The 65,257-nt window shown below is 35.0% G+C and overlaps 3 protein-coding genes across 3 annotated transcripts; 2 read left to right on the top strand and 1 right to left on the bottom strand.

Moving 5' to 3' along the window:
- Positions 1–10,761: 10,761 nt before the first annotated feature.
- On the bottom strand, positions 10,762–11,649 carry LOC128556618 (uncharacterized). The gene has a single exon (XM_053542170.1). The coding sequence runs from the start codon at positions 11,647–11,649 to the stop codon at positions 10,762–10,764; it is 888 nt and encodes a 295-aa protein (XP_053398145.1).
- Positions 11,650–16,341: 4,692 nt separating this feature from the next.
- Positions 16,342–32,818, top strand: LOC128556347 (uncharacterized). Its single transcript, XM_053541084.1, has 14 exons — positions 16,342–16,563; positions 17,776–17,861; positions 18,203–18,319; positions 18,684–18,926; positions 19,696–19,734; positions 26,178–26,255; positions 26,570–26,641; positions 27,016–27,075; positions 27,688–27,798; positions 28,342–28,401; positions 28,815–28,853; positions 29,160–29,222; positions 29,797–29,896; positions 30,279–32,818. Exons 3-14 carry the CDS (start codon positions 18,287–18,289, stop codon positions 30,413–30,415), a joined length of 1,035 nt encoding a protein of 344 aa, XP_053397059.1. The 5' UTR covers positions 16,342–16,563; positions 17,776–17,861; positions 18,203–18,286; the 3' UTR covers positions 30,416–32,818.
- Positions 20,116–25,541, top strand: LOC123549271 (uncharacterized protein KIAA1958-like). The gene is made up of 3 exons (XM_045337212.2): positions 20,116–21,104; positions 22,798–23,046; positions 25,032–25,541. Exons 1-3 carry the CDS (start codon positions 20,371–20,373, stop codon positions 25,489–25,491), a joined length of 1,443 nt encoding a protein of 480 aa, XP_045193147.1. The 5' UTR covers positions 20,116–20,370; the 3' UTR covers positions 25,492–25,541.
- Positions 32,819–65,257: the final 32,439 nt, after the last annotated feature.

Genomic DNA, 65,257 nt, shown 5'->3' with positions numbered 1-65,257 from the left:
AGTTAGTTTAACAGTGGTTAAAGTTCGAACAACTGCCCCTGTTTTCTCCACAAGTAAACTGCAAACTTCCCCACATGCATATCAGAGGCGGAGGCTAATGATGTCAGACACAGTGTCTTGTATCAATTGTACGGAGAGAACATATGCCCCGCCTTCCAGGATCAAACCAGTGACTTCCGTAGACCATCCGCTCTCCCTACTGAGCTAAGCAGGCGTCTGACACACGTTTTGGGCGAGACTTGTCACAGGTGAAAATGTGTATCGTTTTACGTTTCAGAAGCCATTACTCTGCGGAATTAAGGGGGGTGGCAGCAGTACAGTTGAGTGCAGTCATATCATGATAAATACTCCCTGCAGGTTTCATCCCAATGTATATGAAATATATGACAAGATCACAGCTATATGCCGTACCACTCTTGGTGGGCAAAGGGGGTTCAAAATGAGCAGTGGCTTAAACTGTTAACGTGGTAAAGAACTGGCAGGAGAAAATCTTTTATTGTTGGATTTTTAATTAACTAGATTAATGGAATTTTTGAAATACCACCTCTGAACCAATGATGTTATGTATATTGTTATAACACGTTTTCCTCGACTGAATGTACTGTAGTTGTATTTTGAAATAATATCTTTACAAGAAATATGTATAAGAATTTCAAACTCTTGTGGTCCATAATATTCTACAAGGTATTTAATACTTATCAACACCCGGACAATGAACTATTTATAAGAATGCCGAGCTGTCCTGCAAGACTGTCAACAATGTCCGTTTTACCAGTGTAATACATACATTTCTGATCTTCTTTTTGAGGCCGTTATCACCCGATTTCTGTTTCAGTTTCCTTTGATGCTCCCTCATGGCCGACAGTGGGTTTGGACCCTGTCATCTGTCTCCTGTACCGAACTGCATTTAGGTAGCACAGCCATACGAGGTCTGAGGGGGGCTTGTTCTGGCAGCTGTTTCAATTACCTTTCAGGTCGGTTTTCCACCATTTTTGTCGTCATCCTCCATTACGACTGCTTGCGAGTACTTTGGAAGCCTCTGCTTTCATGGCTTGAGATTCTTGACACTACCTTGTTCGTTAATTTCTGCATTTCCCAATTAGTCACAATCAGCTGGCACATTCTACGTCCTATCCAGTCACGAGAACTATCTGGATGGCCAGCCTTGTTTACAGCATCTTCACCCTTCCTTCCTTCATCTTGAAAGGTGAAATGGTGCACACCTTGGATTCCAGAGTAAGAGATGAACTACTCAGACATTTGGCCCTGAAATCCACACACTTGAAAGATGGTTAACACTCGGTGCAGGAGCCCTACATGGTCCTAACTGCATGATGCAGTTTCGGTAAAGTTGGGGCGTCTTTTAGTTTAATCTTTTTCCAAGCTTAACTAAACACAGCATCTCTTCTTCATGTTGTATGCCCCAACATTAGGAAATTCAGCTTGATCTGACAACAACAAAAAGGTTCTCTGTTACATCTTAATCTCCATTTGGTTTTGTAATGCATTTTTTTCTTGCAACAATTTATTTTTACCTTATATAGAATGCAATGACTTTTAAATGTTTTTGCCAATTCAGTGACCTGAGCCTACATTCCAATCTGCATTACAACAGTGGTAGATTCTTCTTCTTGCATACTGTATAAATTAAAATGATACAATAAACATGTAAACTTCCCTCACAACAACATTAAACCTAATGTTTTACAAGAGCTGGTCCGAGGCCAGAAACATTTGACCTTTCAACAGCCCCTGGTCAACGGGATATAAACATTAAACTAAGGGGCTTCAGTTTGTAACATTGCAACAGAAGGTTATGGAACCTGTTCCATTGCAAATCAGCTTGTAAAAAGGAATTTTGTGACAAGTTTCAATCAATTTCAGGCCTCAAACAAAAAAGTGCACTGAACATGAACTCATACACACCAATCCCCCTTGATGCATTTCAGTACTCGGCGTATCTGACCCTTTTGTGTCGATTCGCCGTAAAAACCCAACTCACTGATGCATATCAGTAAATGCACCAGGGTCCAAGAAATTATTGGTTACTGGGCAGTGGACATTATCCCATATTATTACCGTGAAATCATTTTATTTGTGGCATGAATTTCGTGATGGGTTTTGGTCAAAGTGCATTTTGCGGCGGTATGAATTCATGGATTACAAACTTTGAACATAGTGAATGGTAAATTTACTTGTTCGTTGGGATTAAATATCGTGGACTGACTCAACCCCAAAATCTACGAAACATTATTTCCCTGATATTAATGATTTCACAGTATATGATCTCCATCAATTAATACAGCATACAAGTAAACTGAATCACTAGGGTTCTCTGCTGTTCAATCTCAACATTCCCCTCTAATCTTTCTGATCAAGTGTTCTAAAGGTTTCTCATTGCAATAGTGTAATGTTCCAGGTCATGATTCTTTCTCTTTGACTAACTGACCTCCAACCTATTTAGTAGGTCATGGTGGTCCAGACTGACCACCTCTCAGCTTTCATTATCCTAGGGCCCAAGTGTTCTGCGTTTCCTCTTCTAAAATAAAGCATCTAATAACTGTTGCCTCTCAGTCGGCTCTGCCCGACCTGATAGGGTCCGGGGCATTTGCCCCCTCAGTCGTTTCCTGTTGAGTAACACACAATAATATTGTAAACATGTTTTACTAGTGATTTTATGGGGACAAATATTTCTGACCAAGTCTCTCCTGAGCACACACACCATACCAGTGTAAACTGTTTGACCTACGAATTTCATGGACAAAAAATATTCTGAGCAAAGTTCATTAATTAACAAATTGAGCACAAAATCTCTGTATAAAACCGTATTTTCTTTTGATTTGAACCTCGTGACCTAGTTTTGATCCAGATGACCATTTTCGAAACTCGGCCTTAGATTTCATCAAGACTTTCATTCTGACCAATTTCATGAGATCAATTTTTCAAAAATGACCGCCCCTATCGCATAATAGTGAAAATGTTGACAGACTCAGACAGACCCGAGGTATCGAGTGATCAGAAAAAACACACGGACATTGCTCAGGTGACCTAAAAATGTACCAAACAAAACAGGTGGCACTTGCGTGAACAACAAAGCTTCTTCTATGTTACCTAGTTTATGAACCTACATGCAAGATAAAAATTCCCTTACACAGTTTTTGTGCAAGTTTGGTTTAAAATCATAAATCACAACCCCACCTATCCGTTGCCAGAAAGAAATTGTTGACCTGACAGGACGCACGGACTGTGACAGGACGATGGGTGATCAAAAGCTCACCTTGTCACTATGTGACAGGTGAGTAAAAACGCTTAGACTTTTAAATATAAGGCTTATTCGTTACTTTCTTAAATATACCAAGGTACACAAGGTGGGCCGGAACAACCGCACCTAGTTTTCTTATTATCTTTCCCCCTATTGTCTAGCTTGTATATAGGTGTCTTGGCATAACGTCATGTTCTGTAATAAAAGTATATGCCTGACTTAGTTTCCACTATAAAATCTCGAAACAAGAGTGGCAGACGTCACAAATACTACGCCGTCATCGAATTTGGCCTATTCACGGGCCTTACTGAAGAGTTCCTGGATGTGAGTTGGCTGGTTCTCCAAACCTGGGATAAGCTATTTTGCCCACAAACATATCAGCAAGTTTGCGTGAAGATTGGATGAAAACTTTTCGACTTAGAGGAAGGTTAAAGGCTAAATTCCGCAAGATTTTTGTGTCATTCAAATGCCTCTTCCCAGAGTGCCTAAGGGATTCGCTGGTTATCCGACTGTGACCCCCAAGATATTATGTCCCAATGAACATTGTCATAAGTTTGGTTAAGATCCGGCTGCTACCTGTTTGACTTTAGGGCAGACCAAGGATAAATTTGCAGATAGATTTTTGGAGTCGTACACGGTTATAAGCGGCCCATCTTCTACGTTACTGGCGGGGGGAGATGATTTTGCTGATTATTAAACTCGGTGCTGGGTTTATGCCAAAAGCTCTGTCACAAGTTTGGGTGAAGATCCCGATGAAAAAGTTAATCCTTAGATGGCAGAACCGGCTTACATTGCAGGATTTTAGTAATTAAAGGGCAATAATTCAAGAATGCCTAGGCGGGATTTTGTGGTTATTCGACTGGCCAAGATATTATACCAATAAACATTGTCACAAGTTTGGTGGAAGATCAGATGCAAACTGTCTGACTTGAGGGCGCGGACATGTTTTGGACCGCCACTGCCGCCCTGGGTGTTGCATAATCGCCCCACCTCTTCTAGGGCCGGGACGTATAAAAGTAATACTTAATTCCTGGTGGCTGTCTTTTATTTTCAGAATATTATGGACTATGTAGTGGTCGCCATAATAGTGTCTTGGTAAATCACTTTGCAATCAGGCCATCAATTTCTGAGAAGGTTTTATGAGTTGCTATACAGATATAAAATATTAGTGGTGTATCAGATTTTCGCCATAACAGTCTGTACATACACAATTTGTGTAAGTATTCTGATTGAAATAGCCCCAAGTTAATTCTAGCGATTCTACATCAACCGACAATACTGATGGTTTCGAACATTTTCTACCCAGCGTCCGTATTATTCATTTAAGTGAACAAAATTCGTCAATAATTTTCTGCCTGATGATTTGTCATGTTCCTATTAAGGCCAAAATTTATTAATGCAAATATAAAAATTTTGTTTGTATACATAAGAATCTAAACCGATGTATTTCCTGAAAATAAAATGTTAGGTTGCGAGAAAGCAAAATGCCATGACACAAAATTGAATTTTAACAGACGAAGGTTGTAACCCTGTCCACTACAACGTCCCAGGCTATTTTCTTATTCGATTTTCCTCAACAGTTAAATTATAGGTTGGTTATTTTACCAGGTGTAAGATGTGCTTTAGGACAATTTGTCTTTAAAACTTGCAGATCGTAACCACAACAAATCAGAATTAAATTTTTCAGGACTTTTTTTTTAACTTATTCCCTGTCCCGTTTCCTGTCCCCCCCCCCCTTGACCATATAAGTTTTGAAAATCACGGCCCACACTGTATATAATGGACTCAACCTTTTTAATGTAATTGTAGTTACATGGCAGATAAATACCAAAAGTCATGCCGACTGAAACTTGATTGCTTGTTCCCGCATCGCAGTTTCGGCTGTGATCAGTGAATTGACAAGGCGGCATATAGACCGGCCCAAAATACACATTTAATGGTGCCAAATACGAGCAGGAGGCGCAAGAATAAAGGGTGGGGCACTCCGCCCTTTTACTCTCTTACAATGCAACACTAACAAAATTGACATGATCTTACTGCTCTCGGTCTACATAATGCCCTGGTCCCACATTGACTTGGGTTATGGTTACCCTTAGTATATATCACACCTAACATACTCTAATGGCTGTTGTGGTTCTAATAAGCATCATTCGTTCCGCAAGAGTATCTTACCTTGCTATATATCATGAAGAACATGCATTAGCAGTTGATGGTAATATTGCAGTCGCCTTTAAAGCGTCTTCTGTTCTGCGTCCAATAAGTTCTTCTTGTCCCATGGCACTTCTACTCCAGTAAGATGATATGTTGCATTGTACTTAAAGGGCATCTGCCTGCAGGACCAAAAATGTAAACCTTTTTACCCTTTTTAAATTTTTTCAATTACAAGAGGTCAAAATGGGCTAAGCTCTTCATCTTAAGGACTTTGGCCCTCTGACCAATGTGGATGAACATCCTTTTTAAAACTATTTAAAAAAAAAAATATTCATGAAAGTTGTTTTCCGCTTCTATATTTTGCGTGTCTATCCAACCAGCGCTGTACCCCCGGACGAAGTGTGGCTTGCCTATTTTCCGATGCTCGACCGTGCAACTACGGGCCCATCTGTGGCAAAACACTGGAGTTTCAGGTCGGTTTACTGCTCCCCCCCCCCCCTGGTGGCTGGATGAAGATCTTGCACCATAGCTTATTCTTTAGGGAGGGTTTTCCTGGTTTCCCCCACCAATACCCCAAGTACTAAGAAGAGGTAAATATCCAAGTGTATCAACACACACTCACATAACTATTACTACTCAAGACACACCCGGGGGTATTATTCCTAAAAATTGGTGTCCCAGAGTTATGCACATTGTGTCATGTGGATGTGGGTGATACTATTGAACAACTGATTTCAAGTATGAATCAAATCATTCAGTAATCCCAGAGAGCGAGTTAAAAATGACCCCATTTTCCGAAACTCGGCCTAGACTTCATCAAGGTAATATTCTGACCAAACTTCATGAAGATAACATGAACCATACAGCCTCCTATCGCAATACACAAGGTTTTTCTGGATTTGACCTAGTGACATAGTTTTGACCCCGGATGACCATTTTCAACGTCGGCCTAGATTTATCAAGGGTTAATCTTTTCTTGTTTTATGACAAAATTTCAAGAAGCTCAATGGAAAAATACAGCCTCTATCGCTACACAGGTTCTTCCTTGATTTGGACTAGTGACCTAGTTTTTGATCCGAGTGACCCACTTTTCGAAACTCGGCTGATTTCATCAAGGATACTCCTTCTGACCCCCAAAATCAAGACAGATCAGTGAAAAATAACAGCCCTCTATCGCAGGCACAAGCATCTAACATGTGAAGGCGGCACTGACCCCCGACCCCACCCGACGCCGGACATCGAGCGATCAGAAAAAAACTCACCTGAGCATTGCTCAGGTGAGCTAAAAACACCAACAAAGGTTGCCCGAAACAACTTTTACCTTAAAAATGATTATAACACCTTAGTGACTTGGACCTTGTGTATAATGTGCCAGCCCCTGCACATCCTTTGTGATGGGACCCCCCTGGGTTATGTTAACTGTTACAGTAAGATATTTACGCCATAATAATAAAAAGATATGACAGAAAAATCATCCACCCTTAACAATAAACCCAAGTAATACACCTTGTTGACCTGACTTTGGGTATATGGCCCCAGCCCCTGCCACGTCACTTTTTGTTTCCTGACCATTGTTGATGTGAAGTTCGTAAGATGTATGAATAGTAACACGGAAAAACATTAACCAAGAATGTTCACGCCGAGGCTCGTAGAAACACTGGGAGCCAAAAATTTTTATTTCCCTTAACATTCGAATGTGTATCTTGGCAATTTTGTCTTCCCAGAGTCCATATTGTCCCAATAATTAACCCTCAATCTTATGTACTTCTGGAATCAGATCTCGACTTCTTTATATATGTTTATAGTACTTCTGTCTTACCACTCGCTGAAAAAGAAAGGAAAAACAATAGCGTGACTGGTTCAGAAAGGTCAAAGTCCTCCGATTTTATCAAGAGGGGCATGTTTCGCCCAATATCACTCACATGTTATCAATGCACTTAAGGACAAGAAGGTCAAAATCTTTATCAAGATCAGTCAAAAGAATTAGAGCCATATAGTTGAAAATTTCTTAAAGGTAATTCAAATAAATTATTTTACAATCGGCCACGTAGTTCATAGAGAAAGAAGTTTTCTGTATAGCCATATGGAATATGAGCCCCCCCCCCCCACCCACCCCAAGGAATCAAACATTATTTGATGGCCAGTGAATTTGGTAGTTGTTCACCACAAGACACCATTTGTGTAAAATTATTTGGCAAACGGACCCGCAGTTTTGACAAAGAGTTTCAAGTTTTTATATAGTCATATACGGCAAATAAGCCAAGCCTTGGGGGTTATGTGTTTCGGCTGATCAACTTATGGACGGATATAGTCATGTAGAGGGTCACCTAAAGGAACACTCGTATTGTGTAAATTGTTTAGAAATTCATATTTTTCTCTAGCCCACTAAATCCAACAGGCAGAAACAACCAACGGGACAGAAAATTAACAAAGAAGAACAAAAAAAAACAAGAGCTGTCAATAATGGTGACAAATTGCCCTTTGCAGGCGCCTGTTGACCTTTGACTGGTGACCTTGACCTATGACTGGTGACCTAAAGTCCAGTAGGGGGTCGAGTCCTATCAACATTAAGTTGAAGGTCTTGGGTGCAGTGAATCGTAGAGTAAAGTGCCTTCTGCAAAAAGTTAACATTGTGGAAGAACGAACGAACTACAAACCCCGAACGGCACGGACATTTGAAATCTAATATGCCGCCCTTCGGGGGGCATAAAAACTCTTACAAGGTTCTGATATGTCAAAATACACATATAAAAAATGGAGGGACCATTCATGTTGTACCACAGAACAGTGGTCACCGGTGTTTCCCTATGGCCCGTTAATAAAAAGTTACTAAATAAGCTATTTATAGTAACATAAACGGGAAGTAATTAAAAAACATGGGGGCGGGGGTGGCATGAAGGCCCTGTATTGCTAACCTGACCTTCTGACCTAAAGCTCATCAAGATTAACATTCTGACAAGTTTCATTAAGATTATGGTCCATAAATGTGGTTCTAAAGTGTTACCTCGGTTTTTCCTGTGATTTGCCATGGTGACTACAATTTTGACCCCTTATGACCCCAGATTCAAACTTGACCATTAAAGATCTTCAAGCTTAACATTCTGCCTAAGTTCATGAAAGATACAGTCATAAATTGGCCTCTCGGCGTGTTACAAGCTTTCCCTTTGATCTGACTAGGGACTAGTTTTTGACCCACCAGACCCAGCTTTGATCTTGGCCTACAGTCATCCAGATAAACATTCTGTCCAAGATTCATTAAGAATGGTCATAATTTGGCACTACAGTGTTAACTAGCTTTTCTTTGATTTGAACCTGGTGAACCTAGTGTTTAAATCGTACATGCCCAGATTCAGAAACTGGACTTGCGATGAGATCATAAGATAAACGTTTGACCAAGATTCATGAAGAGACGTCCTAAATGTAGCTTCTACAGTGTTAACAAGCTTTCTTTTGATTTTTGACCTGGTGACCTCGAGGTTTTTTACCCTAAAATGATCCAAGATTTTATTTAGGGTAACATTTCTGACCATTTCTTAATTTTGGCTAAAGTGTGCGGACCTATTGAGTGTTAACAAGCTTTACCTTTGATTGACTGGAGACCTGGTTTTTTGGCCCCCAGGATGACCAATATCCGAACCGTCCAAGATTTTCTAGAGGGCACCATGACTGCCAAGTTTCATGAGATTGGGCCCAAAATTGTGACCTCTAGAGTGTTAACTGTTAAATTGTTGTCACATGGACGGACCAGACGACAAAGGAGACGGACACAGGGTGATCACCAAAAAGTTACCTTTTGCGCACTTCGTGTCAGGATGAGCTAAAAACAAATCATTGTCATCAAACCTCTCGCTAAGTTTACAGTCCAAGTGTTTATTGCAAGTCGGGGTCTTGTGGCAATAGAATTCAAAACTTTGGAAAAGCATGATATTGTCCAGATTGATGTTATATACAATTGCAAACCAAAATGAGATAAAAACTATTAATCTTACGTCTGTCGTTCAGGATGCTCTGTCTCATGTCTAACACACTCCTTCTGTTGTCTTTCGATGTCCAGCTTCACAAAGAGTTGTTGTCTAGTTGTTACAGGGTGTGCTCTGGAAGATGACTACCTTTTCTACAAATATGTGACAATATGCATCAATTTCACTTCACTAACCATTTTTAATGAAATTTTTTTTCAGGGTTGCCACTTCTTTTCACGTCCCCTGCATTTCCCTGCCTTTTCCCCGACTAAACCATCCTTTCATTGACCAAATACTGCCTATTTTTCGGCCTCCACCTCGCTTATGCCCATCCCAAACACCGTTGTACGGACTGCTCAGCCCTTTTCAAGTCTTCCAAAATTACAGAAACAAAATTATTCCAAACAAATTTCCATTACATTATCTTTATCCACAATTACCCAAAATGTGTTTGAATAATAGAAATACTGTTTTGAATCATGCCCCCATAGCACTGAACATTTTAACATTTTCCCAGAACTTTCCATTTTTCCCTAAATTTTCATTTTCGGTGACCCAATATAAGACTTCCCGAAATTCACTGACCTTGGATAAACTCTCATTTAATTGGCTCTTGTTTCCTAGTCTCGTGTTACCAGCTTTTCCCCTTTGATTCAACCTGGTGACCCCAGAAGAACCCCAATATCGAACCCCGTCCAAGATTTATTAAGGGTACACATTGCAAGTTGATTAAGATTAGGTCAAAAATTGTGACTCTAGAGTGTGATCAGTCAAATTTGTTGGACAATGGACGGACCAGACAACAGAAGACGGACCAGGCCGATCACAAGCCTCACCGTGAGCTTTTCGTGTTAGGTGTAAGCTAAAAAGCCAAGAGAATGCTAATCACAGAATTACTTTTTTGTTTTTGCCTAGATATTCAAATTTTTAATACTCAAAACCTTTGATATATTTACATCGGAAATTTGTTAGCCACATCTCTTTGAATGCAGCTGTCCAGTGGGATTCTTGCGCTTTTGTAGGTATTTTCGCGTACAGTTTATGATCCATTTTTCGTAAGGGCAACTTGGCATAATGGCGCTCCTCTTTATTAGGTGTTTATATGATAAATACCGACGTAATGCCCAAGCCATCAGAAGTAAATTGTCCAAATGTGAAGATGTGTACAGAAATACAACTGTATTGTGGGGATAGAGAGCAATAATTAGGTTGTGTTTATCTGTCTTTTATTTACACGCACGAAAACATGTACTAACCCGCAAAAAGCTGAGTCTGATCCAGTGCCGTGCACGATTGCATTCGATCCCCGCGTCATGACGTTTTGGTCTTCGCGCAGAATATTTGGGTATGTTTCTCGGACATCCTCCGGGCCCGAAATGATAAATTTTAGTCTATCTTTACTCCAAAGGGGTAGAGTTTCACAATGGGTCTGGATGTTATAAGTCCATTACTCAGGCGTAACGTCGCCGCACGTGTAAGACCGTCGTTTCCGGTGATGAGCTGCTCTATAGTTCCAAGTTTCCAATGAGTCCTTAGTGAGTCATCGTATATCTGCACCACATCGCCAACCTTTAATGTCTGTGTGTTGTTTCCTGTCGTCTGGTGGTATTGGCGTAATGACGTCAGGTATTCATGTCGCCATCCTTCACGGAAGTTGCCGATCAGTTGTTTCAGTATCCTTGCACGTTTGGATAGTTCCGTTTGTGTAGAGGGTTGGGGTGCAGGAACTTCTTCTAGATGCGGAAGGGATGTAATACGACGTCCGTAGAGCAGGTGCGCTGGTGTAAGTGGATCCGGATCTGCTGCATCAGTTGTGACGTAGGTAAGCGGTCGGTCATTCATGACTCCCTCTATCTCTGTAACGATCGTACGTAAGCTTTCGTAGCTGATAAATGCACGACCTAGTACCTTTTTAATGGTGGTTTTCATTAGTCCAATCATCTGTTCCCACCATCCACCGAACCATGGTGCTCGCTTAGGTATGAATCTCCACTCGGTGCCTTGGCTATGGAAAGTATCTTGGATAGTCGCTGATCTCAATAATAGCTGAATGCTGTTGGCTGCTGCGTTAAAGGTAGTTGCATTGTCAGATACCAGGATACGGGGTAGTGAATTTCGGCAGGTAAATCGTCTGAAAGCCTGGATGAAAGATTCTTCAGATAAATCTGGTACCACCTCGAGATGAACAGCTCGTCTGTTTCTGTTTCTAACATAAAGCGCCCCCGTGAAATCGACTCCAGTTACTGTAAAAGGGGATGCGTCTTGAACTCTCATCTTAGGTAGGGGCGCGGGGTCTGGGACTGCATACGGTCTTCCTGTAACCTTTCGACACTGGGTTCACTTTCGCAGAAGGCTCTGGACGTACTGTCTGAGAGCAGGTATCCAGTATCTTTGTCTTAAATGTGTGATCAATAGACGGGCTCCGATCACTGCCGCCATGAGTTCGTGTTTTGGTAGGGTCAACTGTTTCAGTGGCGCAACCCGCGATCTCGCCATAACAAATGTAGACTTCTTTCCTCGAGATATGTAGACCACTGATCCATATGCATGTAGACTGGCATCACAAAATACGTGAAGGGATACATCTTCTGCTATACCGGAAGTACTTGTGTCATCTGCTTCATTAAAGTAGTACCTCGGGAATCTTGTCACAATCGAATAGTTTAGGTCTTCTGCTAAATGATACCATTGAATTTGTATGTCTTCAGGGAGGGGAACATCCCAGTCATATTTCTGTTTCCATATATCTTGCAGAAGAATTTTGGCTACTACGCCTATCCGAATAGTATTTGATTGTAGCTGTCGACAGAACAAAGATTCCCCTAGTCTGAACGACTGTTTAGAATCTAATCCCCCAGAGCTCAACGACTTGACTGGTATCCTTATGAAATTTCGCCTACATAGATTTGCCGTATGCACCGATATTGAAAAGGCGTTCCTGCACGTGCAACTAGACGAGAAAGACCGTGACGTAACGAGATTCCTGTGGTTGAGCGACAGCAACAATCCATATAGCAGTTTGGTGACTTACAGGTTCAAATCCGTTCTATTTGGCGCTACTTGTTCACCATTTTGCACGCGACACTTATGAAACACCTCGATAAAAATGAACACGTCTGGGTGTGTGAAACCTTGAGGAAGGACTTGTATGTGGACAATGTTATTTCCAGTTTTCCAGATGAGGGTACCGTAGCAGACTACTTCCGTGATACACGTGATCTGATGTCGTCTGCTGGCTTTAATTTACGTTCCTGGAACTCCAACAGCAATTGTCTGCGAGGTCTTGCTGAAGCCGAAGATGTGCTTGACTCTGACAAGGTCACGAAGATTCTTGGCATGCGATGGGATCCTATTACAGACCAGCTATCCGTGGCACAAAAGAACATTCCTACGTTTGATTCCATGACAAAACGGTCCATACTTCAAGAAACAGCAAAGCTATATGACCCACTTGGTGTCTTCAGTCCATTAACAGTTAGAGCCAAAATTCGTTTGATTGTTAGACGGTATCGTAGGTAAATCCCCATCTATTTTGGTTCCTATTTTCAATCAATAATTTAATGCCGTAGTATAGTGAATAGGTCGATGTTTTTCTGACTTTCGTTGTTTTGTTTTTATTACTATCGGAATGTATCGTCTGTAAATGGGAGCATCAACTGACTGATGTTTACCTTCAAGGGGCCTCAGTTTCTGTGCATGCACACTGTAACTGGAAGTTCCCTGCAGTTGACAATCTCTTGTGTAAACATTACATCGAAGTAAGTTAAAACAACCAGGATATTCAAATAATAGTTAAGTTCGGTAATGGTAGGTTTTCGCTGCTATGTAAAGTCAACAAAGGTCTAGATGATATGATATAGTTACCCAGATGCTTTACGAAGGTGTAAAGTCTATACAGCACGAAATGTAAAAGGTCCGGAAAACTACTTGGGTTCGGAAACTACTGGGAAACCAGTACTGTAATTAAAAAAATAAGGTGGGAAAAGTTATCAGTATGTTCGTGTCACAATTTTCGGGGTAAATAATCAATGTCATCGTGCATAACTGCGAAAAACTATAACATACATTTGTGTATAATAAAGCTAAACTATCCGTGAAAATGAGCTGAGAGCTATTTTTCTATTTCCGTTTATTACTTTTCTAACAAACACATTACAATTTACCAGATGTTGGCAAAATTTTTGTGCACATGCCTTTACACATGAAAGAAGTCTGAACTTAGGTATGGTGTGCGAGAAGGGCCTGAGCGCTTACGTAGTGCTCATTTACAGGGAGTCTACTGCTCAGATAAATATATATTTATATAAATTTATCATAAGTCCGCAAAGTGCAACAAAAAAAATAGCAGTATTACTTTTGTAATATTATTTATTTACAAGGTATGTCTGACAAATGACATCGCGAATTCTAACGAATCTTTTAGAAAGCTGCATTTTCAAGTACCTGAAATTTTCCACTTAGGTAAAAAAGATTTTTTTACAATAGATAATGACTGACTACAGAAGGTAATAAAAAATACCTTGACCTAGAGAATGCTACAACCTACTAAACTTCAAAGTTTAAGTTTAAATTTATATTGAACACGTTTGCTTTAATTTAAGGTGAAAAATAAACTAGAACTCAATGATAAAAATCAAATAGATCATTTCGGACATGTTAGACAGTGAGAAAGCAAACATATCGTACGTATTATTTAGCATGGAAGATTTGCACTGTGAATATATACTTTTTATACTTAACATTTAATTCCACGAGTACACACGCATATACATATATATTTACCTTTACCTTTTATACATTAGGAATTTGTTTGTTTTACATGTATGATTAAAGCAATAAACGCTTGTGAAAATATAATGCATATGGCGTTCACAGTTGATCTATATTGTAATATTATATTTTGACGTTACACTGAAACAACAAACCCCTTTTTGCATGTTCATTTATATACAAATATAAACAAACAAAAACGGGAACAGTGTTTATTTTGTTTGATTGAGAGTAACACTGAAACGAAACAATGAACTTTTCCCAGGTTTTGTTAGTGGGAAAAAGGCTTCGAAGCTAGCGACCATGACCATCAAGTTTTTCTTTTGCAAGTATAAAACATAAATATTCAATTAAATTTTGTGAACATAACTGTACTCTCATTGACATTTACCACGTTGGAAGTTACAAGTGGTTTGCCGAATACACCATACTTTTAATTACAAAAGTTTACACGCCATGTGGGTCGGAAAGCACGAAATTTACTTTCCTGAACATATATGTGAATCGTCGTGTTTGAAATGTAAACAAAGGCATAAAAGTAACTATTTTCATGTTCGTGGTAAGGATCGACTTGTGATTGTCAATGTTCCCAATATGGAATATATACGAATATAAACAGTTATTAAACACAAGCCGTTTCATCTTACAGGACTTACAAGAACATAGTAAGCATTTTATAACCTGTATTAGTTAAAAAAAAAATATTAAATTCGGGTAAGTTATTCAAAAAAAGTCTTTTTGCTGTTCTCACAAAGTGACCTTTAATTTAAAAGTAAAATTAGTAGAAAACAGCAGTTAATCCAATTTTCTTTTAGTCTGATCATGACCTGATAAGCATAATAGGATGTTATGAGTTTTATAGCTTTAAAACCTCTGCTAAAGCCTTGCGTAATAATTTTTTACTGAATAGCTGGAGGATAAAAGTTCAAGGATTCAGGAAATAATTGCATCAGTCTCGGCTCATTTGCAGAAAAATCCTAAACAGCTATGAGACACTTTTCTTCCCACCATCAGTTGCGTCCGGTCATATGCTTTAAAAAACATACACGTTTTAGGTCAGTCATTTGAAGATAATACATACTGCAATAATGCATTTTGGCCATTTTGGCTGGAAATTTAGTGTCCTGTAACCAGCATTTTACTCGTTTATTTTATAATAGAAACAACAGAATTGGCAGGCTGGAAATGTCACATGGTGAAATGCTAAGTATATGCAATACATCTGCTCAAAACTTTCCTTGGATTTTTTATGATTTAATTTTTTCTCTGGTATCAGCGCAGATTCTAAGAATTTTCCAATTTACTGATCCGTGCCCCCATATGCGTACATTAAACAAATGCTTGTTTAACATGGGTCATCATGTTCGTTTTTATGCCCGTTTCTAACATTATTTCAGTTAAATTAAGTGGTCAGTTCACCTAACCATCACTCCTGGGAAAGACCAGTACTAGACTTAAGTTTGTAAGCAACTGCCTACTTTCTCACATAAAGAATCCTAGTCGGTAGCAGTGCTCGAACAGACAAACCGGTTTCCGTCCAGGACTGTATCACCTACACCGCAAACCCGGGCTTAATATGCACTGCCAGACAACATTCACCATAGTGTTCCTATCAACACAAATCGAAAAACATCAGCAAACATATTATATACGAACTTCCATGGTGCTTTCATTCCAGTTTAGTTTAATAAATAATTTGTTTTAGCTCAGTTGTCACGTAGTGACAATGTGACGTGACAATGTGAGCATTTGTGATGTTTTGTCTATCATCAGTTTTGTTTGGTGACCATGATTCAACAATTTCTTGTTATATATATTATGTAGTAACTTTGTTAGAAGATATTGAGTGCCAAATGCAACCTACAGTTCTAACAATTATTGTTATTATAAACTATTATCTACATAAGAGGCAATGTCTTTAAATGCGTTAAAAATGGATGTACATCACTGGATTGAATATAAAAAGGGCAATGTCAATAATAAAAATAAATAAAATTTAAAACAAAATCTGCACTGCCTCATTAAAGTTTGCAAAAAGTGGCCCGAGAAACTAAAAACCAGTTTTTCTTGCCTTAGGTGTCCAATACATTAACTACTTTCTAGTCACCTTTTTAATGGCCAATATCCTTATTTTTGCTTTCAACTTGTTCAGGGCAGAAGTACTCGTCATCTTATTACTAGTTGTGATTTAGTAATGATTATGAAAGGTTCCATGTAGCAACAGACTATGTATCAATGTTTGAAAGCCAACATTTCTTTTTCAGTCCGGGCAGAAGTACTCTTCAACCTTACTACTTGAGAAGTTTGTTATTGTTGATGAAAGATTCCGAGTAGAAACAGACTCTGTCACAACCTTTCTCAAGAAGCTTAAAGCTGTTGTGAATGGGCATGGCCTCCAGTACTTTACATCTGTCACAGGTAAAAATGAAAATTTTGTCAACCTGGCTGTATGAACCCTGTTTAAAAATCCACATATTTGTACCATTCCATGATTTTTAACTCACCTGAGCAGTGCTCAGGTGAGCTTTTGTGATTGCCATGTGTCCATTGTCAGTCATCTGTCGTCGTCAACATTTTGACTATTAACACTCTAGAGGTCACAGTTTTGGCCTAACCTTAATGAAACTTGGTCAGAATTTTACCCTAAATAAAATCTTGGACAAGTTTGAAATTAGGTCATCTGGGTTCAAAAACCAGGTCAAATCAAAGAAAAGGCTTGTTAACACTCTAGGGGTCACAAGTTTTGCCCAATATAATGAAACTTGGTCAGAATGTTACTCTCAATAAATTAGAGATTAGTTTGTTATTGAGTCATCCGGGGACAAAAACTAGGTCACCAGGTCTAGTCGTAGGAAAAGCTTGCTAACACTGAGAGGCCACATAAATGACTGTATCTTCATAATTTGCTTAGACTGTTAATCTTGATAATCTCAAAGTCCAGTTTGAATCTGGGTCATATAGGATCAAAAACTAGGTCACCAGATCAAAGGAAAAGCTAGTTTACACTGTAGAGGCCACATTTATGACCAAATCTTTTTGAAACTTGTTCAGAATGTTAATCTTGATGATCTATAGGTCAAGTTCGATTCTTGGTCAGGTAGGGTAAAAAACTAGGTCACTAGGTCAAATCAAAGGAAAAGCTTGTTAACACTCTAGAGGCCACATTTATGACTGTATTTTCATGAAACTTAGCCAGAATGGAAATCTTGATGATCTTCAGTTCAACTTCAAATCTGGGTCATGTGCGGTCAAAAATTAGGTCACCAGGTCAAATGAAACGAAAAGCGAGTTAACACTTAAGAGACCACATTTATGACCATATCTTAATGAAACTTGGTCAGAATGTTAATCTTGATGATCTTTAGGTCAATAGGTCAGGTGAGCAATACAGGGCCTTCACGGCCCTCTTGTTTTAAACTTCTTCCAGTTTAGTCCATGAACATATATTACCAACCAACATGTGAAGTTTTGTATCCATGTGAACACCCCCACTGCCCTGGTCCGCCACCTTGGTAAAAAACAACAACAAAAAATGCAAGTGAATTTTACAGTTAATATTATCATTATTAAATAGGTACAGTTAATCTGCATCATCCTGAAGCATGACTTTATCAAAATTTCTATTTGCAGAGAAAACTTGTGTACCACAGAGAGAAAGTACACCAAAGTCTGTGTGTGCCTACCAATGTCAGTTCACTTTCAAGGAACAGGTTGAGGTAATTAGCTTAATCGTTTATATAATTTGCATACCATTTCAGACCATTTCAAACCGCCCACATAATGTTGTGTTAAATAAAGTAAAGTGTATAGTATGTACATTGTTGCAAACTGCCAAAAAGATGGTCAGTTAGAAAAAGATAATAATCAGGTAACAAATTTGGAAATTAAATTGAATATTATATAAATAATGTGTAGGGAAAACTTTGATACACATCCATTTCACTATGACAAGAGTTTTGTAACAGAAATAATACAACAAATGAATATTGGTACATAATATTCCACACAACATGCTATTTTATTTTATAAGTAGAAGTATTGAATATATTTATTGCAGATATTCCGTCTGTTACATCCGTGTGCGGCTGATAACGAGACCGTCACATTGGACAAGGCAAATAGAACATTCCGTGTTCAGTGCATGAAGGCCATGGGTCTAGACCCAGAGAGTCGGGTAAGCATTAACATTAAATATGAGGACAGTCATTAAAAAACAATCATCATTTCAGATATAAAGTTGTGAAGATTACGTCCCTTTTAGCACAGGTACTATATGACTGAAAACTCCGCAAGTCATTAGCATCATGAAATGTTCTCGCATATCTTAGGTGACTTACATTGACAAGATTGAACCACAAAGATATGTCTTTTGGAGGTTAAAATAAGATATGTAATTATAACAAATATGTGCCCAGGTAAATCAGATCTCTTAAATTTCTTAAAGCACACTTTCATAGCAGTAGTAAATGCAATTCAGTGTAGATGTATAAAAACTAAGCACATTTTCATTTGTTCTTCATTTGATTTTAATATTACAGAAAGTTTTCTTTGGCGGCAAATTTAAAGTTGCCATTGAGGTCGCATGTATGTCGAAGAGGTGCTACGAATGTGTCACACAGGTCTTTGAGAGAATGGGCAACATTCCAGGGCTTATAAACACCTCCCTTTTTCGAGAAGTGTATGGGTTTAAAGATGAACCGAAATTGTTCTCCTTGTTGAAGGCACTGGCGGAAGGGAGCATTTCCAGAAAAGATTTTAACAAAGCTTTATCTGATGCAAAGGTAAGATTAGCATACTACCATTAAAAACAAAAACTAAGGTGTTGTAAAAAATACTCTACTAGTCTATGAAATAACTCTAGTAACATTGGTGGTAATTTCGTTCGCTGAATAAATGTTACTGAATCATAAAGTCTTAACAGAATAAGTTCCAACCATGTTGGCTCTCAGTATTTTGCAAGTAAAGAATAAGACAGACAGAAATTGAAACCTTTTTGTCATACAACTTGATACACATAGATGGCTCTAGTATATGCACATCAGTAATTTTGGTTCCAAGTCTGTAAGTTCTTAAGTTGAACCGCATGCTTAGCTCAGTAGGGAGAGCGTTGGTCTACGGATCGCAATATCGTGAGTTTGATCCCCGGGTGGGGCGTATGTTCTCCATTACGATTTGATAAAAGACATTGTGTCTGAAATCATTCGTCCTCCACCTGATTATTCATGCAGGGAAGTTGGCAGTTACTTGCGGAGAACAGGTTTGTACCGGGTAGATTCCGGGAACACTGGTTAGGTTAATTGCCTGCCGTTACATGACCGTAATATTGTTGAAAAACGGCGTAAAACCCAATACAAACAAACAAAAGTTCTTAAGTAAAGATTTTCTTCAGAACATTTTGTACTAGTATATCGATTGCCATTCTGTTTAACATTGCAACAAATTTTCTGTGACAAGTGCTCTAGGTTACATATATGGCACATTCTCAAAGGGTGTATTTATACATGCGTTAGGTTGTTATGCTCATCCAAACATTTTTTTTTCCATTTTCAGCCAAAGAATCAGGACAAGGCCAGAGACGAAATCGAAATGGTATGTATGAATGAGCATTTTTTTAGGTCTGAACAATTTAAAACTTGTGGAAAGATTCAACATCTGTGTAAAATGTTATAAAGTGTCTGATGACACTTAAGGGATTTGAGCTGTGAACATCTGTTTCAGCTGCAAACATGTGATCAGTATTGGAGAACAGTATTTTAAATTGTCCATTTGTATGAAACACTGAGAAAAATATTTCTGTAGCCTATGAAGACATGCATCAATTACTTCATGTTGACTATGTTTTGAAGCATGCCATATTATCCAAGTTACAATAAACTTCATTGTTAAATTTCTACATTTTTAGATTGCAAGTTTGTTGTCTAAATATTCTTTTTAATATTAGAGAAGTTCATAAATCTAAGTGAATATATTTACATTATTTCATGCTTTTCAGTGGTTTACTGAAATATAATGGTAGATTATATCCTGGTAAACCCACAGTGAAATTTATCAAAATATAATTTTCACTGTGCCGGACTACTTTCTTCCCCCAATTGGACACCTCTCTATGTACATGTATATACATGAGGTGACAGGTTGGTTGTAGTAGCTTCCCTTTGTTTACATGTTTGTAACAACAACAACAACACCTGTCAAATCTGACGTCTGCTTTAGTATACAATCAAGATGTCTGTAGAAGAACTGGATCCAGAGGTCTTGAATGACATTTTCACAAATTTCTTTGACCAGGAGGAATATGGAGACTTTCAGGTTGCAGACAGGAACTTTAGACAAGTAGATGCTGACCAGTTTCTTAAAGAAAATGAAAATAAAAATACCCAAAAGAAGACAGAGAGTGACATGAAGTTATTCTTCTCTTTTCTGATGTCAAAAAATGAAATGAGAAAACCAGAATACATTCCCCCATATCAGCTTAATTCATTACTGTGTGAATTTATCTTGGGTGTTACCAAGAAAGATGGCAGGGAATATGAGCCTACAACTTTGCGGGGCTTTATAAGCTCTGTTGACAGATATCTAAAAGCAAGTGACAGCAATGTTGCCATATTCAAGGACAGAGAATTTTCCAAAACACGAGCTGTCCTTTCAAGAAAACAGCAACAGCTGAAAGGCCAGGGACTTGGCAATAAGCCGAGAGCTGCAGAAACCATGACAGAGTCTATCATTGACCAGATGCATGAAGCCAGGACACTAGGTGACTACACTCCAAGGTCTTTGTTACACTCCATGTGGTTTGTATGCACAAACCATTTTGGAATGCGGACAGGCAAAGAATGCCGTGATCTCTGCTGGGGAGATATTCATCTTAGAATGGACGAAACTTCTGGTGAGGAGTATCTTATATATGACCAAGAGAGACAAACCAAAACCAGATCTGGTTCAAATCCTCGGGACATTAGGTACGTTTCAATTGCATTTTTATTTAATGGCTTTATTACACTCCCGCAACGTCGAACATGTGATAAATAGCGGATATTACATGAGTGTCTTTTCATATTGAATTTATTAAACTCGTTGAATAAAATGATAAAATGCGAGGCTCTGCCGAGCATTTTATCAATTTTATTCAACGAGTTTAATAAATTAAATGTCGAAAGACACAAATGTAATATTCTTTTCATCACATGTTAGCTATTCATGTCGAAACATCAAAAATTCAACTTTCTTTTACTATACAAATAAGTCAATTTGTCCAGCGTCTCCTATACTGTAAACGACGTCGACGTCAAAGCGTTATTACACTAGTGTATTATCATTTTTATTTAATGGCTTTATTACACTCCCGCAAAGTCGAACATGTGATAAAGTAATTTAATTCATATACAGTAGATCTACCATAATTTTTGTGTTGTTTTTTTTTCAGTGTCACTGAATGAGCACTAAAATTAGTAATTTCAAAATTTGTGTCACAAATTGAAATATCTCATTCTTCCACTGATATTTCTTTTCGGTTTATTTCATGCACAAAATGCTTTAAATATTTTGTATTTTTGATACCATCTTAAAATATCTTTAAAATTGCACAAGCTTTCCTTGTGAAAATGTGAAATCTGTGAAATAAAAAAAAAAATATATGTGAAATCTGATATTACAGGAGTGTCTTTTCATATTGAATTTATTAAACAAGTTGAATAAAATAATAAAATGCGAGGCTCTGCAGAGCATTTTATCAATTTTACTCATCGAGTTTAAAGGCACTGACCTCCAGATTTGGATAAATAATATTTTTTCTTTCAAATTGAACTTTGGTCATATTACGAACATTAGAATATGAGTTTTTGTTTCTAAAATAATTTAAAAATCCTATTCAAGAAAAAAAGATGACCGTCTCGGCAATCGAACCCCGGACAACCACGGCAATAAAGACATTTTCCCGTCTTCGTAACCAATAAAGCTATTGAGGAATTAGTGAGTTATGATTTCAAAATACAGATTTTTATAATTGAGACAGTTTACCTGGAGTAATGCGTTACAAACGCATTTCGATTTTCATCGTAAAAAGTAGAAAAAACAGCAAATTCTAATGTGTTTCCGTAACATGATATAGTTTGTCAGTAATTAAGTTTTAACCCTTCTTAAGAAATATAGCATTTATTTCCAGATATCTAAAAAATCTTTTAGTAGACTAGTAGAATGATCTGGAGGCCAGTCCCTTTAATAAACTCAATGTGGAAAGTCACAAATGTCATATTCTTTTTTCCCCACATGATAACCTTCCCTGGCGAAACATCAAAAATTCTACTTTCTTTTACTAGATTATATGAATAAGTCAATTTGACTAACGTCTCCTATACTATAAACAACGTCCACGCGTTTACTGAAATATAATGGTAGATTATTTGTAATGATAACGATAAACAACAAAACAGCTATCCAAACTGGGATTCGAACCCAGGCCTACTGCTACTTAGTAACAGCCGTCCTTCCGCTAGACTATTTGGATGCACAACTGTTGTATGTTGCTACAATCACCATTACGATTTAGAGTTTTAGACTTGCATTTTTTCTGTAAAATGTCTGTCAAAAGGTTAGAGACTGTAATAAAGATAAATGTTTTAATGATGTATAACAGTGTAAATTTCATTACTTCAGAGGTACAAAACCCAAAGCCTATGCCACTGCTGACGCCCAGAGAGATCCTGTACATCTGTACAAGCTGTACAGCCAGAAACGACCGGACGAAATGTGCAAACCTGACAGCCCATTCTTCCTTACACCAAATGATAAACCACAGAGATGCTGGTTCAAAAAAACCCCACTTGGAATAAATAAACTTTACAACATTATGAGAGACATGAAGGCTGAAGCAGGAATTGAAAATCCCAGAATAACGCCTTACAGGTGTGCATATTATACATCTATATTCTTATTTTATGCTTTTCCATGGTTTATCTAGATATAATAAATGAACAGCTGAAAATATCCTGATATAGCAACGTTTTATAAGCCTGATTTTATAGCCGATATTGTTCTAAGTTCCAAACTGAAAATATTTCCCCCCATTTTTCTGCAAAAATTTTCAATTCAGAGCTATAAAACGACAGTTTTACTGGAATGTCAAGTACGTAAATTATAAGCCGTCATATGGATACTAAAACTTTTTCCGACAATCAAAAAAATTCAAATCTGACATCTATTGATCTTTTCTTTCCTTTTCAAATTCATTTCTGAAAAAAGAAACACCCTAAAACTGTAAAATATCTACTTTTGAAATACCCTTACCAAAGTCATACCTGCATAAATTCAGTATATTTAAAGTAGTTTGATAACAAGAATCTTCAAGTAATTATCAGACTGTAAGCCCAGGCCTCCAGATAATTTTTCATGCAATTAGTGTTTCAATTCTTTGTTTTTTCACAACCAAATTCAATCAGTATTAGTTTTGCATCGCAAACATTTAATCTTTCTTAGTTAGTTTTTTTTTTTTTTTTTTGCTGGAGGGAGTGCATCTATCATTTTTTGTCCGTTTTCAATGACTTTAGTAATTTTTCTGTTACGTTTTAGTATTTCGCTATTCATCATGGCTATTTCCAACCAGAATCAATGACATTTGTTATGATGTCCGGTACAATTCCACCTGCGATTTCTTCATTAAGATTTTTTCCGTTCTTGTCATAAAATTAACCATAGAAGGACATGCACTGTCAGTTTGATGCTTTGCTCATCCTCGCTTTCTTACTGCCGACGTCATATTCGCAATTTCTTAGAAGGTGATATCATTCTAGCAAGCTAATAAATGGCACGATTAAGATTTTATCGCTGACTTGAATTAGCCGTGAAATTAAGAAAATTTTAGTAATAAGTTCCCAAACATGGTTTATCGTAGAATAACCCGTGTTTTCTGTGTTCTTATGCGTACATGTAGAATGTATCAAGAAGGCCGTATTATTTTAAATACTGTTTCGCATAAGAACGAAAAACTCGTGTTATTCTACGATAAATCACACTTGGGAACTTGTTATTTCGATTCTAACACTACATACTAGTATCAACAGTGTAAGAAAAAAACTACTTTTTACAACCGTGCTATGCACCTGGATCGGTAACGTCACTGCACGCGAGTGGTTTATTTAAGAAATAATATATCTCATCGGTGATTTGTCGCTGAATAAATCACTGTTTGGAGTTCAGATGCGAAGGAATTATATCACGAGGGCGGAGCCCGAGTTGTATAATACTACGCAGCTGAACAACAAACACTGATTTATTCAAGAGCAAATCACTAAATGAGATGTATTATTTTGATTCTAACACGTTACCAAGGACGGGACACCTGCACTTTACCAGTACGCACATTAAATAAACACTCCCCATTTATTCTTATGGGGGCTACTGCCCCCACACCCCGTTTTTCTGTTTTCTTTAATGAATAGATTATTGTTACAATTTATTTAAATGATTGTAACGAGCACATCCTACCTTTTACAATCCTAGCAAAAAGTGCGTACCAGTAAAGCGCATTCTAGCCCCAAGGACTTTAAAGTACATCTTTGCCGGCATTCATTAATTATTTGCCCGTTTTCAATCGGTTTCTTTCTAGCGCGCTGCTACGCCGTTTGACGCAATAATTGTGACGTCAGAACAGTGAATTGTTGTTTGATAATTCACTGATTCCAGCCTTCTTTGTTTAATAGTAAAATGAATCGGATCGTGTTAGAATGCAGAATGAGAATAACCCGAGAGCCCTCCCATGTCAGCCAACTTAGAAAAACGAACTTATGCCTGCATACTTATTCTAAAGAAAATGCACTTGTACAAAATAATTTATGCCTTCAAATAATTTCATAGGTCAATGATATGAAAATTCCATTCATTTTTTTTTTCAGCTCCAGAAAACATCTGGTTCAAACTCTAAACGATGCTGGGGTCCCTGCCAACCAAATCATGCAAATTTCTGGTCACAAGAATGTGAATTCTATAAACAACTACAGTAAAATCAACAACGACCAGTCGAGAAATATTTCTAAAATACTGTCGAATCAGAGAAATGAAACCAACCTTCAAACTCAAGGAAGTGGTGCTGCCAGTGCTCCGGAGCCATGGACTGGGCCTTTCGGATCCAATCGCTCTCGCAGTCTTTTTGCAAGCAGCACTTTCCACGGACCTGTGACTTTCAATTTCCACAGTACATCTGTATCGGAAACACTGTCACAAATGTCCACAGTTAACGTAGGCCGAAGTAATGCAACTGCTGAAGAGTCCGTTTCCAACATGCTCGATTCGCCAGTTGCCACTGCCAGACCATTCAAACGAATAAGAATGATTCCAGAAAGTGACAGTGACTAACTGTAACACTCACGACACGAGAGTTTACATATAAGTCCATTTAAAATCCCACTGTTTACACTGTTCGTATTGTTTCTCCAGTTATTTGTTCTAACTGTTTACCGATTGACTGAAGTAAAACAAAATGGCGGACTCGAATTTTGACAAGCGCAAGTGCGCGTATCTGCGCGTATGAATTTCACACATTGTTTGTTTAAATATATCTGAAGTTACATGAATAAAATTTTTGAAGTACCAAATATATTATTTATATCCCTTACAAATAAATTAATCTCCTTTCTTCTGTTAGACAAAACACAACCTGGACCAAATTTGTAGAACTATTTGGGACGCATAACACAGCGCTGACAGTCGTAAACAGTGGGGCTCCCTGCGGGGGAATTTTTAAAAAGTAAAACGATTTTATAAAAGAAACCACTGAATAAGCATGAAATAAACAGAAAATTTGTTTGTTTCGGTGAAAGATCGAAATTTATTTCATCTCGTGAACATCACATGTTAATATTTTCACTCGTGGCTTCGCCACTCGTGAAAATATTCATGTGATGTTCACTCGATGAAATAAATTTTCGATCTTACACCGAAACAAACAAATATCCTCTATATCATTGTAAAATGCCATCATTGGTATTGAGATCATAATTATAACAGTTGTAATAACTGAAATGTTTCTTGTTTCATTACAGCTAAAAAGTGAGAATGAGAGGCTGACAAAAAAATGTGAACGACTTGAAGATGAGAACAGGCAGTTAAAGTTGAAACTGGTAAATATTAAATATCTTTAATGTCTTTTTTTATTAGAAAGCACCCTGTGTCCAATATATTAAAGAATTGATCATAGTATTGTTCTTATGAGGTTTTCTTTGTAGTGCTTATAAATTCATAGTGGATGGAACAATAAAATAATATTTAGCCAATCGTTATTGAAGCCCTAAATGTTTGGCATTTGAATGACTAATATCAACTTCTTTCTATATTCAAGTCTGAATAATTTAGTGGGCTTTTTTGAATTACACATATAAGCTTGTTTAGTGGTTAGTCCATGTAAACAACTGGATATAATTACTTTATTACACAGCAGGCACAACAGCAGGATGAATACACATTCTCAGACGCGAGTCCTAAACCATGCAGTTCTGGAAGGATTGAGGTAATGTTCTGTGAAGCTTTATGTACATATTATTTCTATTATTAATTGATTTACACAAAGAGGAAATCCCAGAGGAAGTGGAAACTAGTTAAAATCTTCTTGTTGGATATTTGCTTTCTAGTTTACATACTTCGTAGTGGATTTCTTTTTCTTGAACAGAAGGCTGTATGCAAGAGGCACAGTTAGGTATTCTTACTAGTGTATACACCAGAGTGTGTACTGTATCTTACATAGGCCAAAAAGGCACTAAATTACATAAATTGTGATAGACATGATTTTTATTTGTATTTAATAACATAATTAAACTAATAAAGAAAAAAGTTACAATATTCATTTTCACATTTCCATGTCCTGTACTTTCTGTTACCTTTCAGAGAACGCCATTGTTTGCATATGGTAGAAGACCTAAAAGGCCAAGGTTTACTCTTCCTGAGGTAATTAATATTCTTTACATAAAATATGCTGTCTTTATTTAGTTTTTTTTTCTCAAACATATGTATCTTTGTATTGATTGGTAGTCAGTTGAGTATATTTTGATTAACTGACAGAACTTAAATCCAGAAACAGGAAAATAAATATTTCCAAATTCTGATACAACAGATCTTATTAGGAACTATTAACGGGACTGGCCTCCAGCTTGATTGACAACAACAAAAAATTTCCATTAGATATCTGGAAATAAATGCTGTATTTCTTTAGAAGGCTTTAAAAGGCAATTACTGACAAACTATATGTAACGGAATTACAAGAGAGACTTTCCTATGAATGCTTTACTCTGGATAAACTGTCTCAATTAATAAAGATCTATATTTTGAAGTCATAATTTACTAATTTGGCTATAATGCTACTGGTTAGGGCAATATGCAAATGTTACTGCTGTGGCAGTCCAGTGTCCAATTCTGAATGATCTCGTATTTGAGGAACAAAAACTGATGTTCATAATATGACCAAACTTCCATTTGAAAGAAAGATCATTTTGATGCTAAATCTGGTGGTCAGTGCCTTTAATATAAATATATTATCAATTATTTCTTATTGTACTTTAGTTTGACAACAACAGCAGCGAGGAGGAAGAAAGGTGTTCGTTTTCTCCAGCATATGAGTCATCCTTGAGAGATACAGAAGAGTCAGACACAGAGAAAGACTTTTTGAATGAGGTAAAGCAGTTGAATTTGTGAAAATAAAACTGAAAGTAAATATGATGTAATTTACTAAAAAACTTATTGAATGGACTACCAGTCAATAGCTGAAAAGATAGACCTTTGGGTCTTTGGCTGTTGATTTCACTAATCCAATGATTTAGACTAGAATTTAGTATTGAATTCATATATTCAGTGGAAAGACATGAAAACATCCGTCTGTGTATAACACATATTTAATTGAAAAGACTAATATTATCTGTTGGAATTTAACTTTTGGTACTTCTATAAATGTTGGTAAGTTATAGAAAGGGTCCTTTAACTGCTAATCAAAAACCTGATCAGTTGTTGAGTTTGTTAACTGAGTGTAATCTATATAAATATCTGTCTTACATGTGGCATAATGGATTTCTTCATTGAAGTTAAATCAAGTCATTAAAGAATATTATATACTGGTATAGTGGTATTTAGGTCTTTTTTCATTGGAAATATGGTGTTCGGATTGGGTCATTTTTAATAATAAATTGAGATATACTGACTACTTGTAAATATGTTTTACAGAATGTCATTCCTGGTACACCAACTGCAAAGACGAGTGGTATTGTTTCAACCATTATTAAGGTAATTAGATATTGCTATTCAATATTCAATAACGTCTTTAAAAAGTTAAAGGCACAAGTAAAGTTTCTTTTTAATGTTGGCAATTGACGAAAGTATTGTTTCGCATAAGAACGAAAAACTAGGTTTATCCTACGATAAATCACCCTTGGAACTTGTTATTTCGATTCTAACACTACATACTAGTATCAACAGTGTTAGAAAAAGTGGTAACTACTTTCTACAACCGTGCTACGCACCTGGATCGGATGACGTGATTGCATGCGAGTGGTTTATTGCAGAATAACCCAAGATAGATTTGCACTACATGTATGTAGGTTATTCGCTTGTCATGTTAGAATATATAATATGGTAATATTACCTGGACCTATTATTTAAAATAACTATGTAATTTTAATACATTCTTTCATTTACAGAAATGTGAAGGGCTTACAGGAAAGTTAAAGAAAAAAAAGGTACTTTTTTAAGTGTATTTATTTTTGTACACAGAAATTTACTTTTGCAATTAATCTGCTCTTAAGTGAGGGATATTCATATCAGTAATATTCTGTCAGAATAATTCAAGCACTTACATGATGGAAGAAATACAAAAGAAATGTAAATAAATTATATTTTGGTGTTTGTTGAACTGTCAACATTTACAAAAACATACAGATGCCTCATCTTTTTAACCTTTATTCATCAGTATTCACATGTTCATTAATGTTGTCTGTCATGTTTTTGCATTTTTTAGCTCAAAGCTTATTTCAATAAATTTTCAGGTCGAAACACAGTCAGCACCAGAACCAGCAGCAACAGTTCGCTCTAGCAGGAGGTTATCAGAGGTAAATACATTTTACTTGTAATTAAACTCTTCACTGTAAATAATAGATAAAATCAATGTGGATTTTTTTTATATCTGAAAATTTGTTTAGGTTAACATTTTATTTTATGGTCTCAGTTTTTTGTTTCTTTAGGATTAAACGCTGTTTTTGAACAGTATTTAAGTTATGTAATGGCTAACATTTAACCTAATCAGAGTTCCTGGATTCTGTACCAGTACAAACCTGTTCTCCGCGAGTAATTGCCAACTTTCCAGCATGAATCAAAGGTGGAGTACGAATGATGAAACAAAACGTCTTTTATCAAATAGTCCCTGAGAACATGTGGTCTCTACGAGGATAGAACTCATGACCTGGGATCCGCAGATCGGTACTCTCCCTATTGAGCTAAGCGGATGGGTTAATATTTTAGTGTAGGTGGCACTAAGAGTTTTGCTAGGAAGTTGTTAACACATGTTATTAAAAGTGATTTTAAGAAAAAAAAATGAATCCAAAATGTCTCTAAATAGCATTATATCAGCGCTTAATTATTTCAAAAGTAATTTATTGTAATAAATTTTTTCGTTCTTTATAACAGGTTTTCAACAAAGGAGACCATGTCGAGGCACTTTGGCAGGATAGAAACCCAGAGTTGAGAAAGTTCTACAAGGCCAGCATTGTTGCTGTTGTATCCTCTGGTAAGAAAAAAAAACCTATCTACTTTCTTAGTAAGCATTGGGGATGTAATTTGTTGACAGATAAATGTTAATCAAGAAATACTTTATAAAGGAGGTTATTTGGGGAAAAAAATGATGCTACATTGCTGAAAGACTTTCTACATTTAGTGTTGTTTTGACTAAAAAAGGAATTATTAGCGAGTTGAAATTTGAGGTCGTTTATGTAATTAAGGTGATAAAACAATTTACTTTGGTTGGACTTTGAACAAATTATCACATTCAGAAAAATCTTAAGGCTATACTATTAGTATATATACTGTTACACAGTAAATTTGATGCTTTTGTAAAATGTTAAGAAGAAAACATTTTTAAAAAGATGTGTAATATAGTGTTTTCTTTTCAGGCTTGTATAAAGTCAGGTTTTTAGACGATGGACAATATCGGTTTGTGAGCAAGAAGGACTTGAGAGGGCATAGAATGAGAGTAGAAATAATACTTAAACAGGCCATTTATGGAAAACAAGGGATATACAAATTTTAAGAGTTGTTTGCAAATTTGATAAGGTCAATGATATTAATAAAATGTTAACTGATTTTTAGTTTTGAATTATTTAATTATTATTTGATATTTGTAGAAGTAAATTAATCAGAAAAGTGCATTCCTTAAGATATCTTTGTTGAGACATGTTTTGATTATTTAAGAATACTTACAGAAAGTTGCAGTTTCTGTCCAGACTAAACTGGTATACACTGTATATTGTTACATAAATTTTTGTGACCTTGTATCAGTTTTTTTAGCCTTTTGTTGAATTGAACTTTACCATCTTATATAATAAAACAATAACTTCTGAACACTTTGTACTCAACTCACATTATTTCCATCATATAATTATAATGAAACGTTTTTGTATACTACATTAATATGAAATGGACCTTCATATATTTTTGGAATATTGATTAGTGTTACACTTCTTTTGAAGAAATAATTTTGGGCAAGCTTTTTTCTGCTTATTATTAAAAGGTACTCTAATTGGATTGTTGCCAAAATCTAGTCTTGATATTATTTATAAGTTTAATGAATTTGAAGTTTTAATTTTTAAAGGTCAGATTTTTATAAGATGATACATTTGTTTCAATCTGTAACATCTTAAATGTTGATTCTAAGTAACCTGCTACCAGTCAAGAGCAACATTTTCTGACAGTTTATATTTTCCGTGAAATTTATTCAACCCTTAGCCTGCTACATTTCTAAAAAAGACTGGTTTATCATTTAATTTGGGCAATACCATTTATCATTCGAAGGGGTTTTCTATGAAAATTTACTAACTGAATAGTGAACAGTGCAGACCATGATCAGCCTGCACAAATGTGCAGGCTGATCTTGGTCTGCACTGGTCGCAAAGGCAGAGTCACTTGCCGCCAGCATGCTAAAGGTTAAGGAACAAAAAGACCCATTACTTGGAGTTAGATCGCTACTGGATATGTGTGACTTGTAATCGTTTATGAAATTTAAATTTGTTATTATCTCCCTTTAATATCAAAGTGTTCAAAAAAAGTGGATAAATTCTGTATAATTTCTAGTTTCACATTTGCATTTGATATAAATTGGAATATTTCAACTGTCTGAAACAAGGCCAATTTTGCAACAACTTTTAGCTTTAGAAGTACTTTTTTTTTTAAATCTTAGTTGTGCACCCAAGCTCAACAAAGGGAGGTAATAACTATTTCATAAACTTGCATTTCTGTTGAATTTTGGTAAAATATGTTCTTGTGAATGCGAATCTTTGACAACTTAATTGCGGTAGTGCTTAATAATTAATACAAAATTATTAAATTTATACTTGTGCTAAAATTGCACTATTTTGGTGTGACAAGGAAAATTAAAGTTTAAAAATACACACAGTAAATTGAATGCTTAACCACCCTTAAACAAATTGTATCCAATTTTAGAGTTTTCGCTAATGTTTTGTGACTTTTCCTGGAAAGCTTTCCAAGATTGTAAAGATATAACTTTATTTAGATCTGATTTCCAAAACATAAACCATACTTGTTCATAAAAAGAGACAATATTTTAAGGTGCTTGATTGCTTTCATTTGTAATAAGACTGAAGTCTGTTATTGCAGATTTTAAGCTATGAATTTTTCCCTTCACTCCTTCAATGTGTGTATTTTTATTTATTTATATATGCTTTTCTCTACTAAAACACTCTTATGCTACAATGAAGTCATGTTAATACGTGGCGACGTCAATTTTTTGGTTGCGACTAAGAAAGAGCGTTACTATGTTTTATCTACTGTTTTAGATTAATGGCATAATAGAATCAAAATAATTTATAGCAAAACCGTATTTTAACACTTTATCCACTCGGGCGGTGATATGTAATACAAATAATTTTCGTTCGGGCTGCGTCCTCGTTAAATTATTACGACTGACATATAACTGCCCATCTTACATACATAGTGTTAAAACACTCTTTTGCTATAAATTATTTTTTTAATTAAATGGTGATATAAAGTTCAGGCTATATGTGTTTGAAACTTAGTATCTGGAAATACAAGATATCATGTGTTTTATAAAGAAATATTAAATATCCACTATACTTTGTTAATATTTTAATATTTTATTAAGAAGTTATTTATTTCATATTTTATTAACTTAGAAAATGAGGAACATTAGCTTGTAACTTCCCTTGAAAAGTTGTATAATAAAGCGCAAGGATAACCAAATATAACATTGGTCCCTTTCAGTTGGATTCCTCCGACTTTTTCGTTATAACCTTTGTCCAAAATGTTGCGGTTGGTAAAAATACATATGCTTTTAAAGTGTAAGTTTATAAATAAAAAAGATTAATCTAACATAAATTTAGCAGAGAGCCAATAAAAGACACCCTGTTCTTAATCATTTTCCAATCCAATGAAATTTAGTTTAGATATTGCTTTTGAAAATTACAAAGAAGTCAACATAAATCAGAGGAAGGACCAATCTACTTCTTGGACATAATCAAGGGAAGTAACTGATTAATGTTCCCCATTATTGGAACATATTATTTTGATTCAAACAACACACAATTATCATTTTACAGTATCACATTATCAGTGTAATATGTAATTTTTGTCATACACTTTACCCACTTAGTTAGAAAGTGTTGCATAGCCAATGTATATATACTTATATATTTTCATCGAAAGTTTTTATAAAGTAGTAATCTAACAGCTTGCAAACTATTTATACACAGAATCATGAAATTAGGTATGTTGATATTATTACGAGTTACAAGCTTCACTTTTGTATGAGGTCATACATTTATGATGTCACCGTTGAATCAGAAATGAGCTAATTTAATTAGCTCATAGATATTAAAATATGTTTTATGGTCATTCTCATAAGTCTGTATGAGTTTATCATAATTATGTTTTGAATTATTTTCAGCCACTTGGCCATGAAATAATGTATGTAATGTAATGGAAGTAGAATCTCTTAATGTTAAAATTAGAGGGGGCAAAATGTATCAGCTTAGCAAATTTTATTGAAAATTCATATATAGACTGTTTAGAATCTGCCATAAACAATTCCTTTAAATGATACTTTGTGCACATGTTTGAGTACAGGTCTTGAAGCTGTCTTTGAGACAGCCTGAAATTTTATGAGTTCGGGATATCAAGTTTCCACTGTATTTTTTATATTAAGATGCTATTGTTGTTTTATAAAATAATTTTGAGAATAAATTTTTAAATTTATTTGATTTTACTTTTATGCTTTTATTCTCAGTTGAGCAGAACGTTTTTTAGCTCACCTGTCACATAGTGACAAGGTGAGCTTTTATGATCACCCTTCGTCCGTCCGTGCGTCAACAATTTCTTGCCTGCACGATAGTGGTTTCATTTTTTATGATTTTATTTTAATCAAAAATGCATACAACTTGTATCACCATAAGATCTCGGTTCCTTTCTTGAACTGGCCAGATCCCACAATGGGTTCCAGAGTTATGGCCCCTGAAAGGGCCAGAATTAGCTATTTTGACCTTGTCTGCATAATAGCAGCTTCGTTTATGATATGAATTTAAACGGACTTGCACAAAACTTGTGTCATAGTAAGATCTTGGGTCCTTTCTTGAACCGGCCAGATCCCTTTATGGGTTCCAGAGTTATGGCCCCTGAAAGGCCAAAATTAGCTAGTTTAAGCTTGTCTGCACAACAGCAGCTTCATTTAATATGATATTATTTTAACCAAACTTGCACCCAACTTGTATCACCACAAGATCTTGGTTCCTTTTAGCTTGACTATTCGAAGAATAAGTAGAGCTTTTCCTACTCACTATGGCGTCGGTGTTGGCGTCACACCTTGGTTAAGTTTTTCGTACCAGTCCACATTTTTACAAAGTCTTTTGAGATAAAGCTAACTCCATCAAGGATTTTAGCTGAATTATGGCCCCTTTTGACTTAGAAATCATGGTTAAGTTTTTCGTACCAGTTCATATTTTGACAGTCTTTTGAGATAAAGCTTTGAAACTTTCAACACATGTTTACAATCACCATGTCCAGTTATAGGCAAGAGTACTAAACTCCATCAAGTATTTTGGCTGAATTATGGCCCCTTTTGACTTAAAAATCTCAGTTAAGTTTTTCATACCAGTTCATATTTTGACAGTCTTTTGAGATAAAACATTGAAACTTTGAACACCTGTTTACCATCACCATGTCCAGTTATAGGCAAGAGTACATAACTCCATCAAGGATTTTGGCTGAATTATGGCCCTTTGACTTAGAAATCTGGGTTTAGTTCTTCGTACCAGTTAATATTTTGTGTAAAGTGTTTGACATATGGCTTTGAAACTTTTATCACTTGTTCAGTATAATTGTCTCTATCTGTAGAAAAGAGTACATAACTCTGTCATCTATTCTGGCTGAATTATGGCCCTTTTTGGACTTGGAATTTTTTTCGGTTTTCATTTACAAGTCCATGTTTTGTCAAAACTATTTGACATATTGCTTTTAAACTTTGAACACTTGATTATCATCATGATTTCAATCTGTAGGCAAGAGTACATAACTCTGACAACTATTTTGGCTGAATTAAGGCCCTTTCTGGACTTTGAAATTGGTTCACACATTGCCATTTAGTGCAAGACTTATTGAAATCCACAAATACAGGAACATTGTTTGTCTAATCTTGTTTTTTCTTTTGTCTGAATATCTTTGGTAATATTTTGACCCCATTCTTCAATCAATTTTTCGAATAGTTGAGCGCTCTGTCATCCGACAGCTCTTGTTTGAACTGGCCAGAATTCGTAATGGGTTCCAGATTTATGGCCCCTTAAAGGTCCAGAATTTGCTGTTTCGGCTTTTGCAGCCAATATAGAGAATTAATTTATGGTTTGATTTTATACAAACATCCAAAATATCTTCAGCAACTTTGTAGTCCTGTTTGACGCCATATAACCTATACTGTGTTGGTGTGCCATAAAACCCAAATAAAATAAATAAAAAATAAACATTGTTTTAGCCTGTCTGTCTGTCCGTCCGTACGGCGCACTTAATTTCTGAGCAATAACTGGAGAAACGTTTGACCTAGAACCTTCAAACTTCATAGGGTGGCAGAGCTTATGGAGTAGACAGCGGCTATTGTTTTTGAGGTCACTCCATCAAAGGTCAAGGTCACAGGGGCCTGAACATGGAAAACCACTTCCGATCAATAAGTTGAGAACCATTTCCCAAAGAATGTTGAAACTTCATACTTAAGATGATTGGTCTTTCAGAGTAGATGGCCCCTATTGGTTTTGGGTCATTCTGTTAAAGGTCAAGGTCACAGAAGTCTGAACATGGAAATCCATTTCTGATCAATAACCTGAGAACTATTTGTTCCAGAATGTTGAAATTTCATAGGAGGATTGGTCTTGCAGAGTAGATGACCCCTGATGTTTTTGGGGTTACTCTGTTAAAGGTCAAGGTCACAGGGACATGAACATGGAAAACCCATTTCCGATCAATAACTTGAGAACTGCTTGACCCAGAATATTGAAACTTCATAGGTTGATTGGACATGCAGAGTAGATGACCCCTATCAATATTGTGGTAACTCTATTTAAGGTCAAGGTCACACAGTGGACAGAACATGGAATCTATTTCCGGTCAATAACTTAAGAACCATTTGACCTAGAACCTTCAAACTTCATAGGATGATAGGACTTACAAAGTACATGTCCCGTAATGGTTTTGGAGTTACTTTATCAAAGGTCAAGGTCACAGGGGGCTGAACATAGAAAACACTTTCCAATCAGTAACTTGAGAACCACTTGACCAAGAATGTTGAAACTTAATAGGATGAATGAACATGCAGAGTACATGATCCTTATCCACCGCCTCGGTAGCCCTATGGTTGAGCGTCCGCTTCGAGTGCGGGAGGTCGTGGGTTCGATCCCCGGCCGCGTCATACCAAAGACGTAAAAAATGGTACTAGTAGCTTCCTCGCTTGGCGCTCAGCATTAAGAGGATAGTGCTAGGACTGGTCAGCCCGGTGTCAGTATAATGTGACTGGGTGGGGTATCATGCCACGTGTCTACGGCGTGATATTCCAGTGAGGCAGCACTATAAAGTTGGGCATTGTGCTCACTGCTACAAGTAGACACCGTCGTTTATATGACTGAAAAATTGTTGAAAAAGACGTTAAACTCGAACACACACACACACACACACACACACACATGGTCCTTATTGTTTTTGTGGTCACTCTGTTAAAGGTCAAGGACACAGGGACCTGTACATGGAAAACTATTTCTAGTCAATACCTTGAAAACCACTTGACCCAGAATGTTGAAACTTCATAGGATGATTGGACATGCAGAGTAGATGACCCCGATTGATTTTAGGGTATTTCAAGGTCACAGCAAACAGAACATTGAGTCAAGTTTAACTTAATTTTATCTACCTGTTTCGGTTATTTACCATTACTTTGATCAGGATAAAATACTAACATAAGTTCAGACATAAAGCATACAAAAGTACTAAAAGTTAAAACCCACAGAATTTCACAAAAATAAAACTTGCTGTAAACGCTATTTCCGGAAAAAGAAATCCCTGCTATTAATATGAATGGAAAAATACCTATATGAAAGATGTAAATTCAAAGAAAACAATTTCAGGGCTATTAGAAGCATGAGTGTGTTATCATGTACAGCAAGTTACATGATAGCTTACTTTCCATTGCATTGATATATTAACATAGAAAAGATTATGATTGATAAATGGTGTTCACTCAAATTGCGGCATAACCTTCAAACGGACCTATACATCGATGAACTCGGCCTTCATACAACATTCACCTTTTAATATAAGAAACGACATCTTTGGTCAAGCACTTGGTGACATGACTTCGCATTCAAGAAATGCACGTACTCGTTTTAAGTGGGAAACCTGAAATATTCAACAATATAGAAACGTATTAGTAGACTGTAAAAATATTTTATTAACAACTGTGAGAAGTTATGTTACGTAGACTGTACACATAATGAATGGCTTGCCGGTCTATAGTTAAAACTGTTGCCCGATGAACAAATTGCATGACATCAGAAGGAAATGTTCATTTTTTTGTCTTCCAAGATTTTTCATGGGCCCATGAAAATTTATATATTATTAGCACAATGTGGACCGCGCTTTACATAAAGAGTTGTGTAATAGTGCACACTTACCGGAAGACTTGCTGGCCAATAGTCAACTTGATTACATACTTTCGTATGGAGTTAAACAAAATAGCATCTATTGATGCAAAAATGAATACAGTTCTTATATCATATGAATACTTACATTATGTTTTCTTGCAGTGACTCGGATTGGGATAGATAAATGAATATATAATATATAATTGTTCCACTGACTTCTTGTGTTGGTTAATGATGGAAACAGATACAAACATGTGTATTCTTATAACATTAAAGTGCACATATATGTAAGATATTCTATATTTATGTAATTTCGTAGCTTTGAAAATGGGCGGGGCGTACGTTCTCCGTGACGATTTGATAAAAGACATTGTGTCTGACATCTTTTGTCCACCACCTCTGATAATTCTGATAATAAGTGGAGGTTATGGCAGTTATTTCGGGAGAACAGGTTTGTACTTTAATCCAGGAACACTGGGTAGGCTAACTGCCCGCAGTTACATAACCGAAATACTGTAACAGTTGAAAAACGGCTTCAAACCCAAAACAAACAAACAAAAAAAGCTACGCTTATCAATTTAAATGTGACATCATAAGAAACTTTCAGTCATTTCTGCACCTGCTAGTGTTGTATTTCATTATCACTAAAATTTATTATAATATAATAATATTATTTGGAATTTTTTTGCCATGGCAACATTTTGCCATGGCAAAATTGTCATGACGGAATCTTGCCATGGCAAAATTTGGCCATGGCAAAATTGCCATGGCAGAACCTTGCCATTGCAAAATTGCCATGGCAAGATTTGGCCATGGCAAAATTGCCATGGCAGAACCTTGCCATTGCAAAATTGCCATGGCAAGATTTGGCCATGGCAAATTTGCCATGGCAACTTTTTGCCATGGCAAAATAAAAAAAAACCGAGATACTTATATGAAACATCATATTTTTACCTAAACATTCGTTTAGAAATAGTTAAAATCAATTTTAAAGAAAAATGAAAAAAAAGTTGCCATGGCAATTTTGCCATGGCAAAATGACGATTTTTCTTGCCATGGCAAAATTATTTTGCCATGGCAATGCATTTTGCCATGGCAAAAGACCGCTTTGCCATGGCAAAATCAGTTTTGCCATGGCAAATGCAATTTTCTCTTACTTCCTTACAAAAAACTGGTAATTATATTTAATCAAAACATACTAACTTTGAAATAGGTAAGTTAATGTAACAATTTAAGACACTTTTCATTTTTGTAAAGCGCGTATAAATATGGGCTGAATTTGCCAAATACCGGCGTGGCAAAAAGAAACCGGCGGCTATTATTAGCATTGCTTTTTTTATTTTGGTGTATTCATTTTGGTCAAATTTTCAGGACTAAAATTTGTATAACATGCATTGGTGAAAATCTGTGACACTGGACCTTTGAATTAAGGTACAGTCACGGCTAAACTTTGGATGTAACATCTACAGCAGTATGACAACACATTAGAATTTCTTTTATTATTAATATGCATATTCAAAGACAATGCAAGCTTGCCTCTGCAATAAAAATATTGCATACAGTACTAGAATTCGATCTCCCTGGACATTTTTAATATCCCTCGAAGATATTGCTGTGGTCGACGCTATTAATTTTACTTGAAAGTGTTTACAAAAGAGTGTCAGCCATCAACAGAGTAATAATATATTTCATTTTTTCCTTCGAGAGTTAATAGTGCCATTAAAGCCCCTAGACTGATGAAAATCATCCAATATTCTTCACAATTTAAATATAATACAAATGTATATAAAAACGTACCTAAAGATGACTTATATGACCATTCAATGAACGTTAAAAACTTATGGGATCATTTGGCAATTAGACCGTAATGAGTTCAGATGCTCCAGGCCGAGTTCATGCTTTTGTTTACATTATTTTGGCAGGATAAATTAAAAACATCAGTGAGATAATCATTCATCTTTTTTTTTAATCATTCTGAAGCACAATTCACAAACACATCCAAACAATTGATAAAAATTTCAAAATACAAGTATCATTATTGAAAAATCTACGTTTTATTTTTTCCCGCCAAAATAATGTTAACAAAAACAATGATTTAGACTGCAGCATCTGAACACAAGGGTAAAATTACGGAATGATCCCGCAGGTTTTTAACTTTTATTGAATGGTCATTACAGTCATCTTTCAGAATATTTTCATACAATACATTCAGATTATTGCAGAACATTTGACGATTTTCATCAGTCTAGCGGTTTTAATATAAGTTTGGCTATTGTTCAATCTAAATATAAATGATGCTTATTCACCGCACATATTTTCGGGGTCTCGTGACTTTTGGAAAGGATTGATTAAACATCCATTAGAATATCCCAGCTCGCCCCGATAAAGTGAAAGACAAAAGTTTCAATACAATACTAAAGAGAAGCTATCATGTCACAATTGCAAGTAGATGGATTTGTCTAAATCCTGGCATTCAATGAAGACTTCAAAGTTTTAGTCTCAAAGCTACATGATGACAAAGTCAAATTTGAGGTATTCATTTTGTCATATTTTATGCAACGTAGTATTTACTGTAAAAATGCATTAAAAATATAAAAAGTTGCATCACAGCAACTTTAAAGGCACGGACAACATTAGTTAATAAGATTTGATCAAAATCGGTTCCAAATAAGCATGTTTCGAAATAAATAGTGTTGTTTTGGTTATTCTATTCCGAGTTTCTGATTTTGTTTATTCTATTAATCTTAGATTAAAGACGAGATAGAACGTGTGATGAAGTTCACCGAAGAAGCTGACTTAAGAAGAGCAATAACAATATGTCAGAAAAATGGTATTATAGGACGGTGCATTCATGTAGCAAGCCGGCAAAGTCTCACTCTGTGTAAGTTAACTTAATGTTTGTATTCTCTAAAATATACGAGAAAATATCATAATTGTGAAAATTTAAAAGATGATATATCTACTTGAAAATGTAATAATGTATGAAAATATATTTCTACTGTTAAAGATTTAATTTAACAGACACTATAGATCTAAATGATAGCTTGTCATAATATGTTTTAACGTTTGCAGTTGTAATTCTTAGGGAAATGAAAAAAAGTCAAATTTCATATACGGGTACGAATCCGATTGAGTATGAATGTAAAAAAATGTCAGTATGTTTTGTCTCTTATTATAAACCCGGATCATATTTCATAATACCCTTCCTTATCGTTTTCAGGCGATAGATACAAACGTACATGTAAATACACAAAATGCCAGAAATCATAGTATATAATCGGTTGTATTTTGTTCAAGAGGAAAGTCGATATAACTATGTATTCTATATCCTACGTTATCAGCGTTTGAACATCAAGAATTATTACAATGAAAAGGTTCTCTCTATACTTGCAGGTAAGACCGCGACCTCAGAATCTACAAATGCGTTAAAAGAAGATAAACTTCAGTTGGTGATTGGCTGACAAATGGTGTATTTATAATTTTAACAGTTGATCAGAAACTTAGCTTTCATATTGTTTCTTGTCCTCCAAAAGCCTCTGAGTGCATTGTCAAAACATACCTTTGTAGAAGAAATCAAATATTTCCTTAGATAGACATGCCTATACTTCTCGCTGGAGTGATATTAACAGTACATTATACAAATAACATTATATCAGTGTTGTCGCAATAAACATTTTTGAAATATGCAAAATATGTTATGTACAAGGGTTGTCCTATGAAATCGTGGACTTTTTCATAATTAAAAAAAACTTAAATTCCCACACAATTTTTCAATACAAAATTTTACACTTCTTAAAATGTTCATTTACCACATATTACTGGCGAATATGCTCTTTTGAAAAAAAATCGGACTAATATCGCTAAAGAAACAGGCTTTTTCTCTTGAAAACGTATTGACTGGGTACGGCATGTTTCTATACATGCAAAGTATATAGGTATCGTATGTTTCGTTTTCTTTAGAGTGTCTATAAGCGTCAGCCCTGACCCGAAACAACATATTATCACCGTTTTGTGCTCCGGTGAATTTTCCGGCGTCGCCATTTTGATGGTGATGGTGTATGTACTTATTTGTCTAAATTGATATTATAATTGTGTTACTTAAGTTTACTTTATGAAATTTTGTATATTGACGCTAGAATAATAGATCCTCACATCAGTGATATTTTTTTCCGAAAATATCAACATCCTAAAACAAAAGTTACATATTTTATTTGTATGAACTAACAACTTCTATTCTGTTGGTGTTTCTTTTTTGAGTGCGCCTTTCTCCGTTACACATTCATTCTCGGTAAAAGGAATGCTTTCTGTAATATTTCGTTGAAATCTATCATATTTATGGCGAAGTGATGCATGAATATTCTGGCGAAATTTCATTGTCGTACGCTGACATGTTTTAAATAATTGCAAAAGTCCACAAATTAATGGGACAGCCCTTGTTCATGCTCTGATTTCGGGTATGTTATGTTTATGAAACTGCAGTGGCGTAGCTGGCGCATGCAGGAGTAACATTGTAACAAAGCCTGCTCCGCTTCTGTAAGTATTGTTAAGTAATGACCGATATCAGATTTTGAGACTGATATTATGTCATGATATTTCATTTGGTGTCGACATACATGCTTTGATTTCGGTGCTGTTACATATCTATTGTCAACATTTCGTCGTGTCAACTTTTTTTCTATTTTATACACAAGACGAAATATCGACATAAGATATCACGACATGCCTGATCATATACTATTGCAAGACATGGAAAATGTTATTGTTTGTGTTGAGCTTTTCTATCTTTATCGATGTAAAATGTTTGCTATTATTTCCGATCAAGGTGGTGACTGTCCGAACTAGCGTATCATTTGGGCGGAGTGGAATACTAATAATAATGATGTTACAGGTGCTTCCGGTTTCGAAGAATGTTCCCTGTAGAAAAATAATATGATAATGTACAAGCTTTTTAATCTATACCCCCGCATAATTTATACAAAGCATATCATATGACATACAATCATGGGACAACCCTTTATAGGGACATTTTAAATGTGCGGTTTTACAGATATTCGCCAATATTTGCATTTTATGGACAATTCTAGACCTGAAATATTGATCAAAATAAATAAATACCTTACAAGTAAATAAAAAAAAATGAAAACGAAAGAAAAAATATGTTCCTCTATTGAACACGGGTCTCCTTATCGAAGTCAAATGAGGTACCCCTCAAGCAACGAGGAATTGCACTTTAATTGCACCGGTAACACCGGTAAGAAACATTTCTTTTCTTATAACCATACACATCATGGTCATAGTTTTACATGGAGTGATCATACCCAGGTGACAATTAAGACCACGGTGGATATTCATTTGTATAAACAAATATTAGGCGCCAAACATGAAATGGAGGTAGCTTAAAAATGATGGATATCACAACCAAGTCTAGCTTATAAATGGTAAGTTCTGACTGTATTGTATTGTGATACAATTAATTCTCAAATGTCCGTGTTTGTTATGTGCGGGTTATGGCCATAATTTTAACGCTGTTTTGTTGGTAATGAATTCCAGATTTACAAAGCAAAACATCATTGGGTCATGTTGGCCGAATCTGAACGTGAGAAATATTCATTTTGGCTTTGGAGTTACTGAGTTCACAATGAAAAGTGAAGAATATGTATCAATAGTAGCGTTGCTCTTAATAGGATTTTTAATGTCTTTCGTTTGGAATCTAATAGGCACATACGCTGCCATGAAAATAATAGAAAGAAAACAAATGCCCCTTACCCGGGGCCCTCTTCAAAAGCGTACGGATATTGTTTAGGTAAGAGTAATGTCATAGATACCATATTTCTAAAAACAAATGAAAGGATTTCAAGATAAATTGGCGCACATGTTCACTATAATGTCATAGGAATTTTGCCAGAATAGAGCACAGTTTTATGCTCTCTGTTATCTCCTTAGTACTGTTATATGCTCAGCATGAATTGACCATTATAACTAATAGCTGACCACTGCTGGTGTAAGACAATACAACTTGATAAACTGCTCCAGATGTTTTCTGCTGGTGTGTATGAGATTTCATTGTAGTGTATAGATATATATTTAGTTTTCAGTGAAATAATCAGTCACAACTATTTTTTTAGCATATACTGTATATCTATTCAGAGAAATTTCAGAATATTTTTTCCAATAAAACACGAAATGAAATTTAAACTGATGAAATTTCAATTAACGTGTCTACCACTGATTTTGTTAAAACTATTTTTAGATTAATAATATTAGTGTTAAATGTAACAAATGCTTAAACGATCAAAAACATCTATACTCTAATAGATGTAATATCTTGTATACTATTTTAGATTTAAGGCATATTAGAATCGAAATAATGTATTGCAAAAGAGATTTTTAACATTTTTTATACATTCTGACGTCGTACAGCCACGTGAAATTATTTCACCGACGCCCAAAATGTATATATAGTGTCAAAACACTTTTGCTGTAAATTATTTCGTAAAAAATATCGGAGAGAATACATCTCATTTTCTTGAACGTTCGACTTATGACCTTGAGAGATCAACTGATCATACAAACAATAGATGTAATATCTCAGTTTTAACTTTGACTTATAATTCAAGAGTACGGCGTATTGCTTAAGCATCCACTAAAAATATTGCAGGCATGAAATGATTCTTAAAAAAGCTTGAAATTGTAGCCAAAATATCAGAAGTCAAGAGCTCGATTTGACATATGCTTGACTGCTTGATGTAATGATTCAATGTAGTTCTCCCGCATTCGAGGTAATAGGCCTAGCCAGAAACTAACTGTACCGGTTCCATAATTAAGGAATTCCCCACACCGTATTTATTCTACATCTTTATTTCTTCCAGTTTTCAACTGCATCTCGAATGTAATTATTCAATCATAAAAATAAGAGTGTGACAATAACATACTGTTCAAGTTCTAACATAAAATTTGACACTTGTTGAAATACATCAGATTTTTAACGATTGCATTTTAAATATGCTTGAAGATAAGGCAATCATAGGGAAAATGAAAATTATGAAATTATTAAACTTTAATGCCTCAAAAAAGAGATAAACTTGCAAAAATTTCTCTATAAGATGTGGAACAGTCTTTCCTCTCAAAGAACAATGAAAACAGTCCGAGTAAACAAATTTAATCAAATCAAAATATTACAGTTTGCATCTGAAATATGTATTTTGAAAAAAAATCCTGGACATGTTATACATGGTTGTCCTTATTTAAGGAGAAAATCTGCAACAGGTCTGTAACTGATATGTGCTATAAATTACTGACTAGTGCAGGGGCCACGCTATTATCAATTACATTAATTGCCTGAAAATAAATAGAGAACAGAACATTTTGGAAATCTTGGCAAAATTCTTAAGACATTTACTTAGAACTGTGATCTTTTATACATAAAGTTATGTCCGAAGCTAATGTATATCTCTGTGCTACAATTTCTGATCATGCCTTGGTCTGACTTAATATACTCATTACTCTGTGATTGGACCAAAATTCCAAATAGCACAATTTATCTTCCAAGACAAAATAAATAAAATATGTGCCATAGAAATTCAGAATATGGCAAGAAGGAAAGTGTGCCGCTGTCAAAGAAATCAAGTGCTGAAGTTTACAGACCATAAACGTATTTAATACTCCAAAATAATAGACATTTTATAGAAACATTGTATAGTTATGTAGTAATTTGATTGTTGTTTTATTAACTGTAGCATAATCGATGGTGAGAAAAAAGTAAAATGAAAAAGAATATGTATTGTTACTTTTGACTTCATCTATCACATAGTGATATTTGTGTTGTCGTAATTTGTCATAAAGACTTCCAGTGTCCTCAAGAATAGAAACAACAGGGCCAGAAGGTCCTGAATCACTCACTTGCACCTTATGAATCATTGAATAAATAGTCCAAATCATCAAGACAAACATTGTGACCAGGTTTGATAAAGATCCATCCAAAAATGTAATCTTTAGAATGGTAACAGGGTTTTCTATGATTTGACCTCATGACATAGATTCTGACCTCACATGACCCAGTTTCAAACTTGACCTAGATATCATCAAGATATCATAATGACCAAGTTTGATGAAGATTCGACCAAAATGTGACCTCTAGAGTGGTCACAAGTGTTTTCTGCAATTTGACCCCACGTGACCCAGTTTCAATCTTGACCTAGCTACCATCATAAACATTGTGACAAAGTTTGACGGTAAGCTATTTCTTTTCTTACTTTTTTCAATATTAAAGTGCTTTATCTTCCAAAATTAGACAAACTAAAATGATGAACCAATGACCATAGCTCACCATCCCTTCCATCAGATCGATTGAAAAGATAAAATTGGCAAAAGATGCACAAGTTTTTTGGCTAGGTATGGCCCAAATAAAATTTTATAGGGAGTGCAAGATAAAGCATGAAATTTTTAAAAAAATTAAGAAAAAAAGAGTTTACCGCCACCCTTTTGACAAAAATACGCTCACTCCATGAAATTTCGCTTGATCCATCCATCCCCATCGGGTTCATTTTAATGCCCCTGATTGAGAAAGGGAAACCCTGAAGAACTTTAAAATGGGATTTTTCGAAATATTTTTTCGAAAAAAATTGGGTAATGTTATTAATTTTTGACTTAACATTTTATTATTGATGGTCTAAAAGTAGTATGATGAAAGCATGTGAAAAGATTTTTAAATTTCCAACCCTGCCTTTTTAGAATATTGACCACCTTTCTAAAATAGTACCCGCGTTTAAAAAGCGATTTCATTTTTTAAGGGGCGGGTTTGCCAAAAAAGTTTATTTCGTGTTTTTAAACCCACATAATGACTTTTAAATTTACCGGGGTAATCCCCCAACTAGGTAAAAAAAAATGAAAATAAAACTTAAAAAAAGCAAAATTTAAATTTAAAAAAACTGAGGCAAATTTCCCCTTTAAAAAAAGAAAGAGTTTTTAAAACGCAATTAGTTTTTGAGCAAACCTGGGTATATAAAGAATGGGGGCCCTTTTTAAAATGGTTGGGGTTTGGGTAAATTTTTTTTTTGTAATCTTGTCTATGTGTAAATCAAGTTTTATTGTTTTAAATGAACGGGTTTCTCTTCAAGCCCTTTCAAAAAAGGGTTATTTTTTAGCTCGAAAAGCTTGTTTAGTAATTTTTTGCATTTTTTTCCTGTCATGTTTCCCTTTTAAATTACCCGAAATTCATTTTGCAAAAAAGGAAATTTTAAAAAATGTCGGGGGGGCCGACCTTGCCCCAAAAAAAGGGGTTATTATAAACCCCCCAATTGAATACAGGAACTGTTTGTTTACGGGCAGGGGGGCCCAAAATTTTAAGGTCATTTTAGTTAAAATAAATGGGGGTGCATGAGTGCATCAATTGAATTTCCCTTTGATGTTTGTAGATATTCTTTCCCCTTTTAAAAATTTCGCTGCCGTGCTTTAGTTTAAAAAAAAGGTTTATATTTGTAATGGTAAAAACCCTTTTGGGAAAGTAAAAGGGAAAACTTGTTTTTTTTTTAATTTATCTATATAATTTTGTATACAGAGATAAACATGCCAAAGCAGAATCCCATTTAAAATTTGAAGCTTTGATTTTGTAAATGTTTTACCAGACAGCAAATTAAGCTACACTTTATAAAGGGTCAAATGTCATGGTAGCATACAGATTTAAACTTTCTATTATATTTTTGACTGTGTGGTCAAGTTCCAAACTGGTTTATATACTGGGCACAAAAATTTAACAAAATAACGCTGTTAAACATTTATGTTCAACTTTAAGAGGACACCCAACATTATATAAAAAACCCAATTTACCTATCAGAAGTAAAAAATTTTCTTTAAAAAAACTTTTTCTAGAAAATGTTCAGACAAAAAGCTGAAATATCTGAAAAGGAAAAATAATTTTGAAATTTTCCCATTTTTTATTTTTTTTATTTCGTATATGAAACTGATAAAAAACAGGGAAAAAGGGCCCCTTGCTGAGAAAAATTTCGAAATTCAATTTAACTGTGCAAAAAAAAACCATTTTTGCAATTGAAACAATAACCCAAAAATTTTATTGTGTGCCCTCAAACGGCACGTTAAAAAAAAGACATCGTGCATGTTCCCATTCAACAGTTTGGGGAGCAAAGGGTTGTTCAACTTTGCATTGTGTTTTTCCTTTTCCCTTTTTTTTTTTTTCGTATTTTTTTCTTCTGTTTACATTTTTTGCTAAACGAAAACCCCCGGCCCCAAAAAAAGGAGTGACGAAAAACTTATTGCTACAAATCTCATAAAATTGAAAAAAAAAGGTTTCCCAAATTGAGAGGAATTAGCCCATGCTTTAGAAATTTCGATTTGATTTAATTATTTTCATACAAAAAAAAAAAACAAATTTTTTAAATTGTCAAACCCAAAAATAAGTTTTTTGTGTATTTCCCCAAAAGTAGTGTATAATAAGGTTTGGTATGGGGCCCCCAATATTATATTAAAAAAAAATAGCCTTATGGGGCCCCGCATTTGTATTGTAAAATGTTCAAATTCGCTTATCTTTTTTACAATGGCAAAACTTTTTGCAAATTTTTTAGGAAAAAAAAAAAAAAAAGAAAAAATAACCAAAAAAAAGAAGTCCCCAACCCAAAAGGGGGTTTTGGAAAAAAGGCCCGCGTTTGACATCAATTACATGTGTGTGTGGTGTGTGTGTGGGGTGTTTTTGTGTGTGCGTGCGTGCGTGCTTGCGTTTGTGTGTGTGTGTGGGGTTTGTGCGCGCGCCCCGGTTTAATTTTTTGCCCAAAGACCATAACTTCGCCGTCCCTTTTGGAAAATATTTTAAAGTTTTACTCAGTGAGATGGGTTTTCAAGCAAAAAAAGCATAGGACCTCACGTGCAAAGGAAAAAGGGCCCAAAATTAGCCGAGGGTGTTGGGGCAAAAAATCGTGCTAAAAAATCATTTCATGAGGAAAAGCTTTATAGCATTTTTCCCCAATGGGGCGACAATTTAAACAGCCCGGTTTTTGGGTTATAACGCACATGGGACAAAAATTTTAGTCTTTATGGGGTTTCCCCCAGCTTTTGATGAAAAAGGGGAAACCACAGGGTACCCGATTGGGGCAATTTTTAAAAGGAAAAAATAAGTTGTCATCGTACAAAGAAAAGTTTGTCGCGCGCACGAGATAAATTTTTTAACGCACGAGAAAAGATGTCATGCGCTAAAGATAAGATGTCATGGGGTCGAGATAAGATAAATTAATCAAAAATAAATAAAAGCCCTAAGCATATCAGCGTTTTAATACAGTGCTGGTATTTTAAAAACATTTTTTAAAACATTTATCAGGTTGCTTTTAAATTTTCGATGGATTTTTCTATGAGAATAAAGAAAATTAAAAATATTGTTAACATTCAAATTACCTTTTGGGCAATTTTTTTTCCAAACAGGACGAACTGCTTAAAATTTGACCTTTGTCGTGAAGGTGAGCGGGGGTATGTGCGAAATATTAAGTGAGAAGGTCTTAAAATTTGCTAGAGTAATGACAAATATAACAAACTCATTGTAAATAAATTTTTTTGAGAATTTAATTAAAGGGAAATGACTTTTGCATTGAAAATTTTATTTAACGTTTCAGTATATTTGTAAGAAACCATTTCACCTTTTTATTTTTTTTTTTTTTCCGGGAAAAACCCCGGAGTGGTCGAAATTCAAAAAATTACGATAGCTTGTACAATATATTGTACAGGCTTTAAAAATAAAATTGAAAAAACATAATTTAAAAAATAATTATACTTGTACCTATTTTTAGGGGGAAAAAAAAGGTTTGGAATTTATTTGAAAAATTTTTAAGAAGTTTTTTTTATCTAAAAACCCTAAAGTTACTGCACGAAAGGAAACCGGGGGGGTTTTCGCAACGATAGGGCATAGAACAACGTATTTAGGTGGGCCGGGTTGGTCTAGTGGTAACACGCTTGACTGTCAATCCAGGGCCCGGGGGTTCGGACCCCGGTACAGGGCACGGAAAATTTTCCCTAAATTTGCTCTTGAGTGTCTCCCCCCAAAAACTAGAGGCCTGTACTGGTTTTTTCCCCAGGAAGAGGCTTCGCGTGTTCGTGCTATACAACGGGCAGGGTTTAAAAAAAACCGGGATTTGTCTATTTAAAAAAGAGCTGGGCTAAGTTGGGCCGCACGCCCTTTTACTGAAAAGTTCTCTCTGTCTGTTTTTGGGAGCTTTATCATAAAAAAGGGCGCTATAAAAAACTGGTATAAAAATTTTAAAATAATAATAATACGAATGTTTAATAAATCCCGTAGACCCAAATACATTTTTTCCACATTGCTATGAAAATGATTTCCCTGAGATATTTGTTTCATTTTTTTTTAAGGGTTTATGTAGTATCCCTACCCCTTTTCCCAAAATATTCTATTTCTAGTATTCAAAAAAAAAAACACTTTGATAGGAAAGAAAATTTTTTCCCTTTTGTTCGGGTTTTTTATTCCATTAATATTATAATTTTTTCATAAAAAAATGTTAAAAATGTTTTTTTAAAAATATTACTTAAAGCTTAAATTATTTTTAAATTTTAGTATTTCTGTCATATGAAAAAAACAAAAAAAACCCTGGGGAAAAAAAAATGTGCATTTTTTAACCATATTATTCTATTGACGCCCCTTTAATTTAAAATTAGATTTTTTATTCGTTATATTTTAAAACCGTCAAAGTTACTGCGGGGGTTTTAAAAAACCTTTAAATTTAAAAAAAAATAACTGGATGGAAAAAGGGAATTAATTTTTAAAAACATTCTATAAACAAAAAGTTTATTTTTTAAAAAAAAAAAAAATTTTGGGCAAAAAAAACATTCAAAGGCCGTTTTTCCATTAAATAGAGGGAATGTGCCATATTTTAAAAAAAAAAAAAAAAAAAAAAAAAAAAAAAAAAAAATAAAAAAAAAAGGGAGAATGTCTTTTTTTTCTTTAATTTTGGGTTTCATCATTTTAAAAAATTAAAATAACAAATACTGTCTACCCAACAAAAAGACCTTTATATAACACTTTTTAAAAGAGGAAAATTTCATTGTTTTTAAATTTGAAAAACAAACAAATAAGAAAAAAATACCCGATTTTAATCTTTGTTTAACGTGGCCCCCCAAACAGACGGCATGGAAATTTTTTTGGGGGGGGGGGGGGGGGGGGGGGGGGGGGGGGGGGGGGGGGGGGGACGTCAAGCTAAAACGTTTCACTTATAACCAAAAATCATTTACCCACTCTTGCTGGGGGAAATTTTTCAACTTTAATATGATACCGAAATCAAAAGCGGATTGTTTAAAAATTACAAAGGGGCTATTCCACCTTAATCTATGACAAAATTTCCCAAATTTTGGTTTTGGGTTTACGCCTAATGGAGTTAGTGAGGGAAAAAATAAACACCCACTACACTTTTTTAGTGCCAAACGGAAAATTTTAACATTTTTCTACATCCTTGAAAAATAAGTGAAAGCTACAAAAAAAGCGCATGAATATAACCTATTTATGGCATCTTTTAGAATGCAATCGCTAGCGACGTCATCAAAAACAAAAACCCTTGTATCCCAAAAAACAAGAAAACATCAGAAAAACTTTTTCTCAAAAAAATTGAGGGAAAACCCATGTTTAAAAGGGGAAAATTTTCGCTCAAGTGAAAACAAGAAAAAATTTAAATGAAGAGCATCAAGTCGCCGGAGAAAAATGTCCAAATATTTTGAAGGGTTGGGGTTGAAAAAAAAGGTACAGCTATTGCGGTGCATTGCGTGCTGAAAAAAAGTCGCATCCTTGATTGGGGCTGTGAAGGGTTTGCCCGGGAAAACTTTTGTTACTTTCCCTTGTCTTACACGCGCCCCATGTAATTCTTTCTTCGTTTGCAGTAGTCTTTCCAAAAATTTCACACGAGGGCTGGGCACCCGTTTAAAAAATCATTTATCTTTTTTATGTTACCCCACAACACGGTTTTTCTTTTTCTTTCTTTGAAGAAAAACTGAGTTATAAAGCAAATTTGGTGTTTTGCTTTAGTATAATTTGCGTACATAAAAAAATTTTCATGTTGAGCTTTTCATTCCCGAGTTTTAAAAGCTTGGGCCCGAATAAAGATGTTTTTTTTTCTAGTGCAAAAATGAATGGCCCCCTTTCAGCTCGCTTTGGGATGCAAAATGTTTCCCTTTTGAAATCACTTCATATAATTCCATTTTTTTTTGCCCTTCAAAAGCTTTTTAAAAGTTAAATCGTTAAGGTACTTTTCCGGGCCCCTTGAATTTAGAGTGACCCTTTATTTGCGGGTGAAATAAGTGAACAAAAACTTTCAAAAGCAGCTGTTCCATAGGGACAAAAAAAAGTCAGTTTTGCAAGGGCTTTTTAACTACAAGTATCGGGATAAAAAAAAATATTAAAATTTTTGGGAAAAAAACAAAGCAGAAATTTTTTTTTTTGTATTTTTTCCCAAAATTTTTGGGTTTCATTTATAAATCCCTTTTAAAAAACTTTTTTAAAAAATTATGAAAGCAAAAATTATTCAAAAATTTCAATTAATGCATAGAATTGTTTTCTGAATAGAAAAATAACTTAGTACTTTAAAACTGTTTTCAAATCTGACCCTTTATTATTTTTTAAAGAAAAACATTTGTATATTTGATATTTTTTCATACAAAAAAAGTAGGGAAGTGCGGTCAAAGGTTTTTTTCCCATATATGGGTTTTACCAAAATGCCCAAAAGTTGTAAGACAATCTCAGACTTAATGTAAACAAAAATTTGGCAAAGATCCCAAAATTCATTTCAAGGATTTTTCAAGTTTGAGAAAGGTTTTTAAAATTTTTTATACTGAAAATTGATGTATTTTCGCGCTGCAATCCACGGAAAAATTTCCGAAATTACTTAACGTAACTTTCCCATATACGTAATTTTTTTATTTATTCTTTTTGGAAAAAATTTCGAAAATTTGGGAAAAAGTTTTCCCCGATACACCTGAAAAATAATAGACTTGCTATTTGCTGAATGCCACTTGTTTTTTTATCGTCGTTAAAAAAAGTAAAACTTTTAAAAATTCGTACACTGCGTAAACTCAAAAACACTTCTTTAATGTATTTTGTCTGAAATTAACAAACGGGCTGGGTTAAATGGACACCCAAATTTAAAAACAAATTTTAGTTTATTAAAACCCCAAAGGGTTTAAAAAAGCACGGGAGTCTCGTGATAGTACATGACTTTTAATTTTACTGGTTGAAGTGTAAACAAATAGTTAAAATTGCTTGTTTTTTTCTCACGGAAAAAATCGGGCGCTTTTTGTTTATTGGAATAATTTAGAACCTGTACATTAGAATTGAAAGTTATTGTTTTTCTATGTCCCGGGAAAAGAGATCGTTTTTAAGATATTGTCACTTTAATTTTTCAGCCCAAATTGTTTAAATTTGAGTTGGTTTTCCCTTTATACCCTTTTAAAGGGGTTTCTCTTTTTTGTTTAAACTTAAATTTACATGGTTTTTTAGGGGTAAATTTTAACGACATGGAAAAGAGCCCTTTTACCCCTTTTCCCCCGGGGTACTTCCTTTAAAAAACCCTTTTTTTTTTTCACATTGGGGATTTTTAATGATAAACGGGTTTTTGTTTCAAAATTAGAGTCGGGAAGGTTATACCCCTTTTCTAGCGTTTAATTTTTTTGTTTTAATCTTTTGATTATATCTTTTTAAAAAAAAACTTTTTAGGGCATAAATTTAAAGTTAATGAAATTTTAAAAAAAAAATTTTTTTTAAAATTTAAATATTTTTTAAAATTTAAACAGTTTAAAATTTTAAAAAAACACTTTTAATTTTTTTTTTGACAAAGACGGAATTAAATCGACGTACCTGTCTATTTTTTGATATACTAACAGCAATTTTTTCAAAATTTGGGGATTTTTTAAAAGATAATTTGGTTTTTTGTTTCAAAAAATTTTTGGGAAACCTGTTTTTTCCCAGTACTCAGAGTATTCTTAAATATTTATTTTAATTTTTACCGTAACAATCCCCCTTTATAGCAACTTAGGGGGCCCCTTCATATCCCGTACCAAATGCTCCCTTTTCCCATTTCTTTATCATGTTTAAATTGTTTTAAAAAGCCTCCTAGGTTTCACATGGAGATGGGCCCGCCCGGGGGGTGCCTAAAGCTGGGCTCTTCCCCCATTTTGTTTGTTTTTCCCCCGGGGGGTTTTTGTACGTAACAAATAAATAATAATTTTTTAACAAATAAGTAATAACAAATAAAATTTATTAGAAGTAACTAAAAAAGGGCCCTTTCCAAAGGGGGTTTCCCTACTCAAAGGGCCCTTTCCTTTCTCTTGTGGGAGGTAAATGTTATGTCCCTTTTTTTCTGTATTGAAAACAAAGTAAAGGGGTTTCTGTTTAGTTTTTTTGACAGATGTAAATATTTTTCATTCTGTGAAAAAAAAACCCTTTTAGGGGCACAAAAATTTGCCCAAAAGTGGATTGTCTTTTCTTTTTTTCATTCAAAATGAACAGGGAAATATCAAGCTTTTTTTATGGTACTAAATTTTTCCCCAAATTTACACAATTTTTGGCGGGGGTGCTAGTTTTTTCCCCGGATAGAAACGTAGTTTCCGTATCGATCCGTACCCGAGTCGTACTCGAAGTAGTAATTCCCTATCAATCCCAATTTACACGATCAAACGTATTCAAAACGTACCCAAATTGCAAGTTTCCCCCAAATTTTGAACATGCACAAAAATTTGAAAGGGTCCCTGCCCTTTTTTAGCGTGACTTTTGGCCCAAATTGGTCGAAACTTATTTTATCCGTAGGTTAAAAGTACTAAAGTAGAAAAATCCCCTAAAAAAGGAAAAAAAAAAAAGGTTAAAACCCTTTCCGTATTGACATGATGTCAAAAAAAATCGTTAAGAAAACGTGGCTAAAACGTGACTCCCCTTTTTATGAAACTTCCGACCCGTACTAAACCCTTTAAAGCGAAAAGTAGAAAAACTTAAAATTGGGGGGGGAAGGGGGGGGAAGTAGGGGGGGGGGTTTTTGGGGTGGGGGGGGGGGGGGTTTAAGGGGGGGGGGGGCCCAGGGTGGCCGAACCCCCCAAAGCCTAGTTCCCAACCCCTAGTTCAACCCCTGTTCCCCAAACCCGGGGGCTGGGCAAGTTGCAGGCCAGTAAAAGGAAAAACAAAAGTAGTACGGGCCCTAACAAACCGTACGTTTAAACGCGTCCTTTTTTGTTTTCCCCCTTTCTCACAATTATCCCGTACTAAAAGACTTACTGCCCCCGGTACTTTTCCCTGTCTATCCCCCCCAGGTCATTTCCCCCTCCGCAACGTACCTCCCCAAAACCACTGACCCTTTTTCCCTATTTTAACTGTAGCTTTTTGCAAGGGTTTGGGTTTAAAAATAAACAAAAAAATAAAAAAATAAGAAAAAAGTTATTGTATCTTTAAATAAATTGAAAACCCTTCCCTCAACACTTCAAATTAACCCCAAAATTTTGCGGCAGCTTTTGTTTGTCCCATTAACTACCCTGTTTTTATTTTAAATTTTTCCCTTTAAAAAGGCAGGGAAAAAAAAGAAATTTTCACAAATCATTATTTTTTGATTAGTTTTTCCCTTTTCAAAAGGAAAAAAGAATCGACTAATTCAAGAAAATTTGGGAAATTTTTTTTTTTGTTAGAAAATTTGTAGAATATCCTTTCGGGGTACCCTAAACATAAAAACGTACCATAAAAATGAAGGACGGGGTGCTACAAACCCCGTTGTATACTGAAAACTGCCACAGATCCTAAATCGTACCCCGGGGAAAAAGAAGATTTCGCGCTGGAAATTTTCCCGGATCTTTTAGATTTTTCCCTTAAAAAATTTAAAGGTTTTTTTTTCTTATTTTTTACAGATTTTTCTATGAAGGGATAAACGTTTACTAATATTGCACCATATTCTTATACAGTGTCTGATTTTTTTTTGATTTTTTTGCATTATTTATTGAATTAAAATTGCGCAAAAAATCACGATTAAAAGTTTCTTTTTAAAAAAAAAAAATGAATCACCTTTTGTCCAGTAAAGTACCAATTTTTTCCCTTTTCGCAAAATTTAATAATGAAAAATGCAATAATTAGGGATGAAATTTTTCTTCAGAAATCAAATTAGTTTTTTGGGATTTTTTTACTTTTTTTAATTAACCCAAAATCAATTTTAAAAAACAATTTTAAATTTCTCATGCGGCGGCTATGGCAACTTCGTATTTTTTCTATGGGCCTTTCATTATGCGGGTTCGGCATTCTTAGATTCAAAACAATTTTATCTGCTACTGGGTTTTGTAAAATATACACGGCCCCTAAATACGGCACTACAGTTAATTCCTTTTAAGTACCTTGTAACTGTTTTCGTTTAACAAAAAAATTACAAGCATAAACATAGTGAAATTTTTTGTCTTTTAAAATAAATGGGTGAAATACCCTTTTTGTATAAAACTGTTTTTTTAAAACCCGTTCCCCCCCGCCCTAAAAATGTAGTATATTTTTTGGGGTTTTCCTCTTTGTTTAATTGTGAGATTAACCGATTTTTTACCAAAAACCCGCATTTCCGACTGGGGAAAAACAACCCCGTTTTTTTGGTACGCAAAATTTGTCTCTAGTTCCCCTTTAGCAAAAAAGAAACGGTAATAGGAACGGCAAAAAAAATAGTTGCTTTAAAACGCTTGGTAGCGCATCGTATATGACAGCCGGGCAGGGCGAAAGGGTTTTATATCATCGAAACCTGAGTTTTTTGTATTATTTTTTTAAATGTCTGTAAAACTGTACTTTCACGTGCCATTTTTTTTACACAAATTTTCAGAAAAAATAGATAAGCTTTTTATACCCTTCTTTGCAGTATATTTCTTACAGATAAAAACATTTTTTATAATGGATCAATTTTTAAAAAAAAGTTGCTTCGGGATGGGAAAAAAATGACAAATCCCCGAGTGCGAAAAAAGATGTGTCCGGCCCCCCTTTTCCCTTTTAAATTTTAAAAGACAAAAGTCAACCCCCTTTTCTAGACATCTTCATCTTCCTGAGAAAAACCCTTTTTTTCCCCCATCAAAAAAGAATACAAAAAGAAAATTTTTTTCAGCAAATGGGGCATTTCATTACATTTTCCCCTACAGATGGAAAGGGGATAAAAAAAGATGGAATGTTACAATAACACTACAGAGTTTAGGGGTGTTTATTTAACAAAAAAATTAAACCCGGGAAGAGAATGTTGCATGAAAATGTGGCCTTTTTTTTGAAACAAAAAATCCCACAAAAGGTCGTTGTGTGATGACCTTTCTAAGGTGGTAAAATTTTCCCATTCCTCAAAAAAACCCTGGGCCCCTAGGGCATGGTCCCCCTTTTCCCCAAAAAATAGTGAAAAAATTTTTAAAAAATTTTTAATGAGACTGCGGGCCCGATTTTAAAAAAAGTTTTTACACATATGGTCCTTATGTGATTTCCCCTGCCAAGAAATGTTTAAATTATTAATAGTTGTAAAAAAGCATGGCACCAGAGGGCATGGTCACCTTTCCTATGTGTATGTTGTGAAAACTATAAAAAATATTCTTGTACGAAACTGCTGGACCGATTTTGAAATAACTTCACACAAATGGTCCTTGTGTGATATTTTTGTTTAAATTATTTTGTTTTGTACAAGTGTTTCTAGGGGTAAAAATGATTTTGTTTCATCAAAAAGCATTGCCTCCAGGGTGTGTGGTCATTTAACACCCTATTTATGTAGTGGAATTGTTAGAAATCATCATGTTTGATATTGTTATATCATATAATTTCCCCAATGTCTTATCCCTCTTCAACGTCCCCCACCCCATCCTCCTTCCAAAAAAGCACACGTACACATTACCTGCCTGTATTTATTTAGTAGAAACTTTTAACTATAGAAGCATGCAACTACACTAATGTGTGCGATACAGGGCCATCATGGCCCTCTTGTCATGCTAAGCTTTTAGAATTGTTGGATGTCCATTATCTTAAGATTTTTAAGAGAACAACTCCTTCTTAACCACTGTGCCAATTTCAGCCAAACTCTAAAAATGTAACTTGTGACACTCTATCGAATTCCTTCACGGTCCTTTCCCCATTACCAACTCCCCATATTTTTAAAAGCCCGAAGGTACGTATAATATTATAACGCGGGTGTCCGTCCGTCCGTCCGTCTGTCCATTTGTCTTTCTGTCCGTTAGCAATTTCGTTTCCGCTCTGTAACTATTGAACCCCTAGAAGGATTTCGGAGAAACTTGACACAAATGTTCAACACATCAAGACGACATGCAGAGTGCATGTTTTGGATGGCTGGCTTCACGTTAAAGGTCACACATAGGGGTCAAAGGTCATATGACTTTGTTTCGTGTCCGCTCTGAAACTCTTTAACTGCTTCAAGGATTTTAAAATTGGCACAAATATTCACCACATCGAGACAACAGGCAGTGTTGGATGGCTCGCTTCAAGGTCAATGTCACACGTAGGGGTCAAAGGGTCCAATTGCGGTGCTCTTGTTTATATTGTCTTTTTGTGTCGTTTTTGTCATTATTCCACCCTTTCCTACATGCACACAAACACATTACTGATGATAGATTTGGTTTTATTATATTTGCCTACACACTTACATGCCATACAACAAATCTGTTAAGATAATCTAGCAGTCTGTCTTGGCTAGTTGCTACTGTACTTTATAAATTAACAAATTTTAGTAAATATTTAATCTGCATAACAATTGTTTCACACCTAAATTAGCCAAAAAATGCATAATCTGAATAATTCATCAATAGTAAATGCAGAATATCAAATTTATAGCTCTTGTTTCAGCTAAGGCTAACCTTAGAAGACAAAAACAGAGAAGTCAGGGCAAAATGGTTCAGCGAAAGAAAAACCTTAAGAAGAAAAACCAGTTGGTTATACAGCATCGATACAGGAAGAATTATAAATTTACCTGAGCTTATGCTCTATAAAATCAATTGTGACCAATCACAGTTTTAGCTTCTCTGATTTTTGAAAATAAATCTACTAGGAGAGTGTTGCTTGATAGTCGGCATTGGCTAAGTTTTTTATTTAGGTCAAATTTTAGACCTTTTGATGAGTTTGTTAACCAAGAACCATAAGTTTGTTCTTATTTTGTCAAAATTAGGATCCTGGTTTTACTTAGAAAATTGGAATTTCTTGAATAAGTTTTTTACTTAGGTCCATTTTACATTAAAAGCAATTACTTTGAAACCTTTTATACTACTTTATTACCATTAGATTAGTAAGTAGATCAGAAACTTTAACTCTCTTGCATTTTGTCTGTTTTGACTGTCGGATAAATTTAATTTTATAGATATGTCTGAATAAATAGTTTACTGTCGTAGTTTTAGTGCTTTGACTTTTGAAAGTATGCATCTTAAGTGAAAATTTTTAAGCTATTGGGATATAGCTCAGAAGTTACAGAAAAACCCAGTATTGGTACCCGAGCCTTACAAAAGCCCATATTGCTTTTTCAAACAGTTTCGTTTGACCTTTTCTGGTGAATTTTCATGTTCATATGATTTTAGCAATTCATGCAATGTTTGAATGCATGACATTGAATACTTTACTATTTATGCTGACAAATACGTTCGTTTACTCAAGAAATAAAAAACAACAGAATCATATTTTAATGAATCAAAACAAGGCAAAGAGGTAAATAAGCCTGCAGAATTGTTTCACGAGAGCAAAGTCCGAGTGAAGTATACATGAGGCATCTAAGTTATGACTTGTATTGTTGAGATATAGTAAAATATAGCTCTGCTATAAATTATATTATTGTTTGTTGAGCGTGAAACAATTTTAACTGTAAATAAATAAAAGACAAGATACAGTAGATTCACGCTCAGCCTTCGATATGTCTCTTTGAACAAATTAGGAGTGAGTAAACGTCTTGTGAGTTATTCTGTGTGCCCTTCATACAATTAGTACAGTGAATTATGTGTAACAAGATTCTGTTATATCATTTGGATTCTGTAATAGTAGTTCAAATACTGTACGTAGCTATCTTTCTCGGCACATGTATTGAGCCACGGGAGTAAAGGTTGTTTGAATCTTGTTTTTCTTTTTATTATCCGTAAGACTCCCTAAGCACGCACGCAAGCACGTACGCACATCCCATAAGCTGACAATAAGATTAGTTGCGACGGGCTTGCCCGGTAAATTACCTGCTCTACGCAAATGTTTATATATATTGACAGCAGAGTTCGGTTTTAAAGGTCAGAGTTTATTTTTCATTCTTTTGATATTTTATACCATAATCAAATAAAAAAATAAATTATAACTATAATTTCCGAAATCATTATAAGAGATACTGTCCCTAGGTTACATATACGTGTTAGCGTATCTTTATAAACTTCAGATGAATGTTGAAAATTGTTACATGCTGAATTTTGACACCTGAGACGCTTACTAAAATAAGAAGTGAAACCTTACACACATACACACGTGCCAGTACGAATCCTAATATCTCGTAAATACGAAAGCAGGGGTTGCAAGTTTGAGCCCCCAGTCCTCCGTACACAGTTACGATTCTTGAGTCGCACATATAGATAATGGCAACATAGAATTACACATATTTAACAATCAACCGCTGTTGAAATACAGAGAGTCTCAGTCACAACCACTATTTTCTCAGTACCCCACCCGCTGAGCTCAATAGAACGAGCGCAGAATTATGAATCCTGAGTTCGATCAGTGGTAGGGAATGGCGACACGTGTCCGAAATCATTCGTCCTCCAACTCTGATTTATGTGGTGAAGTTGGAAGTTACTTGTTTAGAATACAGTATCCAGGAACACAGTCTAAGTTAACTTCCCGCAGTAACATAGAAATCAGCGCTAAACCCAAAACAAACATTTTTTTTATTTCGTGGAAAATTTTACAAATTTAGCAGAATGTTTACTCATATTTGTGGTGTTTGATAGGTTTCTACTGTTAAGAAAAAGAAGTACATATGGAATATGTTTCTATTACGTGTCTATGAATAGAAACCTTTTTACACACATACATATGTATCTGGAGAGCTTAAACCTCTTTGCAAAGAACGGTGTTTCTGTTCTAGCCAAGTTACTAAATAAGTTAACCTTTTCAGAGCAACAGCCTCCGTATAACAAATATAATCTGTTTCCCCGCGGGTATTCGCAGAGGATGCATTTTATTCGGAATCAGGGTGTCCGACTCCCCTCCAAACAATCGAAATATTTCCCAAACGTAAACTTTGTAGTAAATTTAAATAAATCAATAAACGTTATTCAAACATGATGATATAAATTACTTTAGGGCTTTTTAATTTTTGTAAAGTTGTATTCTATTTGTTTGTCTCTACGCTATGCTATTACATGCATGAAATTTCATTGTTTTACGCTCAGATCATACGTCACGGAAATAGCGGCCTACAATGGAATTCTGTACAGGTACTTGTTAAAATAAAAAGTTGAGATAATTCAAATAAAAAATTTAAATTATATTCTGTCGTTTTCTGATTCATTTTTGTAAATGTGCATCAATACAGGACTGTTCATGTATTACCATTAGCATGCGAAATAAATCAATTCAATCCTAATGATGAATGAAATCATTGCACAGTTGTAAAAACACTATGTGTTTGTCTTTATCAAAAGGTATAAGAAAATCTATTGCATTACGCATTGTTTTTTATCTAGGATAGGTAAGAGTAATGAAATTCATGGCAACGGTAATGCGGTGTCGATTTTGTCGCATTTTCTAAAATTGAATATAATCTAAACATTAAAATCCGAGTTCTACACTGAAATGATTTCGCCGAAGTAAGCAGAGTTTTAAAGGTATTTTGATTTAATTGTATTAAGAAAAATAAAATAGTAGATTTATGGAAGAAAAGAGGACATACTAAAAAAAACTCAATTGCGCTGTCTTGTGATTTTGGGGGTAGGGGTAGCGTAATGTAATTTTACGCGAAAATGAATTCGGTGACCCCATAATTTCATTTCATAAATCGATAGAAAATAAAATTATCATCATCATGTTAGTTTTTTCCCAAAATCTATCGTTTGGGTTTTACATGAGACAAGATTAAACAAAATTTTAGTTCGAAACTCAACGTCAGATTTGTCGCTCTGACAACACTTTAACGTAAATATCGACGTTTACGTTAAAATGACCTCCATAAATTATACACCATTTTAAAGACATTTATAAATAAAAATATGATGAGTAACAAGCAAATCGATTCTTGTAGATTGAACAGAACGATTTACGAACAGAGTCTGACGGATGTGAAATCGCGGTTCATCAAAAATGGACGTCAATGGTCGTTTTTGAAGATTTGCAGAGAAAAAGGTACAGAAATATCCAAGTGGTTTGCGTGTATGTCAATGTTAGCTATGTTAAAGTTTAGCATTAATAAAGTAACACTATGTATTGGAAAGTGTTGTTATTTTTTTTTTTTGGTGGGGGAGGGGGTTCGTGGGGAGTGGGTAACTTAGAGTTGCCCATGTCCGTCCGTCCGTCCGTCCTTCCTTTTGTCCTTCCGTCCGTCCTAATTTGTGTCATTCGTATCTCAAAAAGTGTTTAACCAAGAGTCAGAGTCATCAAACCTGATTGTTATTCAGCACGAAAAGCAGTGCACCAGGGGTTTTAATTTGGATCTCACACAATCAGACAAGAGTGATGGCCCTTGACTTAGTCAAAAATAGGTATAAAACTGGCCTAACTTTGTGTTGCGTGAATCTCAAGAAGTATTTGACCCAGTATTACAAAAATTACAGGAATATTATTCAGCATGTGAAGTTGTGCATCTAGCGTTTTGTTAAAGATATCACTCAGTCAGACCAGAGTTATGAACCTTGGCTTAGTGAAGAAAAATATGGATAAAAAGGCATTAAAGCTGCGTTGCACATATCTCAAAAAGGATATGACATAATGTCATGAAACATCATAGGAATATTATTCAACAGGTGAAGATGTGCACATAGGATTCTGTTCTGGATTTTTATCAGTCAGACCAGAGTTATGGCTCTTGATTTTCAAAACTATTCATAAATGGGATACAAGTTTGAGTCACATGTACCTCAAAAACGTTTTGGACTTAGAGTCATAAAACAGTAGGGGATAGTTATATAGCAAGTGAAGGGATTTCACTCAGCTAGGTTGGAGTTATGGTCCTTGACTTTGTGAAAACTACAGATAAAGTGCTTGTGTTGCATATATCTAAAACAAATTTCACCTAGAGTCATAAATCATGTAGGAATATTATCCATCATGTGAATTTGTGTGCCTGTTTCTTTTATTTTTTTTTTCACTTTGCAATACCAGTGTTATGGCCCTTTACTGAGTAAAACAATCAAATTTTGTGCTGCATGTATGTCAAAACGTACTTGACCTAGAGTAAAAAAAAAAAAAGATTGTTTTATAGCCTATGTAATTCTGCACCGGGTTTCTATTGAAATAGTTCTGCTCTGAGCCAAGAAACTGTAGTTTATATTAAAACTGACATAAAATTCATGGAAGACATATGTATTTGTAGATGACAGAGCAGGAGATCGGGACGGTTTTAGACAAGAACGTGGTGTTATTCCGGTTCCTACAAGAGGAATACGTGTTTGAGTGATACTACAAACAACATCTAGCACGCAGATTACTACTGAACAAAAGTGTCTCTGATGATTCAGAGAAAAATGTTATCTCTAAGTTTAAGGTACATATTAATGGATATTACTTGTTAAATTGTTAAAGTAAAAAGAAAATATCTGAAAGTGACTATTTAAAAGGAATTCCTATAGCTTTTTATGCACATCTTTCTGCGCAGCCGATACTATCTAAAGAAAATTAAAGCGAAGTCAACATTTGTTGGAACATGTGACAGACAATCTTAAATATGAGGAATCTTGAATAAAATAACATTTTTCAATAAGTTTTGTCAGTAATCAAATGTTGATACTGGTTTATGTTGTATTGACATGTATCATGCCTGACATGTATCATGCAAATTGCCATTTGTGGCTGTGTTTTGACAGCGCATTTTAGTACAAAGACAATATTGTTCATATAATGTTTGACAATTAACTTCGTATTGATAAGACAATATCTCCTTTCAGATCATTTAGTATTCAATAATAGAAAAGATTAAGATTTTTTAAAACTTTTTTTAACTTCTAGCAGATATAATCAATTTGGTCAGGTTCACGCCATTTTTCGTCCGAACAGGTGTTGTATTCAAGCGGTCTTAACATACAATTTAGCCTGGTGACCCATACATTTTTGGCCATTCTTATGTTCAACATGCAATTATCTATACACAAGGAAAACAGAAAAAAATCTATGAAACAGTTTTTTTCAAAATTTAAAAAAGATATTCTTTACTATGAGTATTTGTCATTGAAAAAGTTCACAAAAGTGAATATGAAACAATTTTGTTTTCATGTGTACCCATTATTGTAATGATATAGTATTAGAAATATGACTATGATATCAAATAAGTATATAATAAAATCTGTAAAAAGAATAAACCATATTGTACTGTCTTGATGCATATTTTATTTGGTATTTATAAAAATGCAGAAATTATGAAAATGTTGAAAAATCGCTAGCAGTTTCAGCAACAGTGGGTGTATTCAAAACAATTTTTCACAAAAACAAGCATGGTGACCCATTCTTTTTGTTTGTTCATTGTTTTCAGCACAATTTTCCTATCACATATGTGAATTTGAAAAAAAAAATCTAGGAAAGAAAAAAAACTATAGGAATTCTCTTTAAATAGAGATGTAATTGACTGTTGTTTTTTTATCGAGGGGTTGGGGAGAGAAGCGTGTTAATTATAGGTCATATGGCAATTCTTCCAGCTTTTCATGGTAGAAGAAGACCCACAGGTGCCCCTCTGGGCATTATTTTAAATAAATCTGTCAGTTGGCTGTTTCAGACTTGGGGTTGGTTACACCATTACTTATACAAAAGATAAAAAGAAACGTGAGTATAGCTTTGTAGTATCTAAGACAATGCATAACATGTTACATGGTGGTACCTATTACAGATGAATACAGATATATCACAATTGAATTTCAGACCTGGTGTGGCTATCAGTTTACATCAGAACTGGAAGGTATGTTCAAAGATATGACTGTGTCCAATGGCTACATGGAGGAATTCAGGGGCTTCATCAACTAAGCTAAGTATAAACAAATGGACTACAAGTTATCTTCATTTTGGAACACACAATAAATTGATGATGAAATATTAAAATGTTTCAAGTTCCAGTTGTAGATAGAATAGTGGTAGCAAACTGAAAATGCTTTGATATCTACAAAACCAGATTTACAAAAATAAAATAACTACCGATCAAAATATTTTATGACAGTTGGTAGAGAATTTCAATCGATATCAAAAAGCTAAAATATTGAATGGTTTAAGACTTCTTAAACGTTTGTGTTGCAAATATCTTAAAAATGTTTAACCTTGAGTCATAAAACCATGTAAAGTGACGGGAGTTGGGGAACCTGTGTCCTGGGGACAGACACCTAGTTTTACCTTTAATCCTCTTGTTACTGAGCACTGACGAATGCCTTTTGAAATATGGATTTTACATTTGAATATTTGAGGTTGGTGCAGCTTAGTTTGATGTCTTTGACATTGACTTTGTCTATGAGAGCGCTGGTACTCGGGTGGGTGATATTGGGTCATTATGATCCTTTTGTAAAATGTTTAAAACAGTTTATTTTGAACAAAGGAAAAAGATGCAAAAACA

Source organism: Mercenaria mercenaria, chromosome 4, assembly GCF_021730395.1.
Source record: "Mercenaria mercenaria strain notata chromosome 4, MADL_Memer_1, whole genome shotgun sequence".
In the NCBI taxonomy this organism is placed as follows: Eukaryota; Metazoa; Mollusca; class Bivalvia; order Venerida; family Veneridae; genus Mercenaria; species Mercenaria mercenaria.
The sequence above is the reverse complement of the archived record's forward strand: the minus strand, read 5'-3'. Positions and strand labels throughout refer to the sequence as shown.

Bases quoted from the DNA above. Each gene is read 5' to 3' on its own strand.
- LOC123549271 (XM_045337212.2), top strand. From the start codon at position 20,371: ATGTCTGTAGAAGAACTGGATCCAGAGGTCTTGAATGACATTTTCACA. The intron at 21,105-22,797 runs GTACGTTTCAAT...TCATTACTTCAG, and splicing joins TCAAATCCTCGGGACATTAG to AGGTACAAAACCCAAAGCCT. The intron at 23,047-25,031 runs GTGTGCATATTA...TTTTTTTTTCAG, and splicing joins CCCAGAATAACGCCTTACAG to CTCCAGAAAACATCTGGTTC.
- LOC128556347 (XM_053541084.1), top strand. From the start codon at position 18,287: ATGAAGGCCATGGGTCTAGACCCAGAGAGTCGG. The intron at 18,927-19,695 runs GTAAGATTAGCA...TTCCATTTTCAG, and splicing joins AAGCTTTATCTGATGCAAAG to CCAAAGAATCAGGACAAGGC. The intron at 26,256-26,569 runs GTAAATATTAAA...TTTATTACACAG, and splicing joins GGCAGTTAAAGTTGAAACTG to CAGGCACAACAGCAGGATGA.
- LOC128556618 (XM_053542170.1), bottom strand. From the start codon at position 11,649: ATGAGAGTTCAAGACGCATCCCCTTTTACAGTAACTGGAGTCGATTTC.